Source organism: Sardina pilchardus, chromosome 17 (assembly GCF_963854185.1).
Source record: "Sardina pilchardus chromosome 17, fSarPil1.1, whole genome shotgun sequence".
In the NCBI taxonomy this organism is placed as follows: domain Eukaryota; kingdom Metazoa; phylum Chordata; class Actinopteri; order Clupeiformes; family Clupeidae; genus Sardina; species Sardina pilchardus.
In genome coordinates, this window is record NC_085010.1 from 20394065 (window position 1) to 20465729 (window position 71665).

General features: G+C 43.0%; 5 protein-coding genes across 10 annotated transcripts in view; 3 read left to right on the top strand and 2 right to left on the bottom strand.

Annotated features, from left to right (window-relative positions):
* Positions 1-4283, bottom strand: part of eps8a (EGFR pathway substrate 8a, signaling adaptor) — a 62033-nt gene extending 57750 nt beyond the window's left edge. For all 4 annotated transcript variants that reach the window (XM_062517820.1, XM_062517819.1, XM_062517817.1 and 1 more), the window contains exon 1: positions 4064-4283. The gene's annotated coding sequence lies outside the window, so the exon portion shown is untranslated. The remainder of the gene's footprint in view (positions 1-4063) is intronic.
* A 2887-nt stretch (positions 4284-7170) lies between these two features.
* On the top strand, positions 7171-32685 carry tbk1 (TANK-binding kinase 1). Of its 2 annotated transcripts, XM_062517772.1 has the most exons (22): positions 7171-7231; positions 7781-7887; positions 9034-9140; positions 11704-11844; positions 13504-13633; positions 14911-15092; positions 16415-16575; positions 17431-17541; positions 18337-18516; positions 19688-19887; positions 21796-21854; positions 24511-24602; positions 24924-25025; positions 25509-25587; positions 26200-26321; positions 26897-26973; positions 27578-27617; positions 27783-27884; positions 30028-30124; positions 30595-30695; positions 31178-31249; positions 31942-32685. In XM_062517772.1, the coding sequence occupies exons 3-22, from the start codon at positions 9054-9056 to the stop codon at positions 31991-31993; spliced, it is 2187 nt and encodes a 728-aa protein (XP_062373756.1). In that variant the 5' UTR covers positions 7171-7231; positions 7781-7887; positions 9034-9053; the 3' UTR covers positions 31994-32685. The 2 variants fall into 2 exon arrangements, with proteins under 2 accessions (XP_062373756.1, XP_062373757.1); XM_062517773.1 differs by lacking the exon at positions 7781-7887 and having other exon boundaries at positions 7206-7231.
* Positions 32686-38337: 5652 nt separating this feature from the next.
* gpr19 (G protein-coupled receptor 19) lies at positions 38338-39636 on the top strand. Its single transcript, XM_062517890.1, has one exon. The coding sequence runs from the start codon at positions 38338-38340 to the stop codon at positions 39634-39636; it is 1299 nt and encodes a 432-aa protein (XP_062373874.1).
* Positions 39637-42801: 3165 nt separating this feature from the next.
* Positions 42802-46182, bottom strand: crebl2 (cAMP responsive element binding protein-like 2). Of its 2 annotated transcripts, none has more exons than XM_062518260.1 (3): positions 45930-46182; positions 44974-45171; positions 42802-44427 (listed from the first exon to the last, which is right to left on the bottom strand). In XM_062518260.1, the coding sequence occupies exons 1-3, from the start codon at positions 45942-45944 to the stop codon at positions 44266-44268; spliced, it is 375 nt and encodes a 124-aa protein (XP_062374244.1). In that variant the 5' UTR covers positions 45945-46182; the 3' UTR covers positions 42802-44265. The 2 variants fall into 2 exon arrangements, with proteins under 2 accessions (XP_062374244.1, XP_062374245.1); XM_062518261.1 differs by having other exon boundaries at positions 46080-46158.
* Positions 46183-68141: 21959 nt separating this feature from the next.
* The window catches only part of dusp16 (dual specificity phosphatase 16), an 18878-nt gene continuing 15354 nt past the window's right edge, over positions 68142-71665 (top strand). Inside the window, exon 1 of the mRNA XM_062517777.1 lies at positions 68142-69397. Within this exon, the coding sequence (XP_062373761.1) occupies positions 69017-69397 (381 nt within the window). The 5' untranslated portion in view covers positions 68142-69016. The remainder of the gene's footprint in view (positions 69398-71665) is intronic.

Below are 71665 nucleotides of genomic sequence, written 5' to 3' on the forward strand. Positions count from 1 at the left end.
GTCAAATACACAACTTAAAATGATGTAACATGTTCTTCATGGAAATCCAAGTCTCCAATTTAACTTCAATTAGTCACTTGTTCCAGACGTTCACAGTCTTTTCACACATAATGTGGCTTCTCCGTGGTGTTTACACCAGCAGAGAACAGTAACAGATGGACATCTGTCATTCTCTATCATCTCTGCGTCTAACCACAGCGCTGACACTGAGCCCTCTGCTCTGATGTAAGTAGACCCCAGTCAATCTCCTCCACAGCCACCATGATCTTCTTAGAAATCCACTTGCGATTCGAAGCCTCAGAGCATTTCTTGTGGGAATTCTATCGTGTACATAATATCTAGACTGACAGTTAGTGTTATAACAGTGTGAAAGGCGTGTGCTTCCCCATGTATATACATTTAGATAAATTCAAATAAACGAACACCTATCATTGACTGAAAATACACCACAGGCAAGTCTACAATGGATGCAAAGTTGTCATGCCATTAACAAAATCCCTGACATAAACACAGCATCACACATTGACGTGAAACATTTTCCAATATCAAAAACTTCCATAGAACAGTAACTATCAAAACACATACCTTTACGAGCAGTCTTTCCCTAACATACTTCATGTATAGTATTCTCCATTCACGCAGCACTGTTCAGACAATGTAGCGATCCACGCTTCAAGTGCTTCATCACTTTCACCAGCTCATCCTCATTCCTCCCCAACAGCCTTGCGTAATGTTTATTTCCCCCCACTCTCCTCTTGTCCTCATGAAGACACCAAAGCCTCTTTCTCCTCTCTGGGAGCAATGAGCATGCTTAGCCGGAACTTAGCTTAGCTTTTCAAACCTCTCGCTCTCTCCCTCACCATCTGTTCCCCTTGGTAAACTCCCGATTAGGGCCCTCGCCCCCCCAGTTAATACCCCCCCGGATTCACAGCTCCTCGAGTAATTGTGCTCATGGTACTCCCACACTGAACTAGTGCTTTACTTCATTCCGTTGAACAGATAGATAGATAGATAGATAGATAGATAGATAGACAGATAGACAGGCAGACAAATAGATAGATAGATGGATACATAGCAAAAACAGGACAGTGTCCTTTGAGTTTTTATCTGTATAGGGTGTTTGTTGTGATGATGTGATGTCTGTGTTTAATTCATCCCATCACTAAATTCAGTGCTTTTTGGGAAACTCAATAACTTTGGAAAATCCCACCTTGACGCAAATCCATTAACTTCACAGGAAACTCTCAAAGACATTGGCCTCCCTGCCAACCAATTACTTTGCATGGGCATAGCACAGTGATAGGGGATGTTATGGTACTAGCCAGGCCTGAAGGAAGTAGACAAGAGCAACTTGCAGCAATTACAGCAGATTTACATGTTGAAAATGCCAGTGTCAAGAACTGCTAGCTGACATGTATTAGGAGGATCACCTGACACACATGCGTCGCATGGCAAACACAAGGTTTTATTCAAATAACCGGCCATAAAATTCACAAAATCACACTGATAAAACAATCCACAATGGAGAACGCACTGCTGGCCTTCTGCAAGCATGAGGGGCTAGTTTGTGCGAGATTTGCTTTTCTGGCCAACGCAGAGAACAACAAGGCTTGAGAACATCCAAAAATACTGCAGAATGCTGGGACTTTGGCCAGAACGAAGTTTCACATGGACTCTTGCAGTGTCCCCGATGACCAGCCGCTTCAGCTGCAGCTGTTAGTTAGGGCAGCGCTCTGCAGTGTCTGAATGTGTGGTGCGTCTAAAGCCTACCTTACACTGACAAGATTTGGGAAAGATTCTTGAAAGACTGTAGTCTTTTAACTAATGCCCCTCATTCAAGCTTTACTCAAAAGACTACAATCTTTCAAGAATCTTTCCCAAATCTTGCCAGTGTAAGGTAGGCTTAACTTAAACTACCTGACGAACGCTCAAGGCTCTGCAAGGCCATGGTTAGATAAGGTTGCAAAGCTCATCACTCCAGATCAAAGGTCCCACTTCTCTTCAGTGATATTCCTTTTGGGAAGACAAAGGTGTTTTCTGGAGCAAAAGATCATTATCGCATCTGAGTGTTAATAATAACCAAGTCATGTGACCCTTGTTCATGTCATCAATCCAGTGTACAGCACTGTGGCTGCCAGGTTGAGCTACACAGGGTGAAAATCACAAGAGTCATGTTTTCGATAGGGAGGCAAGAGAAGTTGGGAGGCAAGAGGGAATAATGATTGTGTAACCTGGCTCTTGATTTAACCCCATACCAGAGGGACCTACATAACACCAATTACTGAGCAAGATCACCAGAGACATAATATGGGCTTTCCAGTGCGCTTTCTTACCCATTTTAAAACTGCATCAAGACCTTCTAGGCATGCAGTCCAGCATGGAAATATCTATTTTGATGGAGGTTACAGTACATAGACACAAGGGTTGCTGCTTGATACAGTACGTCATACGTTAAGACTTGATTATCTGAATATTATTTTTGGAGGTACAGTATATGTGCTCTGATAACAGCTTACAGTAGGACTGACTGACTACATTAATAAAGATGCCAAATGTGATCTCTCAAGGGAGATTCAACTATGTTGTTATGTTAGTAATACTGGAAACTGTTTAGAGGTAGTTCCCTTTGGTGAGAAAATATCATCAAGGAGTGTTCCCTCAACAGGTCCAGTTTAGGGTTAAAGCCATTTTAGTGGCTTTATTTTTTCCTCGCTTTCAAAGATCTAGCCTACTTCGTCCTAAGGGCTGTCCCTCCATAAACAGGCTCAGATTTAAAGAAACCACTGAATGCCATCACAGGCTCCTCAGACAGAGGGCATGCCAAGTATTCGGAGACTTGCATAACATTCCAAAAGTCACACTCTCTTCCCAGGCCCTCGTGCCAGGCTCTTCAAGGGAGCAAGAGGGGCAAAACAAAAGCTGCGATATGTGAGTGAGTACAGGCTAACCAAACACAGACAGCTGAGCTGTTCTGTAGTCAGCGAAAGTGGATGTGGTAACAAGCTGAGAATTTCAACTGACTGCCGTGTAAATGCTAGCAGTATATCAGCAAACCATTTCCCATTCAACTTTCAGGGAACGCACCCTTAAGAGACTGACTGACATTTTGAGGTGGCGAGGATGTTTGTGTAAGGCGAGCCTTGAGAACTCATGGAAGCTGTCGCATTTTATATGTCCTTAGGATATGTTGCGTTAATGATAACATGCGCCTTGATAACCACAAGACCCTTCCTATAACCCCGGCTACATAAACAGCGCACCCCTCTCCCGACAAGCGTTTTCCGAGAGACAAAGCGCTGCTGCATTATCGTTCTTCGCCCTTCGTGGACCCAGATCTGATATACAGTATTTGTGTTGTTTTCCCCACATGTCTGTCCTTAGAGAATAACGACTGTTAAGTGTTCAGATGCGCTAAAGGGAAAGATTGGTCACGTACGAACAGAAAAAAAAATCACTGAACAAAAAAAATAGACCGCACGGAGACCTTTACTCACACTGTAATATGGACTCTAATCCACACGTTGTTTCCTAATAATCTCTAAATGCATTTGCTCCCTAACCTGCTTTGAATTCATTGCAACCACCCTGACATGCACCTAAAATTTACCGCGTGGTTCCAAAGCTTACTATGGTTACCGAATTAGTCAGCGTGCACTGTGCAGGTGTGCATCCCTGAACATGTCTTCATTAACCTATCAAATTGCTCGTAAGGTGCGGTCGGTTACTTACTCTAGTATCCTTGACAATGTCGGTACAACAATCATAACAGTACAGTCCATGACCAACACAATTGTGGCTTACGGTTCGTTTGGATATATTGACATCATCTTACATTGCCAGGGGCAGCCAGCTCCAGTATAGTAGCCTAAGTAAATGGCAACTTAATGTTAAAGGGGAAACATTATATAGCCAAAACTTGTGTGTTCGTGTGAATGAATTCGTTCGTGGCGCAAAAAAATGCGCTTCATGACACACTTGTTAAGAGTTTGGGTCGAGAACAATGTCACCTTTGTGTAAGGAACAAATAAAATATTCCTCTACACAGCTTTTTTTTTTGCCCTACCTGCTTTGGGAAGATGCAGCTTCTCCACTATCCAGGGTTACCGCATGGCACAAACAAAATGTATTTGACAGAAATGAACTAAAGGATGGTCTGGAAGTCTTGCTGCGGTCACCTTAGAAGTCCAAACCGTCTTCTTCCGCCGCACACATCGACTTGATGTGAGAAGTTAGACACACAAACAGGCAACTTGCCTCAGAGAGTAGCGCAACGTAGTCCAACCGAGGACTCTTTGGTGGACGAGGATACTGTTACTATGTGTGTGTGTGTTTTTTTTTTACTGAAGGTCCGCCTCACCTCTGCATGACAGCCATTAACGCCCTCTACCGCAACGACCGAGCATGGGCACGAGCGTAATATCTTTACTATAATTTAGCCTAGTTTATTTCGAGGCATATTAAACCACCTCGAATATTCATTCCAGACACCGTGACAGCTGCGGTTTGGATTATTTATTGGCACCAAGCCAGGATTATAGGTAAAATGAGCAAATGTCTTGTTTATCTTCACCAGTGGATAGGTATTTTTCTGCGCTTAGAAAGTTATTGCCTTAGGCTGCCCATAACTTTAGCAACCTGTATTACCCTGTATTGGGTGATTGGTGTTATCTGCATTATATATTTTGCTTTTCATGCCTTTTTGCTTAATCAGATGGTTGTGTGTGTGTGTGTGTGTGTGTGTGTGTGTGTGTGTGTGTGTGTGTGTGTGTGTGTGTGTGTGTGTGTGTGTGTGTGTGTGTGTGTTTGAGAGCTAAAGTAGGCTATTTCATATACAACCTGGAGATATACACAATATCAGACATATAGACAAGTGGAAAAGGCCTCTAAGGAGACAACAAAATCAACTTGAACTTGAATTCTTGATTACCTGAATTCTTAAGAATTTAAGCAAACACATGCCTTTACCTGACCGTTCATCTATAAACAGTCTGCGTAAGTTAAACATATTTCTCCCTTATACCGAGTTGTTGTGTCTATATTCATGTCTAGTTATCACTAGACGGCAGCCTGGTGCATGCTGAAAAGGAGGTGAAAAGGAGTAGCTCCTCAACAGAGCTTCATTGTGCGGGTGGGTCACAAAAATATGTGGAAACCATGCTGAAATAAAACACTATTTGATTTGACCTCATATCTTGAAAACCTTCAAGGTCATTTTACGACTTCTCAGCTTTTTCATTAATGCCACCTCATATCAGTGAATCCAGGAGTTTGAGTTGCCTAGCTACTGATATACAATGTCTAATCTGTTGCACCAAGCACTTTTCCATTAATGCAATCTCATACCAAACATTATTTTGTCATTTTTATCTCACTGTCCGACTAGTCTGAGATATCTCCAGACAAAATAGATATGCACGCTTTGACATGCAATGGACAATCAGGCACATGCTTGGTTTATAGTTTCTCAAATCTTCTCATCACTTGGGAACATCATCTCATCTTTAAGAGCACGATCACAAAGCATCTACGCTTAAAAGCATCCCCAAAAGACCTAGGGGTGGACTCCTAATGTGGACTCTTAGAGAACTGATTCATTAATTTAGCAGTTCTGCTTAACATGCCAGATGAGGAGTTTGCCCTCTTCTCTCACCAAGGAAACCCCAAATGTGACTCCAGGGCTGCACTTCCGGGCGACTATAAACAAACATTACTTTACATGTTTTGAAGAGTGGAGATTCATAAACTCCTTGTGTAGGAGCGAGATAAGAAATTAGAAATGTGTGGCTTTTCAGTTCACAACCTCAGAAACAAACGATACAATTCTCAGTCATTGTATTCATTCTCTGTCCCTAAACCTTAACACTATAAGCCTACTTCTGCTAAAATTGGCTGTGAACTTTTTGGTCTTACATCAAGGTCTGGCATCCACATTTTAGAAAATTTGTGCACTGAAGAGGAAGGACATCCACACACCCAAACCCAATTAGGCCAACCTGAATTTGTGTGTGACGCTACCCTGTGTGACACTACTACCCAATAATTTAGCATGTCATCATGGTACATTTTAGAATCCCTAGCTGTTTCAGATAAGATAAGAAGTACTTCATTCATCCCAAAGGAAATTTGTCTGTAATAGCGCCACTCTTTGCATGTGGGCTGCACATACAGTATAAAAGTAAAAATAACAACAGCAAAAGATAAGTCACATCAGTCATCAGCCACATCACTGTGGCAGAGAGGAGTGGAGTTATAGGCATATAGGTTGATGGTTATTTGTACGGGGGGGGGGGGGGGGGGGTATACTCTTCATTTAAACATTTTAACAATTTAGATGGTGTAGGCCTATCCTCCTCTCTGGCACCATTATATTCACTAACTGGTCAAATCTCAAATCTGATTTCGCAGCAGAAGTAGGCCTAATAGCCTAGTTTGGCTTGCCAGGCTACTAGCCCAGAAAAAAAATCAGAAGACTTTAGATACCATTTTAATCTATCTACCACAAGGGGTCGCAATAATACAGAAAATGTTCAGAAAAGCGCTCACATTGACAATCACCCACATCATTTTTTATTAAGCAATGAGTTGTAATTTGTATTTGCAAAAAAAAAAATTGAAGTGGACTAGCTTCTGAAATTACAGCCTAGGCCTTCTAATGCATTACATTACATTAAAAATCACAATGCCTGTGAGGGTTTCTAGGCTAGGCCTAGCCTAGGCTACTTTCTTTCTCAATGCTGAATCGCCTATTCTGAAATGTTTTAATCAGCGGACAAGGTAGGCCTACGAAACAATATGGCATAAGTCACTTTTTCACTAAAAATAAGATTTATGAGAGTCGAGATGAAGAAGCCTAGTAAGGGTAGGCTAATTATTAATTTAACAGAACGCATCTTAAGTTTCGTTTACGTTTATGTGACCAAGGCCCCATAGCCTAGGCAAAGTTACATTGTAAACTCGATCGAATTAAATAAAGTACTGATAAGATCTACAATCTGTCATGTCGAAATAAATAACGTTCACTGTCGAAACACGAATAAGACGTCGATTGACATAGGCTAGGCCTTGCCAATTTGTTTTTAATATCTTACTGCATGGTTTCGGTATGTTAGTTCAGAATCAAGACCCGTAAGACCCGCCTCCTTTCCTTGACCTGCTGTCCTGATTGAATATTTTCTACCCCGTGACTATGATGTCAACATAAGAAAACGGAAGACAGGTTGGCATTGTCGGGGTAAGGAAATAAACATAAGTATGATCTGATATAAAGCTATTATTTATCCAAATGTCAGTTGCATTACAGACCTTGTGTATTTCTAAGTTAACTTATAATTTAAGCGAACGTAGCGTACGTACAGGCTTTCCCTTAAAGTAAAAGGCGAATGCCTCAGCATGTAGTAGCTAGCTAGAATGCCTTGTGTTATGAACAAGAAATCACGCATAAGTAGCAGTATCAGTCCTCATAACTCAGATGACCTAAGTGTCATAATTTACTTCAAGCAATCATATTGTGGAGTGTTGTGAAACATAAGTGTTAAATCTTGGTCGGAGAGGATTTTTATTTTCGCTAGCCATAGGTTATAGTTCATACTGTAGTTAGCATTCATGGTTAGCTTCATCATCTGACATGTTAGATGTCCTCCTTCAGTATCTTAGCTAGCTAGCACACTGAACTTGAGTGTTGTTACTCTTTTTGCATGACTTGGGATCAAATATGTATTCTTATATGACACAATTTGTGATGACATGAAATGCTTTAAAACGTTGCCCCGACACGTTCCAGGTTGTTGGACGCAAGCCTTTTTAATCTCGGGGGGGAATTTCCCACTGGTGTGACGTCGGCTGATTTAAATCGCACTGAACATTGGGACAGCTCCGTATGTTGAAATAGTAAGATCTACCTTTAATTATATCTCATTCAACCGCTTGTTTAAAATTGTGTCATGTAATATCCACCTCTTTCCTTAACCCGGAAATATGTATCGTTGCGATGGTTACGATACTGTTTTCAACTTCCGTTAATTCTGTTAACATGTGCGTTCTCCATAGCAAACTAGGTTATGCCTCAACTTAGATTTCTTTCGAAATGTTGACAATTCTGCCCTCAGCATGTATATACTGCATCACATATAACCGATATAAAATAGAAAAGTTGACTTTTATATGCGTTATGATATGTTAAGCACCGTAAACCGTCACGTTAAAACAGATACAATGCAGCTTCGCCGGAAATAGAAAACCGTCTCGGTGTCATGGCGACCCCCATTGTTGGCTGCGGAATATCGTGGATATAATGACGTGAACAAAGTACTAATTGACTGATGTGTAATTGACTGTAGCACTCAAATAACCCTACACTGCAACATACGTGAGGGAAAGAAAATATAAGTTAATAGGAGGAATTGTTCGGGTGGAGACGTACAGATACCTCGGGTCAATAATTGACTACAAGCTCACCTTCTAACCAAACATACAAGCAATTTATACAAACTGTCAGCAACCATTTTCTTCTTGAGGAAAATGCACCAACCTCAGGTCCACCAATCTGTAGCCTTCGAACAGCTTTCTACAAATGTTTAATTGAATCCATAGTCACTTTTAATTAATCAGCCTCGTTTGGTGGGTGCACTATCCAATATTCATTGCAACCCATTAAACAAAATTATAACAATGAGCAGTAAAATAATTGGATTGGAGCAGGAATCACTTGTTAGTATTTACAACAGAAGGACTACATTAAAAGGAACTCAAATAGCCTTTGACAACACTCACACTCTACAAAGCCAACTGTCTCCTTACCTCAGGTCAGAGGTACCGTAGATCTCAGGACTGTCAGGACTAGAAGAGCCACGTCAAGCGTTGTGCCTGCTTCCATCAGACTTATGAATTTTTTAACATCTTTTTGTGTGTATTTTATTTGTATGCATGTACTGTATGCACTGACGCATTTCACACATGAAGTGTAATTACACGTAAAAACAAAGTTATTTGAATTGAATAATGTTTAATTATGTATCTGCTTTTTCCCCCCACCAGCTGTTGCATTTGAAGTCATCATGCAAAGCACAGCAAATTATCTGTGGCTAATATCAGACCTTCTGGGTCAGGGGGCCACTGCAAATGTTTACCGCGGCAGGCACAAGGTAGGTCAACAAGCACTCACAGCGCAGAAACAGGAGCATGTCCTCCCAAAGCAGACTGGTGTGGTTAGTTGTGCTCCAGCAGCATCAGATAGCAAGTGTTTGAGCGGTTGATTTTTTGAAGAGGATGAGACATTGCCACAGTTTGGCAGTTTATCAGACGGGAAACCACAGCTTGTCGCTCTCTGGTGGCTGCAGCGCTTGACATTTTCACAATTATGATACACATCTCACACACACACACACACACACACACACACACACACACACACACACACGTGTGTGTATGTGTTTGTGATTGAGTTGTTGTTCTCATTGTTTGTCTCCTCTCCATCTTCTGAATTTGTTTGACTTGTGCCATTTTGAATACAGCAGCTGCTCACTCTCTGTTCGCCCCAAAGGAAGTCAATGTAGCATTTGTTTCACTGTCACCCTCCCAAGACTGAACCCATGATTCCACAGTGTCATGATGTGCAGTTAGGTTTTATTATGCAATGCTATGTGTCTTCATATTTCACAACAAAACCACCTTAGAGTGTTATATTATTATAGATAGATAGATATTAGCTTATCACAAGGGCTTTCTACAGAGCTCAGCATAAGTCTGATTGGATAGAATTATAGTATATTATATAAATATATATGATGATCATTATTATTATTATATTCTATAAGTATATCATAGTCTATAATTGTAATTGTAAGGATAAATACATATGAGTTTCCAGTTATCGAGAATGAAGAGAGGTCCGAAGCACTCAAAAATGATGCATATAAAAACTTTTATTTAAGACTACTTAAACATGCTGCTTACGCGTCTCAGCCAAGCTGGCCTTCATCAGAGCAGTTCTGAACTGAAACGTTTTTATATGCATCATTTGCAGCCGTGGTGTACTGGCTAGGGCTTCGGGCTTGTAACCGGAGGGTTGCCAGTTCAATCCCCGACCAGTCCACCACGGCTGAAGTGCCCTTGAGCAAGGTACCTAACCCCTCACTGCTCCCCGAGCGCCGCTGGTTGGGCAGGCAGCTCACTGCTCTGGGTTAGTGTGTGATTCACCTCACTGTGTGTGTGCTGTGTGTTCACTAATTCGGTTAAATTGGGTTAACTGCAGAGAAACTAATTTCCCTCACGGGATCAAAAAAGTATATATTCCATTCTATTCTATTCTTTTGAGTGCCTCGGATCTCTTTTCATTCTCTATATCTGGAATCCCTGCACCGAAGAGCGCCAAAAAGGATTTACACCTTGCAGCACTCCAAACAAAACCTTTTTTCTTACCTTAGTTTCCAGTTAGTTGCAACACTAATGACATGAAATGAACACCTGTATTTGCAATGTCATTCACATGATTAGATTTGCCAAGGTATGAACGGTCATATATACTGTATGTTGTCGCTCATGTTGTTGCTAAAAGACAGAGATGTTGCTTTGTTCTGTTGAGAATATCGAAGTAGAACAAGTACTGACCTCTGAACTTCGAGAAAAATGTAGTATTTTCTGTATGAGTCACAGACGTAGTATGCAGCCTTATTTTGGTGTGCGTAGCCCTAGTTGCTGTTGAGTCATATCCATATGACTTCTATAAACCCTGGAGCACTGAAGTTTGACCTACAGTAATATTTATCTCTAATTTTGGTATTTGGCACAGTTACATAAATGATTTGATGGCACCATTCTGGTCAAATGTTGACATTCACCCTCACCTCTTCCTATTTCTACTGAGTCTTCATGGGGAAAGCACTGCTGTTGTAGTGTAAAAGACGTTTCAAATTAGGATCACACTGATACATTGGAAGCCGTGGGTGTCACAGTGCCATACATTCCAGAACAATCTCTGTAGAATCACTGTTTGTTTTATATTTTGCAATGCCAAAGATAGAGATCTGCTCTGGCATTTACTTGCAGTGCACATTAGCATCCCGCGCGGCGCGCTACAACGGCTGCGTGCCTGGCTCTGGCTCCTGGGTTATTGGGTCATGTGACCTGCGGGGCCCCAAATTGCCAGCACACCACAGCCGGGGATTTCCCCCCTCAGCGGCCCAGCGTGCCGTGCAGCAGTCTGCTCTGCTCTGCTCTGCTCTGCGCCTCGCTCAGCTCAGCTGTCCCTGCGATGCGTGCAGCTGAGCTGGGGCCAGCCACTCCACTCCATAACTGCCCCGCAACTCCACTCCATAACTGCCCCACCACTCCTGGCTCACTTCTTAAGCCCTTCATGGCTGTATGCCACTAGTACTGCCCTGTGCCCCTGCCCTTTACTTGAGATTGAAGCATAAGTTGCTTTGTAAACTGAAACGGAAAATAACAGGATTTTTTAGGATCTTAGAAAATGTGTGATTTCAGAAATGACATGGTTTTTTTTTTTAATGATGGGTTGATGAACAGAGAGCAGTGTAAATGAAAACACTTGCACAACGTGTTTTTGTTTGCACTGCTCTCTGTTCATCAAAAAACAAATGTGACTAGGTATGGAGTTGAAATATAATTATTAATAAAATAATTTGTGTTCATCTCCTCTCTGTGTTCTCATGTTTGTTTTTGTCCTTTCTCCTCTCCCCTCCCATGCAGAAAACGGGCGACCTCTATGCCGTCAAGGTCTTCAACAACTTGAGTTTCTTGAGACCCTTGGATGTGCAGATGAGGGAGTTTGAGGTGCTGAAGAAGCTGAACCACAAGAACATCGTCAAGCTCTTCGCTGTGGAGGAGGAGGTGAGAGTTTGGGGCTGTTTCATAGTCTATGCAAGCTTTGTGGATGCCAGGACAAAGACCCTTCGTCAGTGTATCTTACTGTAGACTATGGGTGGGTTCTTTAATATGTGGGTGTGATCTTCTTGTGTTTTGAACGGATTCTGCGTATCTTGTGCTAACTTTGAAACCTTTTGGTTTAGTTTTTCACACTCTCCAAATGCTCAGCAAGGTTGATCGCTTTCTTTTTGTAATCAATTTGTTTTGGTGTATAAACATGTTAAACAACGTGTTCATATTGTGCACCATATAGAGAAGCTTGTGAGAAGTCAGCTGAGCCATGAAGTAATCTCACATCCCCCATGTCACACAGGCCCTATGCCCCTACGTAACCTCTATGAGACTGTCTCACTCGCAACTTTCCACTCTTGCGGTGGTTGGAGTGTAGGTGATTTCCAATGTCTCAGTATAACGCTTGCAGTATTAACCATCTGACTAAAGAGACAGTTTTTTTTGTTAGGTTTCATATTTCTGTTTTATCTCCCTGAGGGCATAAGTGTGGAGATACTGGCAAGGTTACTCATGCCCATGTTTCTAAGAATGCCATTACTTCATGCCAAAATGTTTTGACCATAGATCATATCAATATGCATGCAACATGTATAGCTGCCCATTAGTTCTGTTTTGAAAAGCCCACTTGGTGACGAGTAGTACATTTCCCTCTAGTTTCCTGACAATATTGACCATTATTTGCTGTAACCTGTTTCCAAGCATCGTTGACGATTTCACATTCAAGGTCTCTCTATCATATGATCACATTTGCTACTAGTTCAATACATTGAGCTTTTATGAAATGTTCACAACTTATGATGAAACACATTCTCAATATTTTTTTAATTAAAAATCTCCTTTCTTTTGCCATATGTACTTTTGGACTAATTATGCTGATGACTGAGGTTGAGTATCGAGTGTTTGGAGAGGAACGTGGATTGAAAGCAGTTCCCTTAGTCACAACACAAACATGTGCAAGCCAGGCAGTGTACCATTGCACAGCGAGTGTTGTTCTTCCTTTGCTCTCTGCAGCAACCTTATGTGTGGGAGGATTGGTTTTGGTCTTTTTGTTTTGGACAATGTTGTAACAGCACTTCCTTTGTGTGTGTGTGTGTGTGTGTGTGTGTGTGTGTGTGTGTGTTTGTGTATGTGTGTGTGTGCGTGTGGTGATACCGGTAGTTATTCAGTAACCAGTAAGCGTAATTCTCAAAGCATTTTAGCGATAAAAATAGCACCTAAGTCTGGATGAGCTTAGTAGTCTAAGACCAATTTGCAAACAATCATGAAGCAGATGTATGTTTGCTTCATTCCGCATTGTGTTGTCTTGAAATTCACATGCAAAATCAGTTTACAGGAGAACTGTTCACTGTTTTGCTCTTTAATTGAAAGTTACATATGGGAGTGAGAATGAAGCAGAAGTCAACCACACATATGATATCATGGAACATTGCTATTCCATCAGCAGACGTACTAGCCTATTGAATGGATATGTCAGAAGCATCCCAGGCTAACAGTGGACGTTATTATCCACAACTTGACTAGTGGCTGGCCAAATGGACCCTACTCTAAGGGTTCATCTTCACAGGCCTGCCCCTGTTATTGTGTCAAACCTGTGCGCTCTCCATTCCCCAGTCCAACACCCGACACAAGGTGCTGGTGATGGAGTACTGTCCCTGTGGTAGCCTGTACACTGTGCTCGAAGAGTCCTCTAACGCCTATGGCCTACCAGAGGATGAGTTCCTCATCGTGCTGCAGGATGTTGGTAAGGAAACAAAGCACACTTGACAGTTATTTATTGCCACGGCATTTGTTGTTGTTGCTTTTTAAATGATCTTTCCTTTGGATTGCTTATCATTACTACTTTTTTTCCCTTTCCGATTCACAAAAGATTGGGATGTAGTAGTGTATATCATTCCTCGTCCCAATGTTTTGAAATGTCTCACTTCAGTGAGATCTACAGTAGATCACGAGAGAATAATCGAGAGAATAATTGTGACGCTTGTACGGGATCCAATTCTTCAATGTCATGTTTGTTACTTATGATACAATGATACGACCAAACCACACTAGCTGTAGATCATTAAGATAAATATCTTAATTCATAACATATAGTATATTCAGTAGATTGGGAGAATACTGGGACAATACTTTTGGAGAATGGTTTCACTTTGACTAGGACCTATTTAAAGAACCAGCCCCTTCCTGTGTTGAATGATTTCACTATTCCATTGTTTTGAACCCTGCGTTCACTATGAAAGCATCTGATCTAGAATCTGTAGTATGCTATGCTGGGATGGAAAATACGCCAGATTACTGTCCTTTTGAGCAAGAAGTAGGATCATGACCTGCTCCTCAGATCGAGGTGGCCAGATTAAAATAATACTTGTGCTTGATTTAAGTGAGAGTTGTGTTGTGTTGTGTTGTGTTGTGTTGTGTTGTGTTGTGTTGTGTTGTGTTGGATTATGTTTTAAAATTGAGGTATTTCTGAACATCAGCAGTCCCAGTGATTTGATTATAATTTAAACTTCTGACTGGACTAGTACAAAGGCATAGTGGTGGTCTAGATGATTGCCTACAGTGCACAGTAAGGGAATGAATACCGATCAGTCAGTTCAGTATTCAGGGTTGAATGAGTTGACACATGCCTGTGGATAGCCTGTCAACAGTGTTCAGCATTCTACATGACAAAGAATCTTTAGAGAATCATTGGCATGTCAATGACACCATTCCCACTCTGACACGGCAATTACTGTTAAATCCTATGCCCTACTGTTTACAAATCAGTTTACATCTCAGGAAATCAAGTGTAAACAAAAAACAGATGAATATATTAAGACGTGGTAGTGGAGAGTACACAGGAAATGAGTGGAAGAGAGAATGACCTCAGGAAATGACCTCAGGACAGACTCGTGGTCACTGGGCCCAGGGAAGGAGACGCTACCGCTGCACTACCCCAGAGCAACTGAATAGAATTGAATATAATACAGGTAGCTTATATTTAATCCCATGCCTAGCTCACTAACGGTCTCTCCGTTCCAGTGGCTGGAATGAACCACCTGCGGGAGTACGGCATCGTCCACCGAGACATCAAGCCGGGGAACATCATGCGTGTGATCGGGGAGGACGGCCGCTCCGTCTACAAGCTGACAGACTTTGGGGCGGCCCGGGAACTCGAGGACGATGAGCAGTTTGTGTCACTGTACGGCACGGAGGAATATTTGGTGAGCTGGACAACCGGCTCTTCCTCTTCCCAGCTCTTCTATTCTCCCCTGGGTTCACTGACCCTCTGTCTCACGACCTAGAACTTTCCGTCCTACTCGCTCCCTCCATTCATATCTGGTCCTTCTAATAGAAATGCATCAATCAATCATGGTTTTTTTTATTATTATTGTGCATTCTAGGTAATCAATCACACTGCAGTTTGGTCGCTTTGATTAAGTTGTCTTTCATTATTTCATAATTTTGCAAATGAACTCTTCAAATGTTAATCATCTATTTATCCCATATCAGATCTTTTGAAGAAGGTAGCTTACAGCAGTTAACTGCCAGTATATTCTCATTTCCTGGCCTTTGGACCTACAGTATGTTCAAAACAACCAGGCTTTCTTTGGGCAGCTGCCAAGTTCAATATATGCTGTTGTCATTCTCTTATCACTTTAATCTCAATTTGAATGTAAACTGTTGGTTTAGTTTAGTTGGTTACATTTATATCATAATGTAATATCCTAATGTACTATAAGTCATTCTGTACATATATTACTTATGTTAATCACATGTATATCTATAGGTGCCTCTCATTTAGCGTTTATACATCCTCCCTCGCTCCTCGGGCCTCGATCCTCACTGATTTTTATAAAGAATGATGGGGCGGCAACAATGATAGTCTATCCCTTCGTCTATCTTTCTTTATGTAGATCAGTGAGGATCGAGGCCCGAGGAGCAAGGGAGGACGTATAAACGCTAAATGAGAGGCACCCTACGTATATCTATACATTTAGTGTTGGGTGCTGCATTTTGAAAGTATGTTATGAGATGCCATAAATGGTGCTTAGCATACGGAGTGAAGGACACAAGTGTGTTTCAGCTCCGGTTGCTGACGGAGCCCCTGGGTACTGTATTTCACAGCTGTAGATTTGGCCTCAGGGGTCAAGGGTCGTACTTCCCTGTTTTGTTGAACAGTGTTTGCATAGCGGTGTTTGCACATCAGTTAACGTGACAAGATATGTTGCAGGATTGTTGTAGTGAAGTATGAAGTATGACAGTGGCAGGGTGGGGCGAAGTGGGTCATTTCTTTTATTATTCTAAGAGAGACAAATGTCTTATCAGTTATGTTCATTTGTTATTGACGCTAACCTTTATCTGCCTGTCAAACACTAGTTAACATTTACAAAGAATTCTTTAAACGTTCCCCTCTAATTACCCATATTTTTGTGTGCGTGCGTGCGTGCGTGTGTGTGTGTGTGTGCTCGTGCGCGTGTGCGTGCGTGCGTGCGTGCGTGCGTGTGTGTGTGCGTGTGTGTGCGTGTGTGTGTGTGCCCTCTAGCACCCAGACATGTACGAGCGTGCCGTGCTGCGGAAGGACCACCAGAAGAAGTACGGTGCCACGGTTGACCTGTGGAGCATCGGCGTCACCTTCTACCACGCCGCCACGGGCAGCCTGCCCTTCAGGCCCTTCGAGGGACCGCGCCGGAACAAGGAAGTCATGTACGTACAGTAGAGCGGGAACGAGTGGGAAACCTGGACATCTTGGAAAAGGCCTTAGCACAATGGCCCCTTTTATTAAGTTACGGCATTAGAATTGCCTCAACCTCACGACTTGAGTTTACACTTTATACAGTATTAGTCGACACTAGTCTGATCAACTGCTACCTTTTAATTATTGTATTTTTTTTTGTATGTCGCTTTGGACAAAGGCGTCTGCTAAGCAACCATAACCATAACTATAACCATAACTATAACCATACTCAACTAGCTCATTACTGTAGTATAATCGTCAGAATGAGCCGTGACACAGGCCCTGAATGCCCTGCCCTGCGCTGTTACTCATTCTTTCCGATTGCAATATTATTGCATTGTCACTCCAGCGCATGAGAGAGAGAAGAGAGAAGAGAGAGAGAAGAGAGAGAAGAGAGAAGAGAGAGAGTAGAATTTCAGGTTTATAATTCCTCTGAAGTGTTGAGTGGCAGGAAGAGGGCCTGTGCCACTAATCAGGCCACTGAGAGGGATCAAATCCGGTAGGCTTTCGGAATGTCGTCTGACTACTTTCTGCCACGTCTCAGGTGGAATTACACTCCGATTCTCCTGCCCCAGAGGCAGCAGTTTGCAGGGTTCCGCTGTTCAGCGTTCCGCTGTTTCCCTTATACTGTAGGGTTAGATTGAAGTTCACGCAGAGGAGGCTGATATTCCTATCCTGGAGAAATGAATGCATGTGTTTCCTACAGTATATTCTTCTTCCCTTTGTTTTAAACTGACCATAGTATTTATCTATATTATCTTTATTCTTGTATATTTTTAATTATTATATTGACATTTGACACTGTTCCTTGTTTTACCGTGCAGGTATAAGATCATCACAGAGAAGCCGTCAGGGACCATCTCTGGGCAGCAGAAGTTTGAAAACGGCAAGATTGAGTGGAGTTCAGAGATGCCCGCGTCCTGTAGCCTCTCCAAGTAAAACTCTAATGTTATACTACACATACTGTACACATACTGTACACCCCCCCCTCCCACACACACACACACACACACACACACACACACACACACACATGCCCATACACACACACACACGTACACATACACACAGAAGTTTGAAAACGGCAAGATTGAGTGGAGTTCAGAGATGCCCGTGTCCTGTAGCCTCTCCAAGTAAAACTCTAATGTTATACTACACATACTGTACACATACTGTACACCCCCCCCTCCCACACACACACAAACACACACACACACATGCCCATACACACGCACACATGTACACACACACACACACACACACACACACACACACACACACACAAAGGCAGACATAGATTGACACACACACACACACACACACACACACACACACAGTGGTAGACATAGATTGATAAATCACACATCGAACATCATACTGTACATACACACACACACACACACACACACACACACACACACACACACACAGGTAGACATATATTGATATAAATCACACAGACACACACACACACACAGGTAGAAATAGATTCATAAATATACTTAGATTAGATAAAAAAAAAAAAAAATCAAAAGTGGATAACTCATTTAGTCTGTTTTCCAGTTAGCCAACATCGCTATTGGGAATGAGTAATGGGAAAGACTTGCAACATCTGGGACTTTCCCCCCGAATGATTGATTTAGTGTTTATCAGGATTCCTAGTACTGAGAATAATGGCAGCGCTGTGTCTGATTCTGACTCTGACCTGTCCGGACTCCCCCCCCCCCCAGGGGACTGCAGAGCCTTCTGACCCCGGTGCTGGCCAACATCCTGGAGGCCGACCAGGAGAAGTGCTGGGGCTTCGACCAGTTCTTCGCCGAGACCAGCGACATCCTGCACCGCATGGTGGTCTACGTCTTCAGCCTGCAGCAAGCCCAGCTGCACCATATTTACATCCACAAATACAACACGTGAGTGCTGCCACGCCAGGCTGGATACGACTACATTTCCCAGACTTCCTTGGTCTTGTTTAGTGCCCTTACCGTACATTTCCCAGACTTCCTTGGTCTTGTTTAGTGCCCTTACCCGTAATTTCCTGACTATTAGCCGCGGCTTATACATTGATTTTGCTCAATTTCTTCCGCTATGAGGTTAATACAGGGGGCCAGTTAATATGGTGTTGATATGGTCTTGTTTCTTTTAACTAGCATAAAACACTGTCCTGCGGCTCATACACAATGCTTCTTATATGCGGGAAATTACTGTACATTTCCCAGACTTCCTTGGTCTTGTTTAGTGCCCTTACATCAGCAACCAAGCAAAAAAAAACTTTGTGTCAGATCTATAAAGTAAATGATTTGCTTCACTCACATTGTTTGGTAGAACTCTTTATGTTGTTATGAGACACTGTAAAGATTTAATTAGTTCAGTTCCCACAGAGCCTTTAACACTGTAAGTAACACCAAAGCACTTATTGATACAGATAGTGGTTTATCATCAGAGCACTTATTGATACAGATCTTACCATTTTACATGTTACATTTTTCAGTTAATTCCTTGGTTGGCCAGAATGAGGAGCTGCTGCTCTCCATAAAACATCTGTACATGGTCTCTGGCATCGGAACTGATAGCAAAGCTACATCACTTCACATGAATTAATGACTTGACTACAGTGTCCTTGGCTTGTTTCATATGTCCCTGTCTTCCTTTGTTGTCATTAATAATGTCAACATTAATAAAGTGTCAGGTAAAGATAATGAACATGATGGCGATAACAGTGATTAACAAATAATAGTAATAATGGAGATGAATTGATAGGAAAAGAGTGAATATGGTAAAAATATTGAAATAAAATGCAGAGAGACAAAAAAAGGGATAGAAATGTACATGTCTGTGGAAACATGTACCGTAATTTCCTGACTATTAAGCCGCGGTTTATACATTGATTGTGCAAAATGTATTCAGCTATGAGATTAATACAGAGGGGCAGTTAATATGGTGTTAATATGGTTTTGTTTCTTTCATCTTGCATAAAACACTGTCCTGCGGCTTATACATAAAGCGACTTATATGCGGGAAATTGCTGCAAGTGAAAGACTGGAACCCTGTCCCCTCCCCTCCTCACCCCCCCACCCCCTACAGAGCCACCCTGTTCCAGGATGCTCTCTTCAGATGGACTGGCATCCACACCCCCGCCTTGCAAGAGTTCCTGTACGAGGGCCGCCGGCTCAACCTGGACCCCAACCGCCAGGCCCAGACCTTCCCCCCCACGTCACGCGACAACCCCATCATGCTGGTCAGCCGCGAGCTGGTCAACACCGTCGGCCTCATCTTTGAAGACCGTGAGTTTGGATTCATCTATTCTAGATAGGCTGTATGTTTGCGTTTCTTCATCTTTGAAGACCGTGAGTTTGGATTCATCTATTCTAGATAGGCTGTATGTTTGCGTTTCTTCATCTTTGAAGACCGTGATTTTGGATTCATCTATTCTAGATAGGCTGTATGTTTGCGTTTCTTCATCTTTGAAGACCGTAAGTTTGGATTCATCTATTCTAGATAGGCTGTATGTTTGCGTTTCTTCATCTTTGAAGACCGTGAGTTTGGATTCATCTATTCTAGATAGGCTGTATGTTTGCGTTTCTTCATCTTTGAAGACCGTGAGTTTGGATTCATCTAGATAGGCTGTATGTTTGCGTTTCTTCATCTTTGAAGACCGTGAGTTTGGATTCATCTATTCTAGATAGGCTGTATGTTTGCGTTTCTTCATCTGTGAAGACTGATTTTGTATTTATCTAGATAGGCTGTATGCTTGCGTTTCTTCATCTGTTAAGACTGATTTTGTATTCATCTAGATAGGCTGTATGTTTGCGTTTCTTCATCTTTGAAGACCGTGAGTTTGGATTCATCTAGATAGGCTGTATGTTTGTGTTTCTTCATCTTTGAAGACCGTGAGTTTGGATTCATCTAGATAGGCTGTATGTTTGTGCTTCTTCATCTTTGAAGACCGTGAGTTTGGATTCATCTATTCTAGATAGGCTGTATGTTTGCGTTTCTTCATCTGTTAAGACCGTGCGTGAGTTTGGACTCATCTAGATAGGCTGTATGTTTGCGTTTCTTCATCTGTTAAGACCGTGCGTGAGTTTGGATTCATCTAGATAGGCTGTATGTTTGCGTTTCTTCATCTTTGAAGACCATGAGTTTGGATTCATCTAGATAGGCTGTATGTTTGCGTTTTTTCATCTGTTAAGACTGATTTTGTATTTATCTAGATAGGCTGTATGTTTGCGTTTCTTCATCTGTGAAGACTGGGAGTTTGGATTCATCTAGATAGGCTGTATGTTTGCGTTTCTTCATCTGTTAAGACTGATTTTGTATTTATCTAGATGGGCTGTATGTTTGTGTTTCTTCATCTGTGAAGACTGGGAGTTTTGACATATTCAGACACACTGTTCATTTGGTCTAAATCAAATCTAAGAGCCATTTGAAATATGAATGAGTTCAATATTTATTGTGAATTTGTGAATTTGGCATACCTTTGCACACCTTTTTGTGAAAAATTATAACTTTTAATTGGGGAAGACACATTCATTGTTTGGTTTGAAGAGAAAAAAACACAACCACTTACTTCTCTTTTAGTTCCTTCTTCGAAACCACAGACCTTTCTAGACTAGTGTGCATTTGTGGAATGAAGTGCATTCGGAATGATTTAGCTCTACTGAAAGTCTAGGAAGTTAACACCAAGAACGATAACGATAACGATAACTATAACCATAACGATAAAAGCGTCCACACTGGCCAACGATAAGAAAAGTCTCTCCTCATGTTAATGAATGTGATGGCTAAAATACTATCTATTGATTAACTAAACCAGTGATGCCAACTTCTGATTGGCTGTTAGCTTTTTATCGTTCTCAAAATCGCTCTGAAAGTGATCAACAACGATATCGTTCTTCATGTCGTTAGCGTTATAGTTTATGTGTGAACGTTCATATTCATTCATATTAACGAGAGCGATATTTATTTATCGTTATCGTTATCGTTATCGTTCTTGGTGTTTATCCATATTGTGGAGCACAGAGTCATGTCACGGTGATCTGATGCTACAGCTTTGCCTAGCAACCTGAGCTCCCTGAACCCCCGGACCTGATGTAGAGGGCAAAATGACATGTTTTAAAACACACTCTCTCTCTCTCTCTCTCTCTCTCACACACACACACACGCGCTAACTTCGCTTGTTTGTCTGTCTTCAGCCAGCCCACCCAAAGTCCAGCCCCGCTATGACCTGGATCTGGATGCCAGCTACGCCAAGGTAAGCGGTGAAAACACTGTTTAAACGGTGATGCTCTATATCAGTGGTTCTCAAACTTTTCACATTGAGTACCACCTCAGAGAACAATTGGCTTTCCAGGTACCACCATTATGACCAGCATTAAAATACAGTAGCTTAGGCCAATTTAAATATATTATACATTTTACTTTGCGTTGCATATTTTGTGTTGTTTTGTTTGTTTTTCAAGAAGTTTAACTAGTTTTCACTACTTAGAAATTGAACAATTTTTCCTCATATATTTTTTTTTATATCATTTGAAGTGATTATTTTGTCTTCATGAAATAAAACATCTTGGAGACTCCCAGAGTACCACAACAGAGAATCCAGTGGTACCCGTACCACAGTTTGAGAACCACTGCTCTATATGTTGTGCTTTCTATAACAAAGATACTCTGATGGAGATGCAACTGACCCAAACATCAGTTTAGTTCAAGGGTGCTCACATTCTTCGAGGGCCAAAGGGCAAAAAGGGATCCGGGTGGAGGGTCGCGGGACAAAACGTTGACAAAAAAGTTAGCAAAATTAACATTCTATAAAAGGTAGACTATTTTTTAAGAAATAAAAACACTACTCTGTACCGTGTTTTGTCTAGGCACTGCGTACAGTACTTGTATCAATATCATGAAATGACTATATGGCTGTTTTAAAGTAGTAGAAATATACGGTGTATCTGAAGCAATTCAGATCTTTGAAGAAAAGCATATGCAGCAATTCTGTGTCTTGGAGAAAAATTATTTGCACCAATATGAATTCATAATTAATATAGAACGCAACATGCCTCTATGAGACAAATTGACACATTCTTCAGAACAATCTTTTTTTCAGGAATTATATATATATATATATTTAACTGGAAACCACATTTTTAAAAACATTTGGGCAACATTTGAAGTTTAACATATTAAAGGAATACGCCACCCAAAAATGAAATTAAGCTAGTCTCGGTCACCCCCAGAGTTAAAACAGTGAAAAAAACCCGGTTAAAATCCGTCCGGGCATTCTCCTGCTTTGGGAGCAGCGATTTTAGCTTTAGCTTAGCACAGTTGCTGTAGATGAAGGGTGTCAGTGAGCACGTCCTCCAAAAAAGTGACCGAGACGTCTACATTTTTTTCTAAATATATCTTGGGAGCCGTGTGTTCAAAACGAGTACAAATCATAATGCAAAATCGAACGAGACTATTACCTGGGCAGATCTTTACTTGGAACTATATTCAGCCTCATCGCCGACGAAGCACCGCTAGCTAGGCGCAAAGTTCTCCCGTGAAGTTCCAGTCGAATCTAGAAGTTGGGAGTTTACAAGACTGCTACGTGAGAACTTTGCGCCTAGCTAGCGGTGCTTCGTCGGCGATGAGTATGAGATATGTGGCTCTAATTTCTATGTGACAACCCAGTGAATTACACATTTAGTAAATAGTAATACAAATAGATTTCATTGAGCAATGACAATTGGACAATTCAGATTATATTAGCTACTAGCTTCTCCTCAGCCCTCCTCACTCTTGACAGAAGCTCAATAGTGCCCCCCACAACACCCCATCTAAAACAATGTTAAACTGTGGTCAGATAGTGAATTGCAACCAATCTTTGAGTCAATAGAGCGTTGAGGCAGAATGGAATTCTGACCTGAGCGCAGGCCAAACCCCCCCCCCCCCCCCCCCCAAATATCGAAGGCAGGCCCCAAATTTGGCATCACTGGTTTAGTTAATCAATAGATCGGTTGTTGTTTGTTAAGTGACTGTCACACTGATTCTTCCTATTAATACTAAACCCACGAAAACACCACCACAAAAGCAAAAACAGCCTTTTGGTCCCCGCTCTCCCCCCCTCCCTTCCAGCAGTTACTTGATATGATAATATCGCTAACATCCCTGTTCCCTGTAATGATCTTTGCTCTCATTTAGTGAGGGTGAGTCACAGTGACATGAGCTCTTGAGGGCCCTGAGCCTTCATTAAAACTGTGTTTGCATAAAGAAACATCAACAAACGCAGACAACACCAACAGTAATAGCAGTGGCAGCCTCATTTGGAGATCAGAAGAGGCCTGACTATCATGTGTGTCTCTCACTAGCAAGGCACGCGTGGTACACATGCTATTGTTCCAGCCACTCAGCTCTCCCACACCGAGCCGGTCAGCAGGCTCGAAATGAAGCAGCGCACGGGCTGCAAACAATGGCGCAAAATGGTGGAATACTGATTTAAGCCCCTTTCCTTTTTTTGGCTGATATGAGAAGGGTTGCTCTTAGAGAGAGGGGTAGGTGGACAAGGCCCATGGCATGAATGGGTTTCAAGTAGCTGAAGCATGTCATTCAATTCTCTTTCCAAAAGATGTGGATGATGTTAATGTCCCTTATTATTTCATCAGTATTTTTGGGGGCCTGTCTGTCTATAACTATTATCCTTCATAACAGTTCAGTGTGTTCCTGATATCTCTCGGAGATTAGTGTCGAATGCTTCGTGAAAGGTTACATTTGAATTTTGGCATAGTAGGACGAGACTCTTGCTGTCAGAAGAAATTTTAATAGAGATGCGTCACGCACTCATAAGCACACAATGTCCCGTCTGAACTGACATGATGTGTAATTGTGCTTGTCATCAAATCCTTTCAAAAATCCCAATCCTGTGTCTTCTTCTCCAGACGTTTGCAGGCGATGTTGGCCATTTATGGAAAACGTCAGAGTCGCTCCTGGTTTATCAGGAACTGGTCAGAAAGGGGGTCAGAGGCTTGATGTGAGTACATGAATAAACCAACTAACCGCCAGAAATGTTTATGAACATGTAATTAATATAATTAATATGAATGTGACTGTACATATGTTTTTAGATTGCTATTGATTGCGCACATACTTGAGTGCACACATACATACACTCACACACAAATAAACACACTCAAACACACACACACACACATACACACACACACACACACTGAGGTGTACCTTTTGTAACACTACCCATGCTAATAACCCTGACATCAAGAAGATGAGCATCTCACTGTATACTGTATGTGGCCTTCATACTTAACATGCTTTGGCCTTGTTTTCATCCTAGAGAATTGATGAAGGAGGACTTTAATGAAACCGCCCACAAGAAAGCAGAGGTGTTTCACATGTGCAACTTCTGCAACCAGATTCTGGAGAAGACCGAACAGCTGTGAGTGATTCACAGCTCTTGTATTGTGATCGTTGCCTAGCAAGCAGCACTAGCAGTACAAGACATTTCTTTTTCTTTTGGTGCAGCTGTAGAAATAGAAATCTGTAAATGCAAAATAGAAATAGTTTCTGACAACAGTTGATATAGCCGCTACTTTTTACAGCTAAGGAACAGTAGAGGGGTGTTTACCCAGGAGGATTATGGGCTGAGATTTCAGGGGTTACTATCAGCGTTAGAGTTATTTTTTTAAAGATTATTTTTTTGGGCTTTATACGCCTTTAATTGGACAGGACAGTAGAGAGTATGACAGGAAACGAGCAGGAGAGAGAGTAGGGGTGGGATCCGGAAAGGACCACGGGGCGTGAATCGAACCCGGGTCGCCGGCGTGCGGTGCAGGTGCCCCAGCCAGTCGCGCCACGGCTGGGGCCAGCTTTAGAGTTATTTCACCGTGCCTTGTTTGTGTCTCTCTTATCTATATTCCAGCTATGAAATACTGATGCAGGCCAACTTGGTGTCTTCAGAATATGATGAAATCTCTGACATGCACAAAAAAGTCCTGAGAGTAAGTTCCTCCGCCAGCTTCTATTTATCATTCAACGGGACAATCTGCCATTCCAATGCCATTTTAACTCAGCAAACAGTTCTCTAGTCATTTTCGACTGAGTGACTGAGTGACTGAGTGACTGAGTGACTGAGTGACTGAGTGACTGAGTGAGATGGAGTGACTGAGTGAGAGAGAGGGAGCACCAAATAAAGACTCAGGTGTCTTGACTCTGTAAATAGGAAACAAATTGGCTCGGTCCAAGGCAGTTCCAGCCAAACATGATGCTTCAGGATCACGGAAAGGAAAAGGAATTTGATGAGCTGTCGAGCTCAAATGTACAACAACAACAACCTTTTAGCAGAACTGCAGACTGTCCCCTAAAAAGAGTGAAGATAATTGTAAAGGATACATTTGCACAAATGAAGTCAGAGAGGACGATGCCAGCAGTGCTGAGCTCACGTCTGCCTCAGGGCCTCTATGGAAGTGACTCAGAGTTCTGGAGCATCATATAAAGACAGCTCTTCTTTTGTGTGTGTGTGTGTGTGTGTGTGTGTGTGTGTGTGTGTTTGTGTGTGTATGTGTGTGTATGTGTGTGTGTGTGTGTGTGTGTGTGTATGTGTGTGTGTGTAGCTCTCAAGTTCGCTGAGTAATATGGATCAGTCGATGCAGGACATCAAGAATAAGTTCCTCCCTGGAGGCATGCTAACAGACGCTTGGACTCAGCAAGTGGGGACACACCCCCACGACCGCAAGTAAGGCTTCCCTATTCTGTTGTTTGTCAAGAACCAAAAGAAAACCAAAGAACAGACACTAACCATAAGAAATCTCCCTTTCTTGTGGCCATTTTTGCAAAACATCACATACGAGAGTCTTTTGGGGCCATTGCATGGTATAAGCTCTACCCGATTTTGGTACCGGGTGTTCTTTTTCCACTGCAACAAAGTGCCCACATAAGCTAGCCGATTGCCATAGTAACGCTGAAGAAAACAACTGTAATGTCATTAACGTCACCCTTTGGTACCGGCTCAGCTCGATTGGAACCTCAACGGAGGTGACATCAAAAATAGTACCAGGTGCCAGGTATCGTTTTTTTTGCTCATTGAAAGCCAAGAAAAGCGAGTCGAGTCGAGTGGAGCTGATGCCATGCATTGGAAAAGCCTCATTTGTCCTTCCTCTCATGTCTTACATAGTACGTCTGCAGATGTCTGCTACGACAGAGAAAAGGGCTTATATGAGTCAGTCAGAATAAAGGTGTTTGCTGTTAGTCTAATATTGGGTAATTTTGGCTAGTCTATATGCTGAGTGTCTCCCTGGTGTCTGTCCTCAGCGTGGAGAAGATCAAGGTCCTCCTGGACGCCATCACTGCCATCTACCACCAGTTCAAGAAGGACAAGGCAGAGCGACGTGAGTAACGGGCTAAACATGCAGAACTAGAGCTGCCCATACTCTGCCCACACTCGGCCCACACTCGGCCCACACTCGGCCCACACTCGGCCCACACTCGGCCCACACTGGGCCCACACTCGGCTGTTTGGCAGCCGTGCAGCACACACACACACACACACACACACACACACACACACACACACACGTAGCCGTAGGAACACTCCAGTCTGGAGACGGAATGGCAAATTGTGAAGGTCCCGCATGAAAAGCGGTGATGTCAAGCGACTCTGAATCACACTACGATCACCCACACACTCGTACCCAGAAAGATTCCTTGACATCATTGAACCCATTTTAATGCTGATTCACATACTGGTATAATCATCAGTGGCATTGGTCCCTATTATTTTTCAAATATTGTATCGCTTTGGATAAAAATGACACATGCTAAATGCCATAAACACAAGTATATTAATGAATGACAAAAGCCAGCTCACAGGAGAAATGTTATTAGACTGAAAGGGAGCAGCCAGCTAAAGTTCCTCCACATTGTTACAATATGCATTGTTGACATGACTGTGTTGGGGCATATTTGCTCATACATGTTTGTTATGTCCTCCAGGTCTCCCTTACAACGAAGAACAGATCCATAAATTTGACAAGTATGACACATTATTAACGCTTCATTTTTTCACTGTTGCATGGTTACATTCAGAATACTGGCTCTTGTATACAGACTGAAAGAAGAAAAAAAAAACAAAATGCACTTCATCTCTTACATTAAGCAGGCATTTTGCTAATGTGTTTTTGTCCTGTGCCGTCTCCAGACAGAAGCTGGTGCTCCACGCAACGAAAGGTCGAGCCTTATTTACAGAGGAGTGCGCCATGAAGTACCGGCTCTTCATCTCCAAGAGTGAAGAATGGATGAGGTAACGACAGACTGCATCTCTTACCTTCCAGCAACAGCACACAAAATGGCTGCCGTTAAATGAACGTTGTACATCTCAATAATGTGTCTCACCAGTATGTTCAGATAATTGTTCACCACTTACTAAACTGTAAAAATGCTCATGTGCAGTAATTAATCTCTTTAGTAATACGTTGTTACTGTTGTGTCTATAGTGTCTACATTTTAGTAGGCTAACCAATATAATAATCGCATCAATAACAGGTAATAATATTTAATAGTCCATACTAGTACATTTAACAGTAACAGCAGTGCACTAGCAGTAATGTCTATGTAAGTGTAGCAGAAGTTCTTCCAATTCACTACTTGAGGGTTTCTTTGTTCGAGGACTGTAAGATTACTATGTGGAATGCTATACCTGAAGAGCTCAAAGGAGGACTGAATGCTGTGCTGTGCTGTGCTGTGCTGTAACATAATGTACTGTACTGTCTTGGCAAGACGTGTTGTCCCTGTTGGAGTGAGTTAGGTGTGTGGAAGCACACAGTCACTAACAGACAGAGGTGTGCGAGGCGAGCTCTACTGCTATCTATCTCTCTTCTTCTTCTCTCTCTTTCTCTTTCTCTGTCTCTCTCCTTTTTCTCTCTCTCTCTCCCTCTCTCTCTGAGGAGCTACTTGAGCGTTGCCCGGGTAACAGTGGCATAGACGAGGCTGACGTGCGCTCTGTGAATTTGTATGAGTAGAGGGTCATCAGTCAGATATGTCTGTGTGTGTGTGTGTGTGTGTGTGTGTGTGTATGTGTGTGGCAATGGGACTTCAGCTAGGGTGATAGAGCGAGTTGTGTTTGTGTAAATAGAGTGTTCCTCGCAGAGAGAGTATGCACTGTGACCGTGTGCCAAGGGAATGTGATTATGAAATGTCGGAGTTAAAAGCGTGCGGCAGTTAACTTTTCCACCTCAATTATGAGGTTATTGCCCTACTGTAGTCTTGCCTTCCCTATAGACTCGTACCCTTCCTAGAGGAATTGAAAGTAGGTTTCTTCATAGCCATCCCACACACACATCCTCTCACACTACACATGCACACATATACACACACCCTATCAACATTGCTGACAGACTGCAACAAGATTGTGTTACCATGCCATAGTTGTGTGCTAACAGTGAAGCTGTTCTCTTGGTCCTCCCATACGGAGTGTTCTAGAGGAAGTGCACTCAGTTGCCTCTAAAAGCATTACCTGATTCCTGGAATCACAATGAGCTTCGGTAGCAGCATTCTACCTAGTCGAAGGACACAATCAGGCAGAGAGCTCTCAGATGTACACGTTTCTCTGCACAATGGCAGCAAAGGCTCCAGTGAACGTTGTAAACGTGTTTGGTGTTTAAACTTTGTGGATGGCCCTCTGCATGCAATTAAGCATATTTAGAATAATATTTTATATTCCGTAAATCAACACAATCATTTCTTGTTAGATGTTACAGGCGGGAAATCTCCAGAGCTAAATATTGAGGTCTGAATTTCTCACTTTGGCTAAGAGGACCATCATGACAGTCACAACATGTACACAGTAAATGAAACAGAAACAGGAAATTAATATTGGGGAAATGAACAGAGCTACAACAAATCATTACAGAAATGTTCAGTAAATATGGTGCTGGACGCTGATCATTTCTTGTTTGTGTGTGTTTGATTTCAGTTTTCATTCCAGATAGTTCGTCCTTTTAATTGACGACATATTGAGCATCCTTTCTTTATGGTTCCTAGAATTTCTAAAGAATTTTGGCAACATGCGTTACAATGGAAAGGTCCATATCTGACTGGAACCACCTACCCAGCTCTCTCCAATCTATTTCCTCTCTTCATTACTTTAAACCAGCTCTTTTATTTATCTATCAGAAACCTGCTCCTCCTCTTAAGATATTTGTTTATTTGTTTATTTATTTATTTGACCTCTAGCATGAAGTTGTATGCTTGTGTCATGCATGTATAACGCTTTATATGGTTTGTGTACTCTTTGTGCGTATTTACCAGCACCTAACATCCCATTTGTGGGAAAGCAGTGGGCGTGGTTGTGGCCAGGGGTGAGAGAGCTTTTGTTTGAATGTGTGTGAGTGTCCTGAAAGCAAGACCGCTAGATTGAATCACGTGTGGTGATTGCTTGATTGCAGGAAGGTGTACCACGTGAGGAAGCAGCTCAGCTCCCTCAACGGCCAGTTCATCAACATGGAACAGGAAGGGACCATGCTCATGCAACACGTCTACAAGGTGAGTGCACCCAGGAAGTGTCCTTCAGTGGACTGTGCAAAGGTGTGTGTGTGTGTGTGTGTGCGTGCGTGCGTGCGTGCGTGTGTGCGTGCGTGCGTGCGTGCGTGCGTGCGTGCGTGCGTGCGTGCGTGCGTGTGTGTGTGAATGACGTGTGTACAGCATGTGTGTGTGTCCATTTCCCCATGTATCCAATTGGAGGAGATGTTAACTATACCCATAATGTGTATTCTAGTCTCAGATAGTCTTTTCATTCTTTTTAGTTTATAAAAGTATATAAGTGTGTATTTGTTTTTGAGTGGGCTGAGGATTTGCATTAAAGTCTAAAGTGGGAGGGAGAGAGAGAGCGTTAACAATTACATTGCTTTAATTGCAACCTCACTTAACCTTGAGCTTTGACTTGTTGAAATGTAATGTCTCCTCTTGACTCCTCTGTGTGTCTTACAAATCTTTCCCTGTGTGTGTCTCGGCAGCTCCAGGAACAGTTACCACAGAAGATCATGCCCTTAACCTCGGGCGGGATCAAGCCACAGGCATATCTCAGTCAGAGCACGCTGGTAGAGATGACCCTCGGGTGAGTACCCACAATGCACCACGCCTGTCAGTCTCCCCGGGGGACCAGCCGCAGTTAGCAAGCGCAATTAGCGAGTCTCACATTTCATGAACAAGGAAGTCGCTGAAATAGAGTGACAGAAATATCACACCTATGGTTTATACTAATGAAGTGTTGAGAAGTGGTTTGTGTTACGTGTCATCTGATGTGGTGATCTTTGGCACCAAAGATCTTCACATGGTCTGGGTGGACATATAATGGCCCGAGAATGTACCTTCCATGTGTATATTTGTGGTGGTCTGTTTTTCTCTTTATTTATATGACTTTACTTTATATATAACTTTGGAACTGAACAAAATTCAGAGAGCAGAGTGTTCTCTTTGTCCCATTTACAAATTCTTAACAAAGTGCTAAAAATATCACTAGCAAGCTGTCGTCAGAAGTATTTGTTGGCCAGACAGAAATGCGTCTCTGAGTGACCTGCTCCTCATGTGTCATGGCAGAATGAAGAAGCTGAAGGAGGAGATGGAGGGCGTGGTCAAGGAGCTGGCAGAGAACAATCACTTCCTCGAGCGGTACGTTGATCACACACATCCATGAGTGTTTAGTGTGTCAGAGGAAGGGAGGTGATGAGCAAACTCATTGACATCCACAATAAATATGCAAATGTTGAAAAAACGATATTGAAAGTTTTTTTTTTTTTTAATTATTATTAAACCACATGTCATGCAACACATATTTTGGACTATAATTGTAGGCACTAACACAACATTTGCTCTAAGGCTCTAAAATGTTTGTGTTACACAAAAACTCTGTTAAGGAATAACTTCCAGAACCTCCTTTCCAAAGTAAGTCTTACAGAAGGTATACACTACTCACAAATAATTAGGGATATCTGGCTTTCGGGTGAAATTTAATGTTTCAGTACAGAAAGTACTGAAACATTGAACGGTTGGACATTCAAAAGTTAAGAGAAGGTCAAATTAAGTTCACCTGTAAAGGTTATAATGAAGTTTAGGTTCATCCTGAAAGCCGCATATCCCTGACTTTTTGTGAGTAGTGTACTGTATGTACAGTAGCTACCAAACATTTCATATAACACATCTAATGGTTAAGGTACAACTTAAGCTGAAGTGTAGCTTACGAACGACATAGCATTAAGAAGGGTTTTGGGGAAAATCTGCCTTGTTCAGTTTTTATGTTACCCTTGTTGATACACTTACACCGATCCTGCATATCTGATATTAACCAAAACTACTTTCCTCAGATTTGGAACGTTGACGCTGGATGGCGGACTGAGAAACGTCGATAGGATCTAACGGCCTCCTCCTGAACCTCCACCCTTGACCCCCCCCCCCCCACCACACTTCAGAATACTCCCTCCAGGGTGCAGTGAATGTGCGAGCCAAGCAAACAAGCAGGCCCCCAGAGGAGAGACCACCGTGTACATAATAATGCATAGTGTTGTAAATAATGGCGTTCAAGTTGCTTTTATGTTTTATTTTATTTCGTTTCTATCGGCTGACCCTCTCGTCTCACAAAAAAAAAAAAGAAAAGAAAAAGGCTCCAGGACGCGGATGACCTTTGACCTGTCCAGGCTGCTCATCTACACCTCTCTTGCCGTGTGTTCCATGTCATTTTTCTCCTCTTTTTGTATATCTGTGCACACTCATCTCATATAGAGCTGCCTTTACTTGTAGTGCCTATAGTGCGCTAACTCCTCTCTTTTTTTATATCTGTCTCCTTTCCGTTTTTGTGGTTCGTCTTTCTATTTTATGATCAGGAAATCATTTTGTCTCTTTCTGGACAACCCTTACTATTTAAATAGTGTCTTCATCTGAGAAGTCTTATTTACTGGAAGCTGTATAATAATGGTTACGTAATATATGAAATATATACATTTCCCCTCTGTATTCATCCTATGGATTGAGGTTGTAGTTGGAGCACCTGTGGAAGAGTCACAAACTACTGGGAGAGATAACAGGATGGGCATTAAACTGAATCAACCTTGCAGCTACCCCCTAGCTGATTTAATTTGGTCACTTTACACTGCAGTCCATATATTTTTCTGCCTTTTTTTTCTGTCAAAAATCAAACGAAACAAGAGTGAGTGAGATGATGATAAAGTCTATATACTACAACTAAAAAAAGTGGATGTTCTGTGTTGTTTTTGTGCGTCGTTTTGGAATATGTCTGTTCCCATTCGATGCAGAGGCACTAAGTACAGCAGTGAAGGAAAGTGTCGGGGATGGCGGGGAGGGATGTTAGCGTTGCCATTTCCATGACACGGAAATGAATGCATGTAACAAGCTGCTCTCAGAAGTCATTTTGCCTTTTTCCGAGGCCAATCCAAAAGACTGTGATCGGAGAAGGGGTGGGGGTGGAGAGAACACACTTGTGATGATGTCACAATCTCTCTCCATGGTAACCATTGTTTGCTGGGGAACAACATCATGCATGTATCTAGTACACCTCTCTCTCTCTCGCTCTGGCTCTGTGTCTCTCTCTTTCTCTTTTCTCTTTCTGTCTTCCACATCAACCAGGTCGTTCTGGGATAAAGTGAGTCAGCTGAGCTGGCAGCCATGACAGGGGGTCAGGGACAGTACTGTCAACAGCCAACATGGACGCAGCAGTGTTCTGCTCTGACGCCATTAATATCATATAGTAGGCTACCCCCACACAGTAGCTCACTTGTGATGTGATGTGAGGAGAGAAACGTGTAGCTATGACAACTCCAATTCTGCTCTGTAAGTGGCCTAAGTCACTTACCGAGTATATCTGGGGGGGGGGGGGGGACCCTTTGTTGCACCGACATGGAGTGTATGCATTCATCTGCTTGTATCAGTTAGTCCGTTTATTTAATTTAGTTAAATTTGATTACCTTTAGTATGACAATCAACTATCTAGCTAAGGTTACTGTGGAAACATGCTGCCTATGTGAATCACTATCTGTACCTGATGATTCTTTTGATATGGTTGTTTGGGTACATGGAAAACTCATTAAGGGAATCAGAGCAAACAACTAATGTTTGACCACATGGGTCAAGTGATTTTATCATGGTAAAACTGGACATGATGTATAGTATAAATAGTGCCATGCAACACCATTACTCAACATTACAGCTGCTGGAGGTGTGCTATCGAATTTGCTCACCAGGGGGCAATGCACATTCACAGCGTGAAGTGTAGGCTACAGCACACTGAAAATTCACCTCAATGTAGCCTCTGTCTTTCAATCTGGTTCTATCTCATCTCATTGGGTGCATTTGATGATTGTTTACCTTTTTACAAGCCTACCAATTAAATGCCTCAAATACTGTGTATTTCAGATAATGACAAAAGGCTCTCCCGACCCTGCTGATGCCCCAGGCAATAAGTGTGTGTGAGGTGTCTGACTGCTGGAAGTTCTTGCTGCAGTATTATGATCTGCCAGTAGTTGTACTCTTGAGTCTTGGTTTTGAGAACTGAGTTAGACTTGCGTTTGCATTGCTTTAAACATTAGAAATATACTGCGATGGAATTAGGCTCACCACCAGGGGTGGAGTCGGACACCAATATTACCGAGAGATTCCAATTTCCAGTGGGCCCCCCTCCCGACTGGGGGACGGGGTTGTTAATGAAAGTGCGATCCAATTTGGCATGATTTCTGTTTTTTTTTTTTTTTTTTTCAGCTGCTAATCTAAAATCTTCAGTAGTCTGAACTCTGAACCCATCTCATCTCACACCTGCATGTCACATCCGTTGTTACCACATAATTACTGTTGTTCACACATCTGGCAAATGACGAGATGACTTAAACCATTTCAGGCTGCAGGCTTCACAGTTCAAGGTAAATGGAGGACTGATACCAGTAAAGGAAACCAGTAGTCATCGGAGGATGAAAAAGAACAAGAGGAGCAGTACCAAGAAGAATCAGATGAATTTTCAGATGAAATTGGTCTCTTATTCAGTTACTATAAACTATGTCTGCATGCAGTTTTGCAGTGGACTGCAATATTTAAATCGTAGGCCTACTGAGTTCTGAATATCATTCATAAGAAATGTGTTTCAGTAAGTGAAAACGGTCTGTAAAAATCATGCTGATTATGTTTGGCTATGCCATGTGACATCTTGGAGGATACTGTCAGCCCATGTGAATCAGGTGTTTTGACATCAATTAATTAAACATTTTAGGCCAAATTTTATTATTGACTATTAGCCTATTATTAGCATAAATTTGTTACAGTTTGGCCTCAAAAGGTCATGAAGCCAAATACATGTGCAGTCTATTGTTTTAATGATGAAACAGGAATAAATTTGGCTAATGTAGCCTACCTGATTAAAGCATTCTGCCATGATCGGTCTAGTTGGTTTGACAGAAGCCTACGTCAATCAGTGCAAGTTTGAAATATTATGTAGGCTATATGAATATATAATAGGCTACTATAAACTATAGCTTCACTTCACTCTGAGAATGGGACGTAGCTGGTCAGAGACATCAGTCCGTTGTTAAGTCAGACACAAATAGGCTATATAAGAGTTATTGGTATTATGCATTAAGAAATCAGGCTTTTTTTGTGTAGTTGTCTCACTAGCCACGTCCGCGCCACGTCCAATTTGAGATTATCCTACGCTTGACAAGCATCAGCATTTTCCCCGCACTGGAAGATGTTCCAGGCAACAGCGACAGCTGGAACGATCCTTGTCTAGTCGTAATTGCGCTTGTTTAGGTGGGGCAGACTAGACGAACGTCTCGGTGGTGATGAGTCGTTGTCCAGGGTCCTGAACGAATTCTCCTTTTCACCTCTTGTGTCATGTCGGCAAGCACGCTGTTAGAACGCAAAACGTGACTTCTTCAGGGCCGTAAGGTGCAGGTGCTCTTGACAGAGGAAGAATGGAATTGGTCGTTTTTACATCTAATTCTCTCCTCATCAACGACGCATTGGATCTGTAAACAGACCACATATCCCAGGAAAGCGATGTCGAAGAACATTAATGGGTGAAATATGAATCGAAGGACCTTGAGACCTATTTCCGAGTGGCTTGATGTTACGTTGGCCATGGAGATGCCGTCACTATTTTCTTGAAGTCAGGTAGGCTCGTGTATTTTTTTTTCTGTGTAAAAATGGCTAAAACATTTTGCTGTGGTGAATGGTCTCTACAGGCCCAGATTCGCGAAAGTAAGCCTACACGTGTTTGCAATATTGACAATAATAACAAATATGTCTTAAATAGTCTTCAATGGCATGCAAATCCCTGAAAATTATTTCTGTGCGTGTATGTGTAGATTAATATAAAAATGGCTTTCCATAGGATGCCATGAAGGAGCAGAATTCTGTAATATTTGGGAATAACGTTAATGGTGTTTTAATATATTTTAGATATCTAGAATGATTGTTATTCCGATGTCGTCTAAAACTTGCCATATCTTCTATCAACAAGACTTTGCGTTCTATGTCTAGCCTATAGGCTATTAAATATGCGTTGACAACACATTTTATAATAGCAAAACAATGTTGGTGTGGTAGATAACCTGTGTGTTGACATATTGAAGAATATCAAAAATAATGTGATACATTGGTAGACCAATGTGAATAACATACCAGGTGCCAGAGTAACCTCAATGACTAGCACTGCTTCGTGGAAACTTAACGTTTGCCTGTTCTTTGGGTCTTTTCATTGATCTATCCATAGGTAGACAACTATCTATTTTTTCAAGGACTAGTATGAACGGCTATATAGGGCCTATATCACATCACCAAATTAATCACCAGACAACGTGTGCCATCAACATGGTGTTGAATGAATCAGTGCCTGTAGTTGTATAGCCTAGGCCTAATCATAAACATAAATATTCGCGGCGAAGAGCAAAGGCAACATTAGGACCAGGCTACCTTGGACGTGATATTTGTAGCTCTCTGCTGCGAGGAGGAAATGGTCCTACTGAGCTTCTGTGCCTGTCTCCACAAAGGTTTGCTAATAGTCTACAGTGGAAGCTTATGAGATACCTGAGTGAAAGGTTGCCAGGGGCGAACTGAAATGTGCCAGTGCGAGAGTAAACACGAGGGATGAGATAGGCACAAAGCTTCCCCTAAGAAGAAAAAAACATTTCCTTAATTGATCTCCGCAGAGACGACACGACCTTCTGGGAAAACCTCTATTCGATGATGGTAATTAAATTCTCACGGAGTTTCGTTTCAGTTCAGTTCACCTCACAGTAGGTTACACAAAATGTGAAGTTCCTTGTGCAATAGCATTTGAAGACCAGTATATGATGACATTTGATTTGAAATGTTTCAGGTCGATGACACTTAAGGGTGCACTTGAATGGAGCAGCATACCATTAATCATTAAAAATGAATCTCTCATATTTTTGTTAACAGAGGGAACAGGAGAACAGGAGAAACGTAGAATAGAATGTGATGGCCTTCTGCCACAGTCAATTGCATAGGTCTAATATAAGTGTTGCGGGTCAATTAATAGTGTGTGGCATTTTCCAGGAAATTGGAGCCTACTCTGCTACTCATCTACTGTTTTGTTCAAAAACAGCTGGATGATTAAGATACTCTTGATAACTCAATAAAGAGAAATGTGACAAATTATGCCTTCTCCAAAGTGTTTTCATCCTCAGGGAGGATTTCACCAAGACAATTGAGGGGTTTCTCTGGAGCAAATTCTTGAAGTGAAACAACAACTTCATTAATTCAACCCCTTGTGGTATTTTCTCCCTCAAAATCGCTGGTGTGTGGTCACATGGATGACACAAGCCATTTCAATCTCTTACTAATCTACATAACTACACTGTTCCAGACTGGCACTGATAGCGGTGATTTGGCTGCAACCTGCCAGCAGTGGGCCTACAGAGGTCCTCCAATCTTTTGCTATCTGGGGGAGAGAGTGTATCATTTTTGTTTCAGTGGAAACTGGATTGGTTCACCTGCAGGTCCCGCAGGCAGACTATTTTAGGAGTTTGGTTACAAAATGCTACAGTCCATTAGTCCATTATTCCACTTTTCCAATTAAAAATTTTTGTAACATTTTTACAAAACATTAAAAAGTCATGTTATTTAATTCTGTATTTCAGGTAATATCAATAACATTTTCGGTTCTGCTGTTTTGATTGAGTAAAGATAAGTCAAATAGCAATACTCAATTATATTTCTACGGAAATTTACTTTGCAAACATGTAAGAAAATTCATTAAAATTAGAGATACATTTCTGACTTCTACTTTTTAATTTAGTTGTGTTTTATTGCGGCCATTGTAAGGTTAAATATATTTACATTTAACTGTGAATCTCAGTTGATCTCCTTTTTTTACAAGTTTTATGAAAACTGTCTCTCATTGTTCAAACCTTACTATACACTACAGCAGACATCTGCATCACCACAACCACCACCAAGGACTGAAATGGAGAACGTAATTAATCTGACAGTTAACTCTTAGAAAGAAAAGGGGCTATGTAGAACCAAAAATGGTTCTCTCGCATGCTTCATATATGGCACCCCTAGATGGTTCTTTAAACCATTTTGAAGCGTTCATCAAAGGAACCCCTAAGGGTTCTTTAAAGACTGCGTGGTTCTATATAGCACCCCAAGAACCCTTTTTTAAACAGTGTTGCCTTACATTTTCTAACCAGCCTCCCCTCTTTCTCCCTCAGAGCCTACCTGTGTCGGTTGTGGCCATGGTGTACGCTGCGCCAATGGATAGTGTCAAGCCCTCTCTCTACACCCCTCCTGTGTACCCAGCACTCTCTAACGCGTCCGAGAGGGACAATACCACCCTCCTGCTGGGCCTGGGGACACCTGTGGTCTGCTACCCTGACGACACCCCTCCGACGCCTTCCTCGCTCTTCAACGCCTCCGTCCCGTCCTACGAGCTGAGCCCGGCCGAGGTGGCGGTCCTGGGCCTGGTGTTCGGTGTGTTTTGGCTCATCTCCGTGCTCGGGAATGCCCTGGTGTGCCTGGTCATCCATCGGAGCCGCCGGACTCAGTCCACCACCAACTATTTCGTGGTGTCCATGGCTTGCGCCGACCTGCTGCTGAGCCTGGGGTGCGGCCCGTTCATCTTGCTCCAGGTGAGCGTGGGCCGCTGGCCCCTGAGCGCGGCCGCGTGCAAGGCCATCCGCTACCTGCAGCACCTGTGCCCCGGCGTACAGGTGTACGTCCTCCTCTCCATCTGCGTGGACCGCTTCTACACCATCGTCTACCCGCTGAGCTTCAAGGTGTCGCGGGAGAAGGCCAAGCGCATGATCCTGGCGTCGTGGGTCTTCGACGCCGCCTTCGTCTCCCCGTGCCTCTTCTTCTACGGCTCGGCCGCCAACAACGCCAACGGCGGACGGACGCCGCAGCACTGCGACTTCTTCCTGCCCGACAGCTGGGACGGCATCGCCTACGGCGTGGCGCACCTCCTCTTCGGGTTCCTGGTGCCCGCGCTGCTCGTCGTGTCGTTCTACCAGCGGGTGGTGCGCTACATCTGGCGCCTCAGCGCCGACGGGCGCACGGTGCGGCGCACCATGAACATCGTGCCCAGGACTAAGGTCAAGACCATCAAGATGTTCCTCATGCTCAACGCCGTGTTCCTGCTCACCTGGGCGCCGTTCTACGTGGCGCAGCTGTGGCACCCGCGGGAAGGCCCCGACGGCCCCGGCAGACAGGGGGCGCTGTGCTTCAGCGTGGTGGTGTGGATCTCGTTCAGCTCCACGGCCTCCAAGCCCACGCTGTACTCGGTGTACAACGCCAACTTCCGGCGGGGCATGAGGGAGACCTTCTGCATGTCGTCCATGAAGTGCTACCGCAGCAACGCGTACACCATCACGGCCAGCTCGCGCATGGCCAAAAAGAACTACGTCGGGGTGGTGGACGTCCCCGTCCCGACGAAGACTCTCGTCAAGGACTCGGTGTACGACACCTTCGATCGGGAGGCGAAGGAAAAGAAATTGGCGTGGCCAATCAGTGCAAATCCACCCAACACATTTGTGTGAGGAACGCTGGATACCGTTTTAATTACCAGAACCGCAACCAAAAGCACTGTCAACAGGATAATGTGAGATCACCCTAAACAGACAGCGGAATTCACTGGGCTACAATAATGACCTGTCAATGTGATATACTCAAATATGAAAGACTCAGGCTGTGGTGCCAGTGGTTTAGTTTGAGTGATATTTGTGATATCATGGAACAAATTTACAGGTGATCAGTTAGTCTGTGAAGTACTGTGTTCATTTAACTATTCCATTACACACATGCTGAAACAATCATGTCAACACAGATATCCTTAAAGATCATTTTTTTGGCCACACATTCTAACTTGTTACTCATAGAAGCTTCTCAGGCTCCAAGTTCCCCAAGACAAAAAAATAATTGGCCTAGCAACAAATCCCGAAGGGTACACACATAGGGTCAGCAAAAATATCTGAAATCTCAGTTGACAGGCAATCACAGTAAATGTTAAGTGTGAAATGTTATGTTATGTTCATGCTAGGGATCATAGAGATGAAAAAACATATGTACCTTTTTCAGAGTTTGTGAAGATCACTCTGAGTCTAGCCAGCACAATTCATGCCACTTATGGCCAAACTTGCAGCAAGTGGTCAGACTAGATTATGTGAAATCACCAGCTGTGATGACTACTTATTGAGAGTTTATCACCACTGCCTTCTCTGTCTGACTTACATGGTAAGAACTTTGAGCATTTCGATGTCCTGTCCATGTGATGTAAGTGAGACAATTGTTAGTCAATGCATTAAGTGAAGAGTTTTTTGTACCTTAACCTATGAAAATGTTAGTAGTTGGTACCTGTTTCTTGTCTTCTTTCTACCCCTGCTGTCACGATAAGAACACCCTCCATAAATGTGGGGTGGGGGGATGTTGAACCCACAGATCGTTATTGTACCATTGCCATTATGAAGGACCAGGAATGTTGCTAGTAGTCCAAGTCCTATTCTGTCAGAAGGTCTATGCACCACTACCTGTCGAACACTAGCCAAAATGTCAGGTTTGTGGAAGAGATAGGCTAGCCTTTAATGTCATCATTTCGTTTAGGTCCCTGTTTATGTGAGTTGTGTTCTCTCTCTGTTGGAAACAGCTACACTGAATGAGATGAACGTTTTCAAACTGTAAAAAGAGCTATACTTGTGTTCTCAGCTTTGCTGAATGTGATGATTACCATTATATTGGTATGAGCCACTGGATTTGAGAGTGATGTTCTCTGACTGAGGGCTAGCAGGCCACTTTTTCAATGTTAAGTTGTGTAACCAATGTCCTTGGTTGTTAACTCGTGTAACCAATGACCACGGTCAGGAGGAATGTTGTGGCCTGTTGTCTGTGACCCTAGGTGCTGATTTTGTTCCGAATGTATTCTCATCCATCCACAAGGGGTAAGGGGCAAACCTGGAAAGGAATGCAACTATCATATGTACATACATGTAGATATATTGTGGCAAAAACATAACTGTTAAAAGTCTGTCAGCATATGCGTACTAGCTAACAAACTGATTTTACATCTGACTTATTGATATACCTACACACTGTACTTACAGTACCAGATAGACTGGGTCAAGAGCTAGTTTTACCTGGTACTGGGTAGGTTGAGCTCCAGAGGGAAATTATCGGATTGAACTGAAGGAAAACAAATCATCTGTGCCTCTATTGTCTGTTATTATGGCTGTGACACTCTTCTTCAACACTAATATAGTGTTGCTCATGAACTGTGAGTCTTGTCCTTGTAAAATGTCACTATTGTGAATTAGATAAATAAAATTCTTTATATTTAATGATGAACAGCAACAAATATAAATGTTATGTTTGTTTCATCATGTCATGCCCCATTTTTCATCTTCAGTGCAGTTCTGTGACTTTTGTGTTTTACACAATTGACTGACTATGACCCAATGCCAAACTGGCACACATTTTCATTCTGAGGCGTTGTTTCTGTTGAAACCACCAGGGTTGAGGCCACATAAGGTTATTCTGTGTCCACACACACACACACACACTATAGATAACCACAAAAGCTATGTAGCTAATAGCCAATGGCTACAGTGAGTAGTAAGGACTTTTACTTGATGTTTTCTGTTGTTGTTCCAATTGCTAAAATAACATTCTTGATTCCTATTACACACCTAGTTTACAATTAATATACTTTGTCAGTTATCATGTCATTTTATGACGGAAAGAATGAACAAAACAACAGTTTCGATAGCTTATTTCTTTAATGTCAGTAAATCCATGTTGTGGCTTTCCATTTGTACGTGAACAGTTTCCAGCATTACGCAAACATGGACAATTTGTGCTCCCGGCACCAAGGTAAAATCCACCCCCTGCTTATATAAAAAATATATCTCTGCCCATACAAATATGCAATATCTCCGATTCTGCAGATAAAAGTAAATAGACACATCAAAAATACAATCAACAATTAACTCTATTCAACATGTGTACATCTGATAAAAAGGTTTTTGTAGGTTTTTTTTTTTAGAAGGGAGCCAACTTCTAAAAGTAGCATGTGCAGACGTACGGCGTGCCGATAATTCGCGCTTGCAAAAGCTGAGAAAAGCACATCATTACACAATGCCTGTAATGCACTTTATTGGCATTGAGTAACAATCTGAGTCATAGAACAGAACTGATGGGTGTCCAATCAGAAGAGAGTTCTGAGAGGAATGATCTACCCTTCTTGAGTTGAACCACAGGGCTCATTCCAAGCCATACTTGCCATAACCAAAACAATTTCTCACAACAACCAACTTAGCCACAATTCCTTGATGTCGTATTTCTACATCCAAAATATGTTTGCCAAGTGTCCATGACACGCTCCCCCCTCCGTTTTCACGTACTGTTTCTGTACATCTTGAAAAGCATTTCACATTCTGTCCATATTAGGGTTTTTTTCCAACACAAAGTCATTCAAAAAAAAAAAAAAAAAAAGCCAACCACTTCATATACATGAGATGGTCAATATAACACATAGAAAAGCTAAATGTAGAGTTGAACTGGAAAATATAAACTGATTTATCAGATGAACTAATGATTGTAGTCTACACAATGCCTCTTAAAAGGACACTTCACCGATTAGCATTAAGCTTTGTATCTTTAGAAAACCAGTCATGTTTTTGAATGGTTGTGCATCATTCCCTCAGTTTGCCTTGAGATGGGAGAAATACAGATTTCAATGTTGGACTTCCTGCTTTCAATGATGTAAAAAATCATCATTTTACATCATTGAAAGCAGGAAGTCCTATTCATGGGTTTCACTGAAATCCGTATTTCTCCCATCTCAAGGCAAACTGAGGGAATGATGCACGACCATTCAAAAACATGACGGGTTTTCTAAAGATACAAAGCTTAATGCTAATCGGTGAAGTGTCCCTTTAAAGCAAAAACTGCAACTGAAATGTTGCCCATCATTTAAGTTGAAGAAAGGAATAGCATAATGTATAAGCAATTCTACGGAGGTCCTCAAACCAAACTTAACAACAGTACAGCAATTTTATAACAACAACAATAATATTCTTAAGAGTTAAGGGCAACAACTAAAAGATCAAAGTGCTTTATGTATATTTGCTATCCGAGTCTTAAATAAGAATGAAACTGCACAAAATATAAACCTTCATTTATCCAATACCTGACAAAATTAGCCACTCTGCTTCCCACAGACCACCTCAGTGGTACTTAAAGTGCATTATCATTATCCAAAGCAAGAATTTCACTTGATTTTCTAGGGTCAAGACATTTTCAATAGATATCTTTGCTTGGGGATGACAGGGGGGCAGTGTTAAGTGCAAAACACTGGTTAGGAAACAAGATAAGAAGATCTGAAAAGGTTGCAAACACTTTCAACCTAAGTAAATAGTATGAGGGTAAACAAATAAATATTTACAAAAATAAAATATGCTTCAATGTAGAACAAATTTACATACAGATATTCACATGAAAGAAAATGGTGGGAAAGCCCAGAAATGATTTCACCAAATTAACAAAATTCTGCTCAACTGCCGCCACATGACAAAACAAACATCTCTTAACACGCAAGTAATTGCACAGGACCTACATACATATGTCCACACTATGTAACAAAGAGCTACGTTTCGCCAAAATGCTATAATAATGAAGTCCATATGCACGGATAAAGGAGTTTGGGAACAAAGAATGTGAAATGGTCAAGAGTTAATCCGGAGATTTGTCACATTTAGAAACATGTCAGTCCTCAAAGAATAAGAAACAAGGAACAGATGTGAACAACATTACTGAGCAAATGTACTCTCCCCCTATGATGTTACAACAAAGCTATAAATTTGCAGTATGTCTGAGCATCTCACATATACAGTACAAGAGCAAAAACACAAGGGTTTAATTAAACGTAATGATGAACATGACAGCATGGAGTTACCCATTGCTGTAATCATGATTTCTAATTCTGACTGTACCTATTGAGGTCACTTGTAAGCTGAAAGGGGTGCATTTGTAAGGCAATATAGTAATGCACTGGAAAGAGTGTGACTGTGCCCTGGGAGGGAACAGCAGCTGATAATTTGGCCTTTACACAGTTCAAGTCCCCCATCATAGAGGAGGCTACACTTTCTCACAAGCGCTCATGATCCAGACTTCTGGGTTTAGGTGGATTTGCTCTGGCTGTTGCCGCTGGAGTTGTACTTTCCATTCTTTGGCGTTTTGGTGCTGGAGCTCTGTGGCATCTTCTGATCGTCGCCCGTAAGAAGAGCTTTGATCTCTGACGGGATCTTGCCCTGGTCCATGGCTGAGCACCACTGCTTGTACTAGTTAGTATATACATATATATTAAAAAAATGTGTGTTAAAAACAGTCCTCCTCAGTAGTAAGTGGATGCTATACAGCTCATTGTAAGTCGCTTATAAAAGAAGCATCAACTAAAGGGTCACTGTAAGCCTGACACATCTGACACATATTAAAGATCCTACAGCACATCTCCAATGATTTCAAGAGACTTTATCATGATTTTTAAACCTCTATATTCTGAGCGAGCAGATAGTCATGCAACCACTTCAAAGTGTAAAAGGTTAACATTTACAAATGGAAATGCTTTCCCCTCAGAGAGTAAGAAACAGCATAGACCACTTTTACAGACTGAAACTGATTGGCTGCTTGTGACCCTGCCTGGGTCGTGTATGACTGGCCAAGAGGAAATGCCACAACACCACAAAACACCACATTTAAAAACAAACAAACAAACAAACAAAAGGCTTTAAGTGCCTCTTTCTCTTCTTTGACCTAGGGCTTTTGACTTTCTGCAGATGTGCGCACACTTGCTCACCTCTTAAGAACAACAAAAACATAAGACTTACCATTTCAAGCTCCTCTCTGAGGGCACAGATGGCCCTCTCCTTGCTGGACACCAGCTCCTCTAAATACTGGTAGCGCAGCTTCTTTCGGGCTCGGCACTCCCTGGCACTCTGCCGGCTTCTCTCCAGCTTGGCCTTCAGGTCGATTTTGGCAGGCTTCCGGCCACGCTTTCCGGGTTTCTTGATTTTTCCGCCCATCATCTGACCAAGGACCAAGTGTCAGTGAGAGGGCGAGAAGTGGAGAGAGTGGTCAGCACCGTTTTCATGTGCAGGGTATTGCAACATCAACATCAAGTATTAGGCACTTGGTAAATGTGATCATCTGATCATTTCAGTTTGCAAACTATGGCTTTACTTAGAAACCATTGCAGGAAACAGGGACACAGAACTCAGGAAAACAGACAATCATAGGTTTATAACTAATGTAGCCACACAGGGGGGTTTCACTGTGAATATAGCACATGTTTGTTTTTCAAAGAGGGTGAAAATCTTAACAAGGCCTCATGGTTACAAGTCTTCAAGCTTTGCATGATATAGCAAGTAACGTTAATCTAACTTAGCCTAGTAGCTTTAGCTAAGTAACTTAGCGCAAGGCAGAGGTCGCCAAACCTGGGAACAACGAATTTTTCATTATATCAAACCCACTACTGCATTTTCATTTATACAAGATGACTGAATTGTGTGTAATTTCCTAAAATCATGGAGTTGGACAGCTTTTCCACTCTTCCCAGATTGTTATGGCAGCCCAAGGCTAGTCGTGTAGCTAATGTTGGAATTCGAGCAAACGCTAGCTCACAGGTTCCATAACAGCTTTTGGTTAGTCGTCTACATCAAATACCAAACATCATTTCTGTCTAGCTAGGTAAAATCATAGTGAGCGAATAACATTATTCATTTAAATACGATTAGCTGACAGGTAGGTGAAGATTAGCAAAGGGAATGATACTTCTTTTGCTTACCTTGCTGTCATCCATTTTGGATAAGCAAGCCCCACGTTGACTTAACGTTACTGTTATTAAAACAGGCTAGCGTAGGCTAAAGTTTACAACACTATCTTCGAAATGTTTTCAAAGAGATAAAGTAACAAATATATCCCTTAACTCACACACCGTCTCATATGCACAGGTATCAATTGTCGCAGACGTTGTTTACAACTGTGCTCTTCAATGTTTTTAGCAACACTGCTAACATGCTAACCTACCTTCCTGTAAATGAGGAAACGAAACGCCCCCTTTGGAAATGCATGATGGTAAATGTAGTTCTATCTCTGTAACACAGAATATGAAGACACACCACCACTTACCCGTCCTAACTCTCATTGTCAACGTTACATGGTCCGAATTCCGAGCACATGAATGCGAAAACAATATATATGCAATTATGCAGAAAACTTTTTGCTATGTTCAAGTCTCTTCTCAATCCTCCACCACCGCCATCAGCTACTTCACTGTCAGCAGATGACTTTGCAACATTTTTCACTGAGAAAGTTGCTAAGATAAGTGCTCAGTTTGATGACCCTATAAGAAGGACTCTGCCTGGTGTTAGCATGATGCCATCATTGGACTTTTTCTCTCCTCTTGATGAGGAAGCGGTCTCTCAACTGCTTCAGCGAAGCCGTCCAACAACATGCCCTTTGGATCCTGTCCCGTCTACTCTCCTGCAGTCTATAGCACCCGCTATTATAGCCTACCGGCAGTCACACATGTATTTAATACTTCACTCAGTTCTGGAATAGTTCCTTCTTCTTTTAAACAGGCAAGAATTACGCCTTTGCTGAAGAAAAGTACACTTAATTCAACTGATGTGAAGAACTACAGACCTGTCTCCCTTCTTCCTTTCTTGTCAAAGGTTTTGGAGAAAGTGGTCTTCAAGCAAATGTGTGACTTCCTCTATCAGAATAACCTACTAGACCCTATGCAGTCTGGTTTCAAGAGTGGTCATTCTACTGAAACTGCTCTTCTATCTGTGACTGAAGCATTGAGAGTAGCTAAGTCCTCTGCTCAGTCATCAGTGTTAATTCTGTTAGATTTATCTGCAGCCTTTGATACGGTTAACCATGACATTCTCCTTTCTACACTATATGAACTGGGAATTTCTGGGAAAGCTCTTGACTGGTTCAAGTCTTACCTTAAAGGGCGTTCTTTTAGCGTGTCTTGGCAGGGACAGATATCAAAGTCTCATGACCTCACTACAGGAGTCCCCCAAGGATCAGTATTAGGGCCCCTCCTTTTCTCTATTTACACCACTTCTTTAGGTGGGATTATTCGCTCTCATGGATTTGAATATCATTGCTATGCGGACGACACTCAACTTTTCCTATCCTTCCCACCTGAGGACTCTAGTGTTTCCCATCGGATCTCTGCATGCCTGAAGGACATTTCAATCTGGATGAAGGATCAGCACCTTCAGCTTAATCTTTCCAAAACTGAGCTCTTGGTGTTTCCAGCAAAAACAGCTATTCCCCAACAGATCAATATCCAGCTTGATTCATCCTCACTGACTCCAACCAGATCGGCACGTAACTTGGGTGTCATAATTGATGACCAACTTACTTTCTCTGAGCATGTTGCCTCAATTGCAAAGTCATGTCGGTATACCCCGTACAACATTAGGAAGATCAGACCTTATCTGACACAAGATTCCACTCAGCTTCTTGTACAGGCAATGGTTATCTCCAAGCTGGACTACTGTAATTCTCTGTTAGCTGGCCTACCTGCTTGTGTATTAAGACCACTACAGTTGATTCAGAATGCTGCAGCACGACTGGTCTTCAATCAGCCAAAGAGGACACATGTAACCCCTCTCCTAGTTACTCTCCACTGGCTCCCTATAGTAGCCAGAATTAAATTTAAATCTCTCACTCTGGCCTATAGGACACTGACTGGATCTGCTCCCAGCTACTTCAGTTCTTTAATCACGATGTACATTCCCAACCGCCCATTGCGATCTTCTGAGGAGCGTCTGTTATGTCGACCAACCATACATGCTAGGTCAAATTGTAGATCCTATTCTTCAGTGGTTCCATGTTGGTGGAATGAGTTGCCCAGTGCTCTCCGTTCCAGCAACAGCTTTGGATCTTTTAAGAGGGGTCTTAAGGCATATTTATTTAATATGCACTTAGTCCTTTGAGTTTGTGATGTGTTATGGTTTGTATAATAGTATTGTTTTGTTATAATTTGTCTATTGATAGAATTTGAAATTTATTTTGCTATTGTCCTTAGATTTAGCCATACCATGCTTTAGTTATTATTATCATATTTAATTAACTGAGTGACTTATTTGATTGCTATTCTCATTTCACTGTTTTATTTCTCATGAGGTTAATGCTTAAAATTATCGTTCTACTGATAATATTACTATTCTCCCTAGTTTGTAATTGTTCACTGTTAATTTAATTTGTATTGTTATTTATTTGTATGTCGCTTTGGACAAAGGCGTCTGCTAAATAACCATAGCCATAGCCATAGCCATGCTCAATCAACATTGTCCAGGCAAACAACAAACAACAAAATCGTCATCACCAGTAGGCCTAGGAGTAGGACTCTGATGTTCCTTTGAGCATTTGTAGGCTATGGGCAGCATTTTTGTGTGTAGCCTACTCTTGTACCTATAATTAGATAAGCATAATATTTAAGAATTAAATAGACAGTAATGATCGGGGTCTAAGCAATTTGACCCCCTCAGCATCTGAAAGAATATAGGTTATATGACTTTTGTGCATGTTAGGCTACAAGTTGAGGATCTAAAAGCTTGATTTATTTAGAAAATATACCACTCTACTGTATGTCAGAGGACGTGAGGGACACACCAAGTTCCACACCTTCCAGAAAACACTTTTACTGATGACCACCTAAACGTTTTATTATGACCTTTGTGGTTTTCTGAATGTTTAATTAAGTCAATGATTGCCAGGACACCGAAACACCGGCAGAGTCCACTCTGCGAAACACCGGGGCACATGGAACTTGGTGAACAAGTAGCCCCACTAGACCTTTACAGAAAATAAGCGTTTGACCTCTGGGGAGTGGGACAAACACCCACATGCACACACACTCATTTGTATAGGCCTACACAAGAGTTGCAACCTGACTGCCTGTGTAGCCTAGTGACTGTACACTCATCAGCCTATAGATGGTGATGTTGAGCACAGGGTTGCCAGTTGAGGATGATGTTGAAATGTATTTTCTACATTTCTACAAGGCAGGACTGTCACAGTCTCTCTATCACACACACACACACACACACACACACACACACACACACACACACACACACACAGAAAGAGAGAGAGAGAGAGAAGCACACATCCACAAAAGCAAACACATGCTAACACAATTTACAATACACTTATATTTACGGATATGATGTGCAGGACTGAGTGTTGGTCATATTTTGGTCAATAGGCTATCTTTGGTTAACATCCTTTTTCTAAACTTTCAAAAATGTGTTTTCTAAAAGTTGATTCCATTTGAAACACAAATAGACAAATAAATGTAAAATATATAATTTAAACGACTGTTGTAAATGTAATGGAAAAGAGGGCACTGCATTTGTAACTCAACTAAACTAGAAACATTGTTCCAATGCAAAATGTGGAAAAAATGATATTGATTATTATGATGTTTTTTTCATGATCGTTGGAAGTCGTATATATAGTAGTATATCAACTATAACGATATAAAGTAAAGTATATCCTCATACTGATAAATGTGATGTCTAAAAATGTGATGGATTCTGATTGGGAGTCAGCTTTACAACATCATTCTCAAAATCACTTTGAAAGTGATCCCCAAAGATATTGTCTTTTATGCCGTTATCGCCAGCTAGATTGATACTTTTTTTGCTGTTATCGTCAGTTATAGTTCTTGGTGTGATTGGCTCTTTAGTGTCCATTCTGTTGAGTGAGTCAAGTAAGGAGATATAGTATGATCTCCCAAAAGCGTTTTTTAAGTGCCCTACGGATAAAATTTAGCACTCATCCAAACAACGTGATAATGATGCTGAGTGTCAAAAAACAGTTCAAACTGTTACATCACAAGATATTAGCTCCACAACACCGCAAGTAGCCTAAATCATAATGAGCTAGGTTAGTATGCCTCTTAAAGGCCAGCTTGCCATAAAACATTTTGCCAAAGCGGTTTTCGAACTTTTGCCCAAAAAGAGCTTTGACCCTACCTCACCTCAGGGGGCGGTAAGTACCAAGGGAAATGCACACTTAAGCCTACACAGATCATAACAAGTTTAAAGTATATGATATAGTTGGCCAACAATGAATGAAAAAAAAGTAGAAGAAGAAAAACCTCTAACACTTTAACACTGTCTGTTTGCAGTGGTGTGCGGTCGCAATAATACTGTACATCCCAGATAGCGCTACCAATCATTTGGTGGTTCTCAATCTCATCACAACATCATGCTCATATATATTTATATGAAAAAAAAATACAAAAGACTCTCTGCTAGCCCTATAGGCTTCTGTGCACAATGATATGGAAGTACAGTAGGCTGTGGCATGAAGAAATGTCACAAGCACTTTTGGACCAAAGCATTTGGCATGCGAACAAGTTACAGCTATTGTTGTGATTATCAGTATAGCAACAGAAGCAGGGGCAAAGCCACGGGTGGGTCACATGAATTCCAATTCATTCAGAGCGTGCTGATCTCTTACGGAGACCTAGGCTACTAGCGCCATAGAATTCTGCCTTAACAGCAGATTCCAGAGGAGAGTCTGGCATTATAAGGGATCGGGGAGTGGGGTGGGGGTCCAACTTCTCGTTCAGTAACTGGATAAAAAAAGTTTGCCAGCGACTGATTACTCCCTCAGAGGAGACTAAGCTTGGCCCCTGTGCCACGGCTTCTAATGCTGCCATGCTATGTGCCAGCCAACACCAGCAGTAAATTCTGAGGGGGGTGGGGTGTGTGTGTGTGGGGGAAACACACACACTTAACAGGCAGTTTCTTCAGACAGCTGAGACAGTTGTTTTTCTCAAATCACGATCACACAACTAATAAAAGTGTAATGACAAAGAGCAACCAATTATTACATAGCCTACTGTATTTTTTCAGTTCCATACATACAGCGCCCTCCACAATTATTGGCACCCCTGGTTAAGATGTGTTCTTTAGCTTCTAATAAATTCTTTTTTTTTCCAAATAATATAGGACCACACTGAAAAAAAGCGTAAAATCCAACCTTTAATACAAGAGCATTTATTTAGAAGGAAAAAAATCCCACATTAAGAAATAATTATTCTTCATAAAATCACCTGTTCCACAATTATTGGCACCCCTAACAATTCCTAGGAAATAAATGTAATTAAAGTATTTCTGTCATTTCTGTCATTTCTACAGTAGTTTACAAAGTCAATCAGAGTATGTAGGAACATTTAATTAGTAATTCTTAACATCCTGTTTCCCTGGGCTATCAATATGACGTGACACAGAGGCCATTTCTCTTCAACATGGGAAAGACAAAGGAACACACTGTTCAAGTAAGGCAGATGTGTGTCGACCTTCACAAGTAAGGCAATGGCTATAAGAAAATAGCCACTCGCACACCTGCCCATATCTATGGTCAGAGGAATCGTTAAGAAGTTTAAAACAACTGGAACAGTGGTAAACAAGCCTGGAAGAGGACGCATGTTTATTTTGCCACCACGCACAGTGAGGAGGATGGTAAGAGAAATAAAAAAATCTCCAAAACTCACTGTTACAGAATTGCATCAAATGGTTGCATCTTGGGGTCACAAAGTCTCCAAAACAACCATCAGGCACTATCTACATGCCAACAAGTTGTTTGGGAGGCATGCAGGGAAAACAACCTTTCTCACTCAAAATCATGAGCACAAACGTCTGGAGCGGTACTGGGCCTTCAACTGGGACCGTGTGCTTTGGTCAGATGAGACAAAGTTAGAGCTTTTTGGCAACAAACACTCTAAGTGGGTCTGGCGTAACAAAAAGATGAGTATGCAGAACAGCACCTCATGCCCACTGTGAAGTATGGGGGAGGATCGGTGATGCTGTGGGCCTGTTTCTCTTCCAAAGGGCCTGGGAACCTTGTTAGGGTGCATGGCATCATGAATGCTTTGAAATACCTGGACATTTTAAATCAAAATCTGTTGGCCTCTGCCCGAAAGCTGAAGATGGATCGTCACTGGGTCTTTCAGCAAGATAATGACCCTAAACATATGGCCAAGTCTACACAGAAATGGTTCACCAGACACCGTATCAAGCTCCTACCATGGCCATCTCAGTTCCCAGACCTCAACCCCATTGAAAATCTGTGTGGTGAGTTGAAGAGGAGAGTGCAGAGGAGAGAACCCAGGTCGTTGGATGATTTGGAGATTTTGTGCAAAGAGGAATGGTCGAAGATCCCTCTTTCTGTTTTCTCTAATCTTGTGAAACATTATAAGACAAGATTAGGTGCTGTTTTATTAGCAAAAGGGGGTTGTACAAAGCATTTACATCAGGGGTGCCAATAATTGTGGCACACCTGATTTGATGTAAAATAATTATTTCTTAATGTGGGATTTTTTTCCCTTCTAAATAAATGCACTTGTATTAAAGGTTGGATTTTACGCTTTTTTTCATTGTGGTCCTATATCATTTGGAAAAAAAATGAATTTATCAGAAGCTAAAGAACACATCTTAACCAGGGGTGCCAATAATTGTGGAGGGCGCTGTATGCCAACTCTGGACAAGGATTTGTTTAGCGATGGTTGAAAGAGGGACTTGCATACACCCCACACAAATACACACAAATACACACACACACACACACACAAACACACACACACACACGATGTTCTTCGTCTCTCTGTTGGCTAGATAAATTGACCAGAGTGCCTAATGATGTTCTTCACCCATTGGGCTGCTCCCATGACAAGCGACTCAGGCCTTTCATCCTGATTCAATAGTCTGAGTTAGCCATGCACATTAATTGCTCCAGTATGGAAAAACTCTTCTGTCTTGTCAGAGTAAGGGTCCCTCAACCATTGTCTCCAAACAGCTTACCCATGCATGGCTTACCCACTTAACTAGGGGCATCTTGCTCTTGCTCATGCTCTTCATCCTGTTTGAGAGTTTGAAAATTAAGGTTTTAAACCCATACTTATTTAGATCAGCCTTACTTGGAATGGCTGCAATGGCTGCTTTGGCTTTAGATTGTCCTTGAAGATACGGTTGGAAGGAATGAAGTATGGAGCCCAGCAAAGGTCCTGTTGAAAGATTATTGTTGTTGTAAATTACTGTACAAAACTGTTCATTTAACTCAATTGTGTGCATTCTACTAAATTGTGCGCTGATTGTAGTAAATCGTGTGCACGTTTTACTAAATCATGCACTAATTTGACTAAATTCTGTTATTTTACTAGATTGTAGTTTTAAACGAGCAGACACTTTCATGAAATGAGTGCACTATTTTCTGAAATGGCTGCACTGTACCAAAACACCAAAACATACATGCACAATTTAGTAACACAAGCATACTTCAAGCGCACAATTCCCTTCATCTAAGACTCAAAACTAGTCACTAGTCCCAACCCTTTGACCTCAAGATTTAGAATATTTCTCTTTCCATATTTTTGTCTAGGAGTACTCCTAAGAAAACATTAAATCTAAGCCCAGATCCTTAACATTTATTCACAGCGGCACACAGACATGTGCACATTAGATCTCCAGATGTTGTTTGTCGAACAGGGGCAACCCTGACATTGAATACCAGGATGTGGCGACAGATACTGCCCTTTTGTGCCGGCACCCATAAATTTCCGCTATAAGAATGGGCTTTGTTCACTGCATGAAGAAAGAGTGCGGCTCAAATGTGGACCTCTGCATCACTCATTAAAGACAGGTGTGTTTCAAAGTACACTGAAAATGGAGACTGACGCAAAAAAAAAACCCATCATGTACGAGGCTTGTCAGCAAAGGATTTCTCAGCAAGAAAGGTCTTCATAAGGGTATGGAGAGGACACAGAATGACAGCCGGTGTCAAACAGGGGCTTCGCAGTATGGGGGGAAATGGGACTGACAACCCAGGGCCCCAATGAGGGGGGCCTTCAAAAAAGTCCCAATAAATATGAATAATACTATACTATAACATGTGGGTGTTAAGGTTTTGGGGCCCCAAACTAAACCCAGTGGTGCTCCTGGTGTTAAGAATGGCATGTTCCCACACATAACAGTTGATTACAGGGTGAAGCTGGTCAGCAGCTGGTTCAAGACTGGCCCTCACATGGCCCAGATCTGGCATGATGTGCAGTGCCAGATAACGGCATATCTGTAATACTGTATATAGGAATAGCCTATTTAGGTAGAATAAAACAAAAAGTCCTCCGCGCTCCTGAAATCACTATCTGGTGCGTCACGGGAGTGGACAACCTGTAGTAAAGAAAAAGGGGTTCACCGGAGCAACTCAGATGTGAAGTTTTTTTTAGGTGCCAACATTGTGGGACTAACGTTTCGACGTTACACCGTCTTCATCAGAGTCTGAGTGTTTCTATATGAAAAGAGAACAGGTTAAATGGGTGTTAAAACTATCTATTTAGACGTCAAAACCAAATTGGATGTATTGTGACCACATGAGCCAAAACTTTGTGAAATAGTCACCCAGTTCTAAAGGAATAATTCTGCATTACATAACAAATAGCCTATAATAAAATCCAAGCCATGAGCAGGCGGCTAACTGGGTTTCTTCCTTACCTCATTCTTCATTTCACTATCTCCCTCACGCCACTCTTATCTGCTCAGTGCAGCTCTCCCAGTGGCTTTACGTTTCATTGAGGGAGCTTTATCTGGGACTTTATTGCAACCGTATAATGGGACAAGTGATACAGTTTGCCAGTGTTGTTTTTGTGTCTCGAAATGTTGTCCTCCTGACTGAGATAGCTTTGTTGTTAGGGGGATCATCCCATAACCCGAGAAAGGTAAGAGCAATTATCTAATTTATGCAGCAGACAAGATTATGACCATTGCCTGCCCTTTAGTATTGACAGACGATGACAAGTACATACATGATAAAGCACCCGTTTATCTAGCTAGAACACAGCCTTGAAGTCATGATGACGAGTGAGTAATCGGTTTATGACCTTTCATGAAATCAAAGGGCTGAGACTGCTTGACACAAAATCTCATACGGAGCTTTGATGTCCTGTATGATCTCCTCTGTGAGTGGGTGGTCAGCAGACTCTGCTTGAGATCATATGTAGGCCCTCAGGGTCATGGTGGACACAACTGTGATCTGATGGTTGAGTTACATGACTACTTGGTTAGGTGTTCATGTGAATTACATTTCTGAAAGACCATAGGGTCACCTGTTGTTGTAAAATGTGCAGCTATTGCCTTGTTAGTTGTGGGCCACTAAAGGGCATCTGTGTAACTGTGATTGTTTTGATAATTTACAAAGCAATGTCAAATGGAAAACAAAACATGACATTTAGCGTAAGTAACATGTTTTTTTTTTGTAAGAATGAAAAACAAAATATAAAGGCTGTTCACTTAAAGAAGTTCTAGGAGAATATTGTATTAGCCCAGTGGAGAAGTGATTATACAGTTCATAAGTTAAGAGAAAATAGGCTACTTTGTTTGATTAGATTAACTGAGGAACAACTGTTCAAATACAAATGTTAAGGAAAAGCAGCAATAGTTGACAGACATAAAAGACAGACATGTTTACACCATTTTAAGGAGGGAACATAGGCATTTGCTTTTTAAATTATTCAATATTATTGTTATTATTATCATTGTTATTATTAGGCTATTTTTATAAACAGCTTATAGCCTTTACAAATATATTTGTCTTTGCTCCGTTGTTTTGGCGTAGGGGAGGGATGGAGAGGGGCGCATTGTCAAAAAGAGTCCTGTCAGGAACAGTTTAATTCATCACACCGTGTTTCTGACTAGACTAGAAGAACATAGCCTCAGCCCTTCTGGTTAATGTGAGTTAACAGGTCATCCCAATGCTTGAGTGTAGCCCAGTGGCGAAGAGTTTGGCTCCACCCCTAACCTCAAAAGCAGGATACAAAGTTCTAAAACCTCTCAAGGAAGTTTTCTGTCACATTTTGGGGAACGATGTAACCTAATTCATTGAATTGAATGTCTTGTTATTTTACGGTCATCAGGGTTACGATATTATCTTTTAAACGCACGCTTTTGTACCTTTAAGACCGCCTGTTCTTTCACAGTGGGATTGGTTTCAAATGACGCCATCCTTTTATTTATATCTCAATGACCTCATCTCTAGGATGAAGTTTGGTGACCAGTGAATCTTAATTTCTTTTTAGTCGTTTATTAGACTTTTTGTTTTTGATATTTTTTTCATACATCGTGGCACAGATCTGCCGAGGACTTGACAACTGGGGCCACAATGTCGAAATGAGATTTGTGCGGGCTCATTCTCTGACGGTGAGTTTCCGAATTTTCTGAAATGACAAACTCCGAGTCGCGCAAAGGGGCCTTGTAGCGAACTCAATTTCCCATGCGTGTAGAACCGGGATAGCTCAAAGTTACACAATGTACTAATCGACAGCAAGCGACGTTTGCTGTAAAGTAATCTATAGTTATTTCTCCATGGCGCCAGGCATTAAACGGTTTTGACACTCACTTGAGTTTATTCGATAAGTTGGGCAGACGACGGTAAGGGGTAAGTTACAGCGCCGTACAAATAAGAACACTTTATTGAGTTCCTGAAATCAGTCACAAACCATACGCTGATTTCAAAACAGACATTTGTTTAACTCTAGGCAGTTGAGTAGGCTATTATTCTAGAAAGTGTTGTTTATAATCGCCGGTGTTATAGGCTACATATTTTTTCCCCCCGGTGGACTTTAGGATAGCCTACGAAAGAAAGACTCGTTTTGTAGATCCATGCTGGGCGGCGAGTGTGTTGCGGATAACTCTACATTTGCTCGTCTAATCTTGAATTTACCAATGACAACATTTTTTGTTGTGTCTATGTAGGCTACTGCTAAGGTGGCATACATTTGATAGGAAAACTGTCTAAATGCATTAAGGGACAAACGTTTTGAATTGTCAGCTCCATCCTAGTCCGTGTTGTAAAGACCGCTGTCAGATGTGCTCTCAAAGAGATCCTGTCTCAGTAATAGCCTATTGATAAGTTAGTGAGTTGAGTTACTCACTGCTCCACATTGGTTGGAAACCTCAGAGTGAAACTAAGCACTTGGCAACGTTTCAGAGGTTTGGTCAGATGATCAGAGGTTAGGTCAAAAGGAAGGTTGTACAAAAAATACAGAGAATCCTCTTAGGCCTACACATCTGTCATTGTGGAATGTTCAAGGTTGCTTCAGATAAAACGTGAGGGGATGTGGAGTCCTGTGTTGAAGATGTCCTCTGTGTCATAGAAGTTCAATGAATTTAAATAATTCACAAAAAGTTGAGGAAAGATTTTTCTGTTTGCTTGGTAGTGTGTTGTTCATAATGTGTTTGTGCAGAGGGGATACAGTGTTTGCCAGCCAGGGCATTGACTATATTTGTCTTACATGAAGAGTGGGTCGGTCAGGGATGGTTTTAACTTTTCAGGGGTCATTTTGTTGACAAGCTTGTCATGAACAGTTTTCAGCAAACAGTGTTGTCTTGGGGTTTTCATAGCACATCTCTCTCCTGAACCAGAAGACCAAAGCATTGAACATCGGAGTTTCCCTGGAGAATGATCTGTCCCAGTTAGTTGTAGTCACCCAGAGGCTGTCAGACCATTAATAGTGAAGTAATTGGCTACGCTGGTCTGTGATGCAACCGACTGACACTAAAGTTAAGGGTGGCTGTAATATACATGTCAGCATAAGGTGAAGGAACAGATGTCGTCGATCTTATTCAGACACTGTTAAAGGGAGCTATGGCTCACCCAGACTGTCACAGTGATGGGGGAAGATCCATAATGAGTCTCTGACACCTACTCAGCCATGAGGTAGTGAGACACGTCAACCTTGGTATGATCAGTTAGGTATGACGTACTGTATGTACTCTTTCACAGCTGTTTTCAGTTTGAGCAGCGTCTTGATTGGACATGCCAGACGCAGGCTGATCTGCAGAGTAGCATAATTCGGATGAAGTAACACTTTACACATATTTAAACTTGTGTGTTGGTGGGGGTTACAGGCAGCGTAAAAAAATAGGCGCTAACGATTACAGTATTTACTGTGTTTACGTGTTTTATAATAAATGTTTACCTCAGAAGTGCTTGGGAGGATTATTGGGTTAAAAAACCCTAAGAGTCTTAGGTGATTATGCACACCGCCTTGGAGCACAAAGTCATATTTCAGAGAAGCCAGGCCCTCTGCAGTGTTGTGCTTTTCTCAATCTGTAAATAATGATTACGCCTGCTCATGACCAAAAACCAATCTTGTGGGGAAATAAGAGGATCTAAGAGATTGGTTCACTTCCTAACAACAATAAATTACATAGAACTATAAACATGAGTAAATAAGTAAGTAAATAGCCTAAATAAGTAAGTAATTAAGTTGATACAGAAGTAAATAATAAATAAACAAATAAGACAATATAGTCAATGCTTGTTCTAAATAGATGCATAAAAGCTAGAGGAGCCACAGGCTTCTTGGTGTTGAGGACTTGTTGCTTATCAGTAATGCGTGTAAAATGCATTAAGGGTCTATTAAGGCAGGGAAATCTTTTTCTGTGACTTGCCCTTCCCTACACTGTCACACCTCTGTACTCTCCCCCCGTCCCCGTCCCCGTCCCCGTCCCTGTCCCTGACCAACAACACGCTCAATGGATGTGAGCAGCGACAGAGAGGGGAGATCCGTGACGTTCCCCTCATAGTGACAGGGCAGTGGGCCAGAAATGGGGTGTGACATTGCACTGGAAGTACACTTCCCAAATTACTGCCCGCCTCACCCCCCCCCCCCCCCCCCCCGCTCTGCGCACTCCCTTCTCTCTCCACCCCTCCCCACCCCACCCCACCCCCCACTACACCCCCCACCCTAGCACAGATATGTCCGCCTTATATAAGAGGCCAAACAGCTCTGAGTGCTCCTCAGGGTTGTGTACTAAAGTAGTTACATGACAGTCTTGACTACTGGCAAAGGGGGGTCTCGTCTCGGTCCTGGTTGTCCCTTGGGAAGGAACTTGCTGATCTCAGATCTGTTTTTTTCCCCCCCCGATCGACTCCACAAAAACTGTAAGCACTGATGTTGCCTGATTCAAAACAGTTGGGTTGGTTTTCATGTCATATCCAGTTGTTTGGTTGCTTGTGATGGTGGTGAAATGCGTCTTCTGCTGCTGCTTTGGAAACCCTATGTGTTTGTTTGTGCTTGCACGTCGTTATTCTGGTGATAGTCTGCTTTCTCAGTCAGTTCAATGCCTCTTGCTGTGAGAAATGTAATATGGTTGTCATGGTTTTGTACATCAGTGAAAAGTAACCGATTTTTTCCTTCGTGGTCAAACCTAGTCCTTCAGCATCACCAGTCTAATAATAGACACCAAGCTTTTATTGGTGTGAAAAGTTCTCATTGTTGTCCATCCTTGGCTCTTGTTATTATGTTTGCTACCACAGAAAAGAAAACGTTTCAGTGACCGCTCTAAACCTAAACAAATGCTAACTGCACCTACAAATTGTTTTGTTTTGCTTCTGACACCTCTCTCTTTTCGGCATGACAATGAGTTCTTGAAAGTGAATCCTGGGGAGATTTTCGACTTACATGTCCCCGATAGTCATCGCCATTGTGCGGAATAAAAGCTTTGTATGTTCCAAGTAGACCCCTCCTCAAATATTATTCACGTCCCTGTACCTCCGTGGTGTCAAGTTGCGAGGGGAGATTAAGAGTTTTCACCTCAAATGGAGTATCACACCTGTGCTGTTCACCAGAAAGGAAAGCTAATCTATCCCATATAGAAACCTAAGGATGCCACCACTGTGCTTTCCTAAAGGATCTGTCAGTCAGCTGGCATTAGGAGGTGTGTGTGTGTGTGTGTGTGTGTGTGTGTGTGTGTGTGTGTGTGTGTGTGTGTGTGTGTGTGTGTGTGTGTGTGTGTGTGTGTGTGTGTGTGTGCTGAATAGGGCCTCCAAAAAGTATCGAATAGGAGCGGAAGTCTTACTGTGTTGTTACAATTTACATACAGTACAAGGATTTTGTTGTTTGTCTGCGTTTACAACCTTTAGCAGAGTGCTTGTACTGTATTTGTTCATAGAAATGAGGTCAATATTTCTCCTTTTTTCTCTGAGTTATTTACTTATTGACCACTCTAACCACTTAAATGCTTTCTCCAAAGCAAGGAGTTTTTAAAAGTGTTCCTTATTGTCTCGAGGCAGAAAATAAAGCTTTAAAGCCATAAGATTGGAAATCATAAAGAGGGCATGGTTTTGAGGAAATTGTAAAATATGTTCCCTAGTTAAAAATCCACATCCATCGGCGAAAGGCGTTGCAAAACAAGGGGGAACTTCAAAGACTTCAAGCCTTTAAATAATTTCTCTTAAAAGAGAAAGAAAGAAAAATAAAAGCTCGCCATAATGTGTCACCATGCTTGTTTAGATCTACAGTTCCTCCACTGCCCAGTAGTAGCTTTTGTCAAATTGTGATCTGCCGATTTGTTTTTAAACCACTGACTTCCACCATCTTGTGCGCTTTGATTAGATCTTGGCTAACCGTGGTTGGGATTTATTTATTGGTTTTGTCATTTTATTTATTTACCATGGATACATGTAGGAGTCAGATGTGATTGCCCCATATTGTCAACCCATGAGTTTGACACAGGCGACCAAGTCCCAAATGTGGTGGATTCTCCTTTCGGTTGTTCCTGTTATGGCTCTTAGAGAGTTATACAATTAAGATGTCTCACCTTTTGGGGAGACTAGGCGTGGGGTGGGGGATTTGGGGGGGGGGGAGGTGGGAGGAAGCCGTAAAATCTAAGTTTGGTGTGTCCTAGCCTGATCCCCATGTCATGCGCTTCTGTTTTTTGGGGCAGCAAATTCCTTCCATTTTAGTCACGGTTTACGTTTTGATCCCCCGCCCCACCCCCCACCCTCCACCCTGTGCACCACATTTAGGGGTGTTGCTGAAGCGTCGTAAGGCAGATTCAGCGGGTAAATTAAGAATCTCAACCAGTCAAAACACAACCCAAGAGCAGACAGGTTGGAATGGAGCTGGTACGCCATGGGGGGGTGGTGTGTGGGGTGGTCGCTGGCAAAGAAGCCAACCTGGAAATGTACCGAGACAGACATGCCACGCTGTGCCCTTCAAAACGGGAACAAACGAACCCGCTACCGTCCTACATCAGTCTATTATTATTATTTGGCAAGGGCAGCACATCTAAAGGGCATGCCTTCTCGTCCAGGTTTGTTGTGGTAGGGAGTCTTTGCTCTGCGGAGCCTGTAGTTTGTTACATGATGAGCGGTTAGCTCGGCTTCTCTCCCCAAATCCTGTGCCCTCGGGGCAGCTCAAAGAACTGGGAGAAATCCCCCTCTTAAAAGATGAGAGTGCGTGTGTCTCAGGTGAACACCTCCATATCATTCCATCATCTTGCCATCTCAAGTATGTCATTCAGGAGGGGGGGAGTAAGATTGGAATTGTTACTGTTATTCAGAGGGACCTCATGCAGAAGTTATTCAAACTATCCAAAATGCAAAAAAAAAGCTGAAGGAATACACACACACTGTTTGACCGAGTTGTTTTGGAAGTGAAAGTTTTGGTGGCATGTGATGGCAACCACGTGTCTCTTCGAAACATCAGCAAACAGTTGGTAAACAAGGCCGTCTTGTTCAAAGTTGGTGACTTCATTGGCACACTGGGGCATAAACGCCTTTCATACCAACGCCATTAAAGTTATCAAGGCAGTTCATCTGTCTGTAGTCTCCCTCCCATCCCCCACCCCCCAAGTCAGTCGGTGGTCCAAAGTCCCCGCTTACTGTAGACCACTATCTGTGCCAAACAGGTTGGTGTATTAACTTAAATCAAGTCCATTGAACACCGGTGGTGGGCCCAAGTCTGGCCATCATCAGCATGTGAAATTGGATCCTTTGAGATCCGCAGGAACCATTATTAGTTTTATGGCTCCGCGTCTTTTGATGGACACCCAAAGAAAGGTCACCCGTTCTAAATCCAGCGAGTGACTTTTCCGAGCTATGAAACTTGAAAACAGAAACTTGGGACCCAAAATAATTCCAGGGGCTCATGATGAGCTCACAGTGCCAGGCCAGGTCGTAATGAATAAATACATTTCTAAATATCGTAGGTTTTTTAGTAGGTCTTGATATGGCATTTACCACTGAGCCACACATTATTATTGTTATATTACAGTGAATGAATACTAAAAAGGAATATATTGTAGGCTGGGTGAACCCTGCCTGAACTTCCGGGGAATTTGAATTTCGACCGGCAGCTCAGGCTGGATACCAACAGATCTATTTTCGCTGTTTACTGGCAGAATCTTTGGCTCCAATCAGAAACGGCCATACTCTAGTCCTGGCACGCTATTGGCCGGTGACGCGCCGAAAATGAAACTTAAGCGAAGCAAAGCGCAGCCTCGCCAGACTAATGTTCAATCTTAAAAGATTGAGTTTAGTATGGTGAAAACCAGACTAAATATATTGTACTTTTAATAATAAATAAAAATGATACAGCCTGTATGGATGTATGTATCTATAAGCTGAAATCAAACACGAACCTTTAACATGCAGATTGTTTGCTGTAACAAGACACTGTAAAATGTTATTGCCCAGAAAGCTCCCATCAGGCTGTGTGAGATCACAGTCCTCTCTGTTTTGGAATGGACGGGGACTGAGAAGGCGTTTTTTGAAGAGGTTGCATTGCTGCGTTTGTTATTACTTTCCCGGATAGGTCGGTCTCACTTCTCAGCGCTCGATTCGCGGACGTGCTGTGCCGCGCATGTTGAGCTGCCTTCCCCTTGTTATGAGAAGAAACCAAAGACTCAAAAGGTTCCCCCCTTCTTTGCTGTAGACAAAGAAAAAAAGGGAAAACGAGAGAAGAGGGAGAAGAAGTAGAAATAGAAGAAGAAGAGGAGGAGGAAGAAGAAGAAAACGACCCAGGTCTGATAGGGCTATGGAAATAATTTGCTCATCGTTTTTAAAACTCCTGGAGGCCATTGCAGGACGGCCGAGGGATGATCTCACAGGCGCTCGCTCTGCTCTGCCGGCCTCCACCCACATGAGCGCAACAGTGGGTCAGCACTCAGGCCTTTTCCCCCGTGGGGATCAATGAGACTGTCCTGGTTTGGCCCAGCGGAGGGTGGGAGAATATTCTAGAAAAGAGAGACCCCCCCCCCCCCCCTTTGGCGTTGCTGTCCACCGGTTAGCAGTCGTGGTTTCTCTGTAGTTTCAGCAGGCAACTTAGCAGTTTTGCCCAAATGGAGAAGAGCGAGTGGGTTTTAGCTATGTGTTTTGTTTTTTTATGGAAAACACAGTTAGATTCTCATTTTGTGTTTTTTAATTGTCTTAAAACAGTGGTAATTTCACTGTAATTACTGAGTGTAACAACTAAGTAACAAACATAGAATAGTGTGCTTTGATTGTATGTATAGAAAGGTTGCAGAAATTGTGTGCAACATTTGCAAGTTGTCCCAGAGTGTGTCATGCCGTTTCTTTGAAGGGCTCGTGCAATTTGATTCCTTGACAACATTCCAGCCTATACGTCACCCGTCTCGACTGTGTGACACAAGGGGCCAGTGTACACACACACACACACACACCGGGGGTGCGATCTCTGACATAACATGACCTGAAATGCACACATGAGATGTCACACCCTTCTCCCACTAGGCTGCATATGTTTCCATACCATTCTATACTATTAGCTGGGAAGGTATTTTTGGCCAGCACCGGTTTGGCGGGTAATCGAAAAATATCATCTCCAATATCAGGTGACCTAGTGCAAACAGATTTTGTGAAATGAGACTGTGTTTCATATGGCGCAATGCCATATCTTCTCTCTCTCTCTCTCTCTCTCTCTCTCTCTCCGTCCCGATCCCTCCATCTCTAAATGTGGTAACGACATGCTTAAAAAGACTTAGCCTAATGTGCTTTGGGAATACAAAAGCCCTCTTTGTGTCACTAGATGTGACATCACCACCAAGGCCTCTAACTGTAAAGAGAATACCACAAAATTGTGTAAAGCGAAGTGGAAAAATGTCCTCCCTAAAGAACTGTTTTATCTCTCGCTAAAGTCCAGGAACAGGTACAGATCCTGGAAAGCAGTTGAGGGGCAAACTTGGTCATTTTCCATTCAAAATAGCTGTCGATGGTGGTCTATACGACCTGATATACCTCAGGTCTGTGTTTTCTCTTGCTCTCCAAGGACTTAGCTGTTAATTAACAATCGACAAAGGAGAGTTTAATGCTTTATAGTAAAAGATATATGGGCTTTAACAGCAGAAATGCCAATGTCTTTTTGTCAGGTTATGGCTGACCCTTAGACACTAAATGGTGGAAATAAAGTTGACCTTTAGATGGAGGAAGAGACTGGGGCCCTGTGAAAAGCTTTCGATGTAGCATTTTATGAGAACCGTGAAATTTGACTGCCCCCTTCTCATGGCCTACCCTGCTCTCAGCTGTTCGCGTTGGTCAGTGTTGGCGCCGTGAGAGGCCAGATGAACGTCTCGGTGACTTTTCGCTCCCAAAAGCCTGGTAGATTTGTGGGGAAAGTTCTAGTCTAGAGTTTCCCCCCTGCGCCCTGACGTCACTGCTGTGTCAGCAAAGCAGGCATCGAATACAGCTACATAAGTGCACGAGAAAAACTGCACTTACGAAAAAGTCCACCATGTGAAATCCTCAAAGCAGATTACATCTTGTACAGGCCTGGCACGGGCAATAAAAAGTCTGAGAATCACTTAGGGCCAGACTCAATGACGTATTCCCATGGTGCACTCTGGGGGTTAGTCTTTGGCCTGGAAGCGTAATTGGCCTACATTATAATATTGACATTACAGTCCCGACTGTTGGCCTGTTGCTGGCCTGGGACACACCCGATGCAAGTCTTAATGGCCGCTAATCATTAACTTTTGTCCTCGCCGCTTCAAGCCAGAGGTGGTGAAACACGAGGCGACACGACGCGCTCTGTACACTCCGCTACTTTTTTCGACTTGGAGTGGCTCGCGCGCGTGTGTGTGTGTGTGTGTGTGTGTGTGTGTGTGTGTGTGTGTGTGTGTGTGTGTGTGTGTGTGTGTGTGTGTGTGTGTGTGTGTGTGTGTGTGTGTGTGTGTGTGTGTGTGTGTGTGTGTGTGTGTGTGTGTGTGTGTGTGTGAGTGTGTGTGTGTGTGTGTGTGTGTGTGTGTGTGTGTGTGTGTGTGTGTGTGTGTGTGTGTGTGTGTGTGTGTGTGTGTGTGTGTGTGTGTGTGTGTGTGTGTGTGTGTGTGTGTGTGTGTGTGTGTGTGTGTGTGTGAGTGTGTGTGTGTGTGTGTGTGTGTGTGTGTGTGTGTGTCTGTGTGTGTGTGGTGAGTACGGGGGCAGGGGGGTCCTTGAGAATAAGCGTAGATGACCCAGTCATATTTTCTGTAAATGATAGCATGGAAAGAGAGAGGGCCAGAGCTAGAGTGTTGGATGAGTTCCCGCAGTCCTAAAGATTTGTGTGTGTGTGTTTGTGTGTGTGTGTGTGTGTGTGTGTGTGTGTGTGTGTGTGTGTGTGTGTGTGTGTGTGTGTGTGTGTGTGTGTGTGTGTGTGTGTGTGTGTTTGTGTGTGTGTGTGTGTCGTTAAGAGGAGGGGTCGAGGTCTGAAGAAGTGTGTGTGTGTGGGGGAGCTCAGACAGGTCCAGTGGGGGGGGGCCGGGGGGTCAACCCACCATGGAGCAATACAGTGCTGTGTGCGTGTGTGTGTGCGTGTGTGTGTGTGTGTGTGTGTGTGTGTGGGGAGGGGGGGGTTAGTGAGTTCCTCAGAGAAGCTCGAGTGTGCGGTGGCTCCCGTCCCAGCACAAGGCCGCCTCCCGCACACTTTCACAGCTTAGAACGGAAACCAGAGCCGTGTGTCCCTGCGGAGGACAGGCGGAGGTGGAGGAGGCGGTGTAGGAGGTGGTGGTGGTGGTGGTGGAGAGGAGGAGGTGGAGGCTCTGGAAACGGCAAAGCTCCAAGACGGAGTCATTTAACACGAGGGCCTCCTGTAGCAGCAGAGAGAGGGTTTTTTTTTTTTCAGTTTCATCTTTTTTTGTATGGCTGCTAGAATGAGTGATGCTCATGTGGTATTGAGACTCCATAGGTGTTAGGTAAAGGGGGGGATGTACTGTATATGAGAAAGGTGTGCGTGCTAGCGTGTGTGTAGATGGCGTACATGAGTGTTTTTTGGGGGTGTGGGGGTTGGGGGGAGGGGGCGGGGTGTAGTTCATAAATCTCACCAGACCAGTGTTCTCGTATTTTTATTGTTAGTCTTGGCCCGTGCTATCGATAGGCCCTGCCACACAATTACTTTTATTGTCCTCGCTGGGTGGCCCCCTTGCTTGAGGAGGAACTCGTTTGGGGAAATTTCAGCCCAGGCCTGGTTGGCTGCTGCTCTGGCTGGCAGGTTGACTCAGGAGAGGAGGGAGGAGAGGAGAGAGAGAGGGAGGAGAGGAGAGAGGGAGGGAAGGAGGGAGGGATGGAGGACGGGCAAAGTTTCTTTTTCTTTTTTTCTTTTTTTTTTAGCTTCAGCTAGTCAGGGAATTTCCAGCATGGCACGCCATACAGCCAAGTGGCACCACCATTACCATCACCACCACCACCACCACCACCAGCAGCAAACAGTGATTATGGGGAGATCTTGTGCCTCCAGTGTATGGCAGTTTGGACTGACTCACATACCCAGACAAATACACACACACAGACACACACAAACACACACACAGTGTAATACATTTGTGCAGGAAAGTGACACGTGCAGATAAGAAAACACATGCACGGTGGAAGAGGTGAAATGCCAAGGTGTTGGAGGGTTGTTTTCAAGGCAGAGACTGATATTTGACACACGTGTAGAGATAGAGGGTTGCTGAATGAGAACTTACCCTGGTCCTGGTTTGGTGTTGCCGTTTATACCATCCAGGCATAGTGATAGTGGTTTCGAAAGTTTTACAATTACAGTGCTGGAAGTTTAAAACAACATATTTCATTTCCAGAGCCCTATTTGCAATTCCTACATACCCAAAGCACTTTACAGTGAAATACAGAAACGATTTCAAGGATAGCATTGGTCATTTGTATCTACAGTGACCTAAGTACTGTATACAGTAGATATTCACCAACATTTGTGTGCCTTTGCTTTGAGCCTGTGAGCTTGCTGCTGGTACTTTGTAGCTCATTGCTTCCCCAGTTGCTGTATCAGTAGATCTACAGTACAGTGGGAGAGACCAGTTTAGTCCGAGGTTTGGTTTGGAAGAGTGCATGGTGTTTAGTCAGGCACGGTTAATCTCTATCCTTTCACTACAAACCATGCTTGTGTCCAGAGGGTTGTTTGACCTCCCCGATGACTTGTGGTGTTTCCCCCCCCCCCCTGTTTCTGCTTTACGATGCGCAGCACATTCAACAGGGAGTTCAAAAGGGAAGCATGGGGGCCCAAATATTTGTGTGAATTTATTTCTGAACTACACAGAAGCGACCGCAGAGCGCATTACGTCAAGCCAAACGGGACAAAGTTCACCTCCTTCTCCAGCACCGAGAAAAAAAACAGAGATGTCAAAGTCAGAAACTCCACCCTGTTATTTGTCAGAATGCTTAAGTTTCCATAACAGACCCTCGGGGTGTGTGGTGTGGCCTGGTGTGTGTGTGTGTGTGTGTGTGTGTGTGTGTGTGTGTGTGTGTGTGTGTGTGTGTGTGTGTGTGTGCAGTGTGTGTGTGCAGTGTGTGTGTGTGTGTGCAGTGTGATGACCCAGAGTGTGGTCAGCCCCCCTAATGTGCCGTGTCCCTTTCTCTCTCTCTCTCTCTCTCTCTCTCTCTCTCTCTCTCTCTCTCTCTCTCTCTGCAGGCAGACCACTTAAGCGTGAGGAGGATGCGGGGAGCGCCGAAGACTGACGTAATCTCCCCTCGGCCCTGGAGAAAAGCCCTCTTTTGTCCCGCCCGTGCCATGGTGTGAAAGACCCCCCCCCCCACGCACCCCTCCCCAAAAGAGCCCCCCTACCTCCTCCTCCTACCTCCAACCCCCTCCTCCACCACTACCACCCCCACCCCCCACCTCAGACCCAATCCATCCCCTATATCCCTCTACCCCCCCCCCCCCCCCCCCACCCCGCCACCCCAAACTCGGAGAGAGCCAGACACGTCTTGCCCGCTGGAACCGGGCCGTAGTGGTCTGTTTGGCACGGACACCCCATTACTGCATACATAGTCACCCACTCACTTCCCGCTACACACACACACACACACACACACGCTAAAGCGCACACACACAGACACACAGACAGCACAAACACACACTCACACTGTGGCCGGCCCGGGAAGGACAGTAGTAGGGCTTTCTATGTTTTTTTTCCCCCTTTCTTCATCTTTAAGGGCCCACGACGAGGCCTAGCGACAAAGCCTTAGCGTCCCTCCCCTCCCCTTTTCTTTTTACCTTTCTCTTTTCTTTTTCCTCTCCTTTCCCTCTTTCTCTCTCTCTCTCTCTTTCTCTGCTGCTCCTCTCTTTTTGGCCGAGGCTCTGCGCTTGCCAAGCGCCACCAGGATGACATCATCCCCCGCCGCCACAATGGGCCCGTTGATCTCCTGAGGGCCAACAAATCTACACACACACACACACACACACACACACACACACACACACACACACACACACTGAGGGCCCTGCCAGACCGCCTCAGTGTACTGGACCAACCCCCCCCCCACCCCAACCCTCCCCAACCCTCCCCCACTGACCCCCCCCCCCCCAACAAACCCGAACCCCTGCACCCCACGCACCACCACCACCACCACCACCACCACCATCCCCTCCACCCGGTCAAACAGAGGGAGGAGGACGAGGAGGAGGTGGACCTCAGACAGGAGGAGGAAGAACGCGGGGAAGGAAGGGAAGTGGAAGAGGAGCGAGGAGACCAGAGGAGAAGAGGAGCGAGAGAGGAGCGTGTGTGTGCGGAGAGTGTGTGACGCAGGTGTGTGTGTGTGTGTGGTGGGCTCCGCAGCATGTCGGGGGAGCGCCCCGTCGTGGCTGCCGGTAGCGGTGGCAGCGTCGTCGTCGTCGCCGCCGGTGCCAGAGCCGCCCGTAGCCCCGGCGCCGACCCGGACCCCAAGCCCGTCCCCGTCCCCGTCCCGAGCCCCAGCGGTGGCGCCGCGAGCTCCGTGGGGGTTCCGTCGGTGCGGTCCATCGGGGCGGAGGGCCTGGTGTCGCTGCTGGAGGGCGGTCTGGACCGCGTGCTGCTGATCGACAGCCGGCCCTTCGTGGACTACAACGCCTCGCACATCCTGGAGGCCGTCAACGTCAACTGCTCCAAGCTGATGAAGCGCCGGCTGCAGCAGGACAAGGTCCAGATCAACGAGCTGCTGCAGCACTCCGCCAAGAAGAAGGTGAGACACACACACACACACACACAGTTACAGATACAGTTACAGCCTGGCCACCACAACCTATCTAGCCACTAGTGGAGGTGAATGCCATGGTGGTGTATGGTGTAGAGCGTGAGAAAGAGGATGAGTATGTTTGTGTGTGTGTGTGTGTGTGTGTGTGTGTGTCTGTGTGTGTGTGTGTTTGTGTGTGAGAGAGTGAATAAGTGATTGAGTAAGTGTGTGGTGGAGAGATGGAGAATGTGGGGAGCAAGTGAAAGGAGACATAGAGGGAGTGTGTGAGTGAAGGTGAGCGTAAGTGTGGAACTTGTGAATGAGAGAGTGTGTGAAACAGAGAGTGCGTCTGACTGTGGGCATTTGCGAACAAGTGTGAAAATGAGAGAGTAGGTGAGTGAGTGAGTGAGTGAGTGAGTGAGTGAAGGAAGAAGAGAGAGAAAAGTTGTTGTATTTTCTTGTGTCTTCTTTGTTTGTACTGTTTTTTCCCCTCCTATGGAAAGAGACCTTGAGTTTGAGAAAGGAGCTATAGAAAATAAATGTATTAAAAGTGAGTGAAGAAAATAGGGTGAAAATGTGACTGAAAGAGAGTCCCTCAGTGAAGAACTAAGTGAAGAGCACTGGGTATGAAGCAGAGAGCCTGTGTGTGCGTGTGAGAAAGAGTGAGAGAGTAGGTGAGCGATTGAGTGAGAGAGTAAAGGAGTGATATAGAGGGTTTGACTGAGTGAGTGATAGATAGATAGATAGATAGATACTTTATTGATCCCCAAGGGGAAATTCAAGATTCAAGAGTGTGTGAAGGAGAGATAGAGTGAATGTTTAAGTGAAGGAGAGTGTAAATTAATGAGTGTGTATGTGATACAGAGAGAGTGTGAGTGAGTGAATGAGCGAAGGAAGAGAGAACATGGCTGAGTGAGTGAGAGTTTGAGTGATAGAGAGAGAGAGAGAGAGAGAGAGAGGGTGACTAGAGAGTGAGTCAGTGAATGAGTGAATGAGTAAGAGAAGAAGTACATGACAGTGATTTAAGGGAAGCGTTTGAATGACAGAGAAGGAGAAAGTGAAATTGAGAGAGGGGGATAGAGTAAGTGAGTGAAAGAGAGAGTGTCAGAACCCCCTTGACCTCTCCAAGAGGGAGGAGGGGGCAGGAGAGATGACTCTCTGTGTAGCCATGGCAACTGGTTGCCGTGTGCACGCTTGATTGTTTGACAGCATGATCTCACCTCAATAATATCTCTTCTCTCCGCCTCCCCCCTTCAACCTTGAGCTCTTTGGCTCGACCCTGACATCTGAATCTCCTTGATGTTTCTTTCTCTCTGTCTGTGTTTCTGTCTCTTTCTTTCTCTCATTCTGCTGTTGTGTTTTTTTTTTTTTTTACTTTTTGTGCTTTTCACTTTCTCAGTTGTTGTTAGGGGGTTTTATTATAACGTGTCAAATTTTGGCCTCTTTCGTTGTGGCTTTTGGCAACAGCCGTAAAAAACAGTTTTTAAGGATGTCTGTCTGCTTTTTACAATGTTTCGGCAACATTTTCCTATTAGTCTGGGCTATAATTAATGCTGTAAAGGAACCAGGGAGGGAACGGATGGCTTCCTTCTATGTGTCAAAATCGGAGGGAGTGCCAAACCACAAGACGTCGTCCCATGAGGGACTATAAGTTGGAGAGAGTACCTCTCTCTCTCTCTCTCTCTCTCTCTGTCACCCTGTAAACCACTCTGGGAAGGGTCTTCTGTTTTTGGCAGAGGTTCTCTCTCTCCCTTCTCCTTTTAAAAAAATGCTACATGGCCATCTCTCTCTTTTTTGTTCTCTTTCTACAACTTGTTGGATATTTCTCCCGTTCACTGTAAGGCTTTCTCACATTCTATTCCCTATTTTCATCTCTCTCTCTCTCGCTCTATCTCTCTTTCTGTATGTGTGTTTTTTGTTTTTCTCTTTCAGTATTTCTCTCTCTCTCTCTCTCTCTCTCTCTCTCTCTGTCAAGTGCTATCTGAGAGGAAGCTAGAGGGCCGAGGCCAACACATGCCCCCATCAGATATGCTACAAATGTAACATCACATGCGTATGATTAGGGTTTGCATGATCTGCGATTGCACGAGTGAAAACAGAAAGAAAAAAGCTAGTGGGAGAGACATAGAGAAGGAGTGAGAGAAAGCGAGAGAGCGATTGCACAATCTGGATGACATCATTCTGAGGGCTACAGTGTCCTGCTGGAATGTGTGGGAAAAGATAAGGAGAGGGGCTCGAGAGGGAAGTGTGTGTGTGTGTGAGAGAGAGTGTGTGTGT

Coding starts and splice junctions, on each gene's coding strand:
- tbk1 (XM_062517772.1), top strand. CDS start 9,054: ATGCAAAGCACAGCAAATTATCTGTGGCTAATATCAGACCTTCTGGGT. Junction 24,603..24,923: donor AAGGGGGTCAGAGGCTTGAT/GTGAGTACATGA, acceptor TTTTCATCCTAG/AGAATTGATGAAGGAGGACT. Junction 27,618..27,782: donor CAGATCCATAAATTTGACAA/GTATGACACATT, acceptor TGCCGTCTCCAG/ACAGAAGCTGGTGCTCCACG.
- gpr19 (XM_062517890.1), top strand. CDS start 38,338: ATGGTGTACGCTGCGCCAATGGATAGTGTCAAGCCCTCTCTCTACACC.
- crebl2 (XM_062518260.1), bottom strand. Junction 44,428..44,973: donor TCAGAGAGGAGCTTGAAATG/GTAAGTCTTATG, acceptor TATACTAACTAG/TACAAGCAGTGGTGCTCAGC.